The sequence below is a fragment of the Haplochromis burtoni genome, unplaced genomic scaffold, assembly GCF_018398535.1.
Source record: "Haplochromis burtoni strain Fernald_Lab_line unplaced genomic scaffold, NCSU_Asbu1 Contig_50, whole genome shotgun sequence".
NCBI lineage: Eukaryota > Metazoa > Chordata > Actinopteri > Cichliformes > Cichlidae > Haplochromis > Haplochromis burtoni.
Genome location: NW_024582411.1, coordinates 2491622 through 2563710, shown reverse-complemented (window position 1 = coordinate 2563710; position 72089 = coordinate 2491622). Strand labels below are relative to the sequence as shown.

The window sequence follows — 72089 nt, the reverse complement described above, 5'->3', positions numbered from 1 at the left end:
AGCATTGGTCTTTTATCTGTTTACTGTGCCACTCTCTTATCAAACCTTTAATTACTTAATTATTCTTCATTGGGTTCAATTAAAACACAATGGACTCTGCTGCTATAAAAGTCAACTACTTCTGCTCTTGCACGGCAAGATATACAAAGAATGGGAGATAGGCTGTTGCAGTTGGCCTTCTATTATGCACTTGGAATAAATGAGATTCTGTTATTCTTTGGATGAAAGTCTGGCCTTTCTGATTATTATGCTAACAGCAAATATAACATTGACTTTTATAAAATGTTCAGGCTCCTCGAGTCGAGTGAGGAATAGATTCACATACATGGCAATCAACACACCTTTCCCAAACAAAATTACTTTTTAGAAATAGAAATCGTTTTCTTTCTCTATTCATGCAAGTGATTTGTTGCGCAATGTCACCTCACTCAATAGTAGCGAGCCAGGTTTACATCAGTTTTTTTCACTCCTCCCTGGGCCTCTATCTAAATCAGTCAATTTATTTCCAAATTGCATGTCGAGTGTAGGAGCAAGGGCTTATGGCAGTATATTAAATCACAGCACTCCTACAGTATATATTTTGAGAAGGTTTAATTTTTTCCTCTTTTTTCTGATATTGATGGGGAAGCACCTGGCTTTGAGTGTCATGAAGGACACAGTGTTACAAATTTGAATCCGGTATATTCATAGAGCAAAGACAGTTGTGAAAAGTGAATGAAGTGAATTAATGGAGTCGAAACATGTTTTACAATACGGGCCAGACCTTGACTGTCTTTTAGTTGTATGGTTGCCAGTCTGCACACCTTAATTTATTAGTATGAGAAGGACAGACAATATCACTAAGGGATGCAATTTAAATTTGTGTTGCTTTTATGGACTGGCATGAAGAAAACTTCTTTCTCTGGGAGATTTGAATGTTAGTCCTTCCTAATGAATGCACGCCAGATGAATGCACTTAAGTTTGCAGTAATTAATTTTTTTCTGTGTCGGTACAGTTATATCTACATCATTTGGTTTTTGAGTAAATAGCACTGCCTAATTTTTTTTCAGATATAATGATTTCGGCATATAGAGTATGTTGTGTCATTTAATACGGATTTATTCTATGGATAATAGTATAATATTGCAGAAGAAGACCCTTGGAGGTCGTTTACTGAGCATTTACTTGTTCAGTGAAGGAGCTCTGAATCCATTGTTTGCAATACATTCATCACTTTCTGCAGCACATGTAGCAGAGTAGCAAAGCTGCTGAGCAGAATTAAGCAGTGTCTTCAGGTTAAGCTGTTTACTAGTTAGAAAATAATGAGTTTGTTGGGTTTTGTTTTTATCTTAAATATAACATTAACATATGGTATTCATGTCAAAAATGCTCTGTTTTGTCAACTACATATCAGGGATGTACCAAGCTGATATTTGGATCAGATACTGGCTGAACACAGGCCTAGAAAGATGGATTAGATATTAGTGATGGATCTTATCCATTCCGTTCAGTTCTATGTTGTCCTTCCTCACTGGAGCAGCTAGCAAAGCAAACGTTAGCAAAGCTAACATACGTAACATAACTTAAAGAAGCTAACAATAGAGGGACAGCAATTCAGAAAAATTTCATGGTGTTACACCAATTTGACATTTTTATTTTTTGGTTGCTGCACCCTGAAAAGTGAGCTGTCGTAACTGAAAAGAGCACATCGCTCTGAGGCTGCTGACTTATTTGTGGTTCCTAGGGTTAGAGTAGAAAATAAAGTGGATCTGAGGCTTTCAGGCCCCTCTTCCGTTCTACTTTTAAGATTAACTTAAAACTTTATTTTTTTTTATAAAGCCTCTAGTTAGGGCTGAATAAGACGACCCTCTACCCTCCCTCAGTTATCGTGCAATAAGTCTAGCCTTTGGGGAGTTCATTCACCCTTTTCACTCTGTCTGTTCATACACCACTTTGCATTTAATCATCAGTTATTATTGCTCTCTGGCTCTCTTCCACAGTGTGCCTCTTGTCCTGTCTTCCTCCCATCAACTCCAGACTTCCTCTCCCTGAGCCTGGTTCTGCTGGAGCTTTCTTCCTGTTAAAAGGGAGTTTTTCCTTCTCACTGTCACCAAGAGCCTGCTCATAGAGGGTCCTCTGATTATTGGGGTATTCTCTGTATTATTGTGGGGCTTTTACCTTACAGTGTGAAGCACCTATATAAATAAAATTGTCTAAACTGAAAAGATCCAATGTTAATGAGACTTTCTCTCTCACTCCGTGGCTCGTTTAGCTTATTTCTTTTCATGTTTGGTCAGGGACCGTATCCATTGATAAGGTGTTAAGCTAGAAAGATGCTGGTTTAGTGTAATTTTATGGTGAGGAGGAAGAAAAAAAACTACTGTGATTTTTAGTAACAACACGTTGCTCTCCAATGATCCTCATTTTGATCCAGAGCAAGACGAGTGTAAATAACTTAGACGAATAACACCAGTGCATTATTTATTATATCACTATATTTATAGTGGGCCTGCTTTCACTTGCCAGTTCACTAATCAATGTCAAAACTCAGTAAATGTTTATAATTTGACATTGATTAGTGAACTTTATGAGTTAGTAAAACTGCTTAAGTTAAGCTTGATTTTTCCTTGCACATAAAAGAATAGATATCAGTCTCTTCTCACAGTGAGATACAGATTATTTGTTTAAAACTGCGTGGGTACTTGATAACTGCAGACACACACACATACACACAGTGTATTGGTATAGATATCAGATTGGAACTGGAAAATGCTGGATTGGGCCATGCCTAATTGCTGCTCAACAAACACGAAGGTATTCTCTGTTATTTTTGATCTTAGTTAAATTACACTGTGGGCTGAGCTGCAGTTTTATTTTTCCTATTTTATCCCTATTTTTTCCTAAATAATTAATAATGAATAAATAGTAATAATTTCCTACAAATTATTTTTTTTCCCCAAATTCACAGCTGTTTTGTACTCTTATTTTTTTTTTAAACCTACTAACATGCATGAGAACATTTTAACAATAGTATCTGCATGTATGGCTCTCATGGTTATTGAGAGTCATACATGCAATGCAACCTGAATATAACCTAAAATTGTATCATGATATTTCAGGAAAATTGCAATAACTATATTCCTGATGAAGCAAGAAAAACAAATACTGAACAATGTTTTATTGATGTTTTCCATTTGCATGCAGGCACCAGCTTGTAAGTAAATTAAGGGCATTTTCCATCCTTTTCTAATTAGCAGTAGAGCAATAACAGTGACATGGTATAAGTCAAATGTGAGCACAAAAGTAGTCTAGGCAGTGTTTTTCCTGGAAATTGTAATTAAAAGTATAACACGATTGCTTAACACTTTAGCTTTGTACTAACTGAAGTACCTTAGTCTTGTAACTCTTCAGGAACTGCATAATATTGTCACACAACAAACCTGAGAAAATATTTCTACCTTTCTTGTCTTCTTGTTTGCTCTGTCATATGAGTGCAGCCAGCGACACTCAGTCGATTCATTTGTTTACATCTGGGTCACACATCACCAGCTGCTAATATGTCCTGCTATATCCTGGCCTTACACGTTTAGTTGGAACACTTTTCTTGCACTACTGTGTACTACTCAGCACTGTGCTTTGTTGTTGAAGTAGCTCCTTTTTTAGATACTAGATTTATTTTTTGATAACATGTAGCTCTCGCTCTCAGACAAGCCCGGGCTTGTCTGAGAGCGGGTTACAGGGCAATGCACTACAGAATCCAAAGGTGCAATGTTATAGCAATGATATCATGGTATGCCATTTATATATAATGTAAAAATGTATATGAGTGAATAGACTTTTAACAGGGCAGAGAGTTTTACTTATTATAATGGGAAAGGCACAAGTGAAATGCATTTCATTAGCATGGTTTAGTTCCTGTCTGGGTAAGCCATGCCAGTAAGCCAGACTGCACATACCAGGACTCTGGAACCAACTCAGGTTGGTTTTAATGTTAGACCTCTGCTTTGCCTGCTATGACAAGCCAAAATGTCTGGTGTGAAAAATGATGATCGTCAAAAATTCTTAAAGCCCTATCATTAGATGTCTTGTTTTATCAAAGTAAAAGCACAACATTGTAATAACATTTTGGTAAAGTAAATTAACCAGCTTTCAAAATATGTGCCTGTTAAATTTCTTTTGAGTAAGTAGGCAATTGTTCATTTTGCAACATATTTAAAATGGTCTTGTTATTGCTGTATGTTATATATTGTGTGTCAACCTTCTCTTAGATGGCAGGATGAAGGAGATAGTGAAGAGGCTTCGAGCACTTTTGCCTAGAGCACACTGTACAAAGTAGCATTTTTAAAGCTGCTAAGTTTAGCTAACATCCCTTTCTCTTGTTCATAAGGGTTGTCTTTCTGCATTTGGGTGACAAATTATTTCTCTCTCTTTGGCTGTTTTGTGGTGTAAATTAACTGGTGATTTTATGCAGTTACAATTTGTGATTGGACGAAACAGCTTGTGCTTTTGAGAAAGTTGTTGATCAAAACCTGGTGTGGATCAAAGAAATGGAGCAAGACCAGGTTTCTTCTTCCAAAGGGACTTTTGCTTTGTTTGTGGTCAGAAAGCATGCAGACGATTTAAGCATGATAATAACTAAACTACTAATTAAATGTGAATAAATTCTTTGTAAACTCTTCTGGGATGAAAGAAAGGAGAAAAAAAAAAGCAGTTTCCTTGACCCCAATGGTGAAGGCATCCTACGGCTGTGCCATTTTCCTGGCACAGTTTCAGTTCATTTGTCCCTTTCAGAGGAAAGGGTCGTCACACATGAGTACAAAGTTTATCACCTTTATCTGGTGATGAAGTGTCTCTTTATTTCCACGATGACAGCATCCACATCCAGATGGCACGCGGGGTAACTGACTGTTTTTCTGAGAATTAAAAATTACAAGAATTATATGTTGTGGCCTTTACGGTTACAACATCTCAACCCAGCTGAACACAAAGGTCCAAAGTCTAGAGAGACTTTAAACCTTTGTGTTAGACGGGACTCTGCATGTCTGAATATCTTAATGTAGTGTGGTGTTTCACTAAGACACTTTACATTGTTTTTTTAATTTAATTTGTCATTCATCTGCATGTGGACTCATGTTGCACTTGAATGCAATGACTTTACTCTCATATGTGACCCTTTTTCTGTATATTTCTCTGCAGAACACACAATTTTCAGTTGTTTCATAACATGGAGTTGATCTGCAGACTAGTGCAGTGATGAAGATTACAATTAGTGCTTTGTGACTTCACGTTTACTCCTCTTTGCTTAGTGTGCATAGAGAAGTATCACAACTAAAAAACAGCAGACAAGTTTCAACATGCTGCCAGAGGTTAAAAATTTCAAGTTACTCAGGTGGTTTGATTTTTACTGCTGAAATTTACAAAGTTCATTGTGTCGCATATATGCACTTCATTTTAAGTATTAAATAGCAGCATGCCTCCCCTGTGTGTTTTAGGCACCTTGAATGCCCTTAACCAGCACTAATAGGAGATAATGATTGGTGCTCAACAAAAAGAGAGATTCATTTTGAATTATTAACAAGTTAACTTTGTAGTGGAGGCGCTTTATCCCTGAGGACAAACAGCCCAAATGTTTGCAAAATATAATTAAGCCGAGGCATCTTTAAATGTCATTGCTGCCTGTGCCATGTTTCAAATTGTTCTGCATCAACAGAATTTAACGAGATGGCTAAGGAATCCATTTCCTGCAAGCATGTGATAAGCCACACATACAGTGGAGCACTTTCATTGATTGCCAAAATAAAGCATTTTGTATGCAAATGGGGGAATGGAGTGGCTAAGCTGATTCAGCCTCATGGACACCAAATAATGGTCTTTACAATTAATACTTTTACATGCTATCCATTGAAAATTTCATCTTCCATTTAATGGCTCTAAAACATTTACACATGCCCAGAAAAGAGGCGAAACTGCGCTGTGTTCCAATGGATTAATATGAAAGCCAACAAACAAATAAAGCCATGCATCCCTCCCTCACCCCCCCAGAGTACTGGTCCCTTTCCTGTCGTCTCATGCTCCTGCACATTTTGGATTAACAGATAATCTTTGAACATGAAGGAAGGTCTGCTAACCCCGAGGGGGTGAGATGTAGTGAGTGAAAGAGAGCACAGGATTGGAGGCAGTGCTGCATTGTTTGAATGTAATGTGCTTGTCTTGTTCTTGTAAACATGAGGCTGTTTTTGTAGTGGTGATAGAGCTTTAAATGCTCCTCCTTTCACTATTGCAGGTTGTGTCACATTGAGACCTACAGGTCTACATAGATAAAGGGTGCTACACGGACAGGAGGTAGACCACCATTCGGAAGGTTGGGGGTTTGATCCTTGGCCCTTACAGTCTTCGTATTCAAGTGTCCGTTATTCCTGTATCATTTATTATGGAAAATATTTTGGCTCCTCCTGGTTCTAGCCTTTGTGTTGTGTCCTGGTTGTGTCAATGTTGTTTAACTTGTAAGCCAGAGTCCAAAATTGCCAAAATATTCCAACTGCTCCCCTTTTCTCAAGTGGTCGCCACAGCAGATGGATCTACATATTTGATAAGGCAGATTTTTACACTGTTTGCCTTCTCCGTATGGTCTCTAACTAGGGATCTTTTGTGTTTTTGGTGGTTTCGGTTCATCTATAGAAGTAATTTTACCTAGAGACTGAGTGCCACATGTTAAACTCTGGAAAACAGCGCCCACTGGAAGGAATAGCAGTCCCACATTTTGCAGCTGATTACCTTTAGCTGACTTAAACTATTAGATTTCACAAAGTCAGAGAATCATTTAAGCACCCTTTGTTAGCGCTGTCAGAAAATGAATGGTAACTATGTGTTAGCAAGCCTATGTAGTTAGCATTAGCATGATTTGAACAGCTGGCTGCCGGCAGAGCCGGCGGGCACGCCGGTGCAGCCCCCTCTAGCTTCTGCTCGGTGGCTACTGGGTGACGCCTCGTCTGGGGATCCTCAGCCCTTCCCATGAGGGTGGCACGGATGCCCCTCCGGTGGTCCTCCTTGGGCTCTCGCACTCTGGGGCCTCTGGATGTCTGGGGCCTGGATCTCCTCCATGCCTGCTTCATGCCCTGGGGGACATGGCTATGGCTCGCTACATCCTCTTGCAGACCATTACATGTGGAAACCATTTGAATACAAGCGCGCTGATCCACACAGGTGTGCACACGGGTGTTCACTGCTCGTAGACTTAAATTACACTTTTCTTGGCAAGCACATTGTGCGCTGTCTGTCCTGCGTGCTGCACAACAACATTGAATATTTAGTATTTACTGCTATTTACGCTTAGCTAGATTAATGCGATGGTGTTGTGTTTAGTATGTTGCTTTGGGGTTTTTTTTGCTTGTTTTCTATTCTTCTTCTCTCAACAGGTGATCCAGGAGATTTTTTTTCTCCCCCCCTTTCTCACTGTCCCTCTCCCCTTCTGCTTTTCTTTTCCTTCCTTTTTCTTTCTCCCTTTCCTGTCCCTCACTCATGTCTGTCCCGTCTGTAACATCTGAAAATAAAATATAATAAATAATAAAAACAAAGGTCGATCAAATGGACCAATACGGCAATGCCACGATGATCCATTTGGCAAAGTAAATCCATTGGGTATCCTTGTTGGTCTTCAGACAACAATTCTGATGGCTAAAGAACCAAATGGGACAGGCAAAAAAAAAAAGAAAAGGAAAAAAAAAGCATGATTTGAACATTTAACAAGCATCACACAGTCGCTTCAGATTTGTTAGCTGCACATCCATTATATTAATATCCTATTCCACTACATCCCAAAGTTTATGCTCAATCTATTGGATTACAGAGCACATCATTCCCATCGCATAACATACCAACGATTTGTCACGCCGCTAGGATTCTCATAGCAATGCGACAGGTACCCTGCCTCATGGATTCTCAATTGAATCCAATAGAATGCTGCTTGTGGCGGTAAGACACGCTTCAAGCACAGGCACCAGCCGTCCATGCCAGCCCTAACCCTAATCTTAACCCTGTCTTTCGTCGGTATGTTATGCGTTGGGATGAGAACATGTTGTGGATTAAGACCTGGTGACTGTGGAGGTCATCTGAGTTGAGCTGGAAGCAGCCATCGGAAGATAGGTATACGGTGGTTATAAAGGGATGACATGGTCAGCAACAATACGGTACTGTGGAGTTTAAACTCTCAGTTGGTAGTAAGGAGGCCAAAATGTACCAAAACATATCCACCACACCATTACACCACCAGCAGCCTGAATCATTGATACAAGACAGGTTATATCCATGCTTCCGTGCTTCTGACCCTACCATCCAAATGTTGCAGCAGAAATCAGATCAGCCAATATTTTGCCAACCTTCTGTTGTCCAATATTTGTGGGTCCATGCAAATTGAAGCCCCAGTTTCCTGTTCTTAGCAAACAGGAGTGGTCTTCTGCTGCCTTAGCTAATCTGATCGATATGTTGTGCATTCAGAGATGCTCCTCTGCATAGCAAGGTTGTAAAGAGTGGCTTATTTGAATCACTGCTGTCTTCTTGTCTGCTCAAAGCAGTGTGGCCATTCTCCATCAACAAGGTTTCTCTACATGCCTAAATGCATTGAGCTGCTACCAGGTGATTGGCTGAGTAGATATTTAACTCAGTGCCAGGTTTCTTGAAATATTCAATTTAGGTTGTTTTTTAGATCTTTGTGAATAATTTTACCCTTTGTAATAACTCTTGTAAATTATTGTAAGCCTTATTTATGGTTTAGTGTTGTCTGTCAAACTATATTCAATTTTTAACTGTCAGACCTCATCTGCTGTCCCTCTTTATCCCACCTTTTGCTCCCGAAGTGTGTCATTCTCAAAATTTGAACCCTGTGTGGTTTTAGAGCCAAGGACAGCAGCAAAAACTGTTGACAGCAGTGTTTGAAGTAAATGAGAAAGCTGAGCCCTTCAAGAGTTACTGAAAGGCGACGAGAGTGCAAGATGGGCAAGAAGGACGATGATGATGGGGCTGACCTTCTGATCAGGTAAGTGTGAGGAGGCCTGCGGACAGAATCCCCTCTCTGCTGCCCAGGCTGGAATTTTGTGCTTGAGAAGTGTTTAACTTTCTCAAATCCCAATTGCACTCAGTGGGGAGTGTTCTCTTTCCCTTTGCCCACAGGTTTAGTGACTGCCCTCATGTGTGGGCCTGAGTAGGAGGGGGTGGGCATTTGGAGGCTGGGGATCAATAGCATGGCAGCTTGTCTGTTTAACAGAAGTAAAGTAAAGCTAGAAGAGAGGGAGTGGGGGTGAGATAGTGAAGGCTATAGATATCTGAGTGGGAATTATCCATGACACCTTGGCTCTCAAGCTGCAACCTTTAAGCACATGATTTAGGATCACCTCCATTTGTGGGATAGCCCTCGCACACTCAGCACATTCAGTCCGAGCCATTGTGCTCTGTTAGCTCTCACAGCTGAAAGCCATTGTCAGTTATTTGTTTAGAAATGCTTTTACTGTGAAACCCTGCTACCTCCATTGTTTTTGTCAGGGAAATTTAATATTATTGCTGCCTTCTTTGGTTTCACTTAGTTGTCAAAAAGATGTGGAAAATCTCTTTTAAGCCATACCAGTCCATCCCAGCCTCACTTTTCAGCACCACTGAACTGAAGTTGTTCAAGCAATATATATCCTTTCTAATAACCTCCATTCACTGTGAAAAAGGTGTCAATAAACTGACATGTTAAAAACAAATGCAATAGCCTTTATCTCTGTGAAATTTTACAACCTTTGCTTCAAACAGAGACAAAAACAAACACTCAGCTTTCATGTTTTGCCTTATTTTTTAAAAGGGGACAACCTTGGCTGAGACTGAAAATGTTGGCTTTCAAAAGGTTGACATTCAACTACTGTAGATATTATGATGGATACATGAGATGGAGCACGTTAATGGAAAATGACGATGTCACGGTTCATCTTCCGAATTCAGGCACATTAATCCACCAGTGTTATGGAAAACGCTGATAAAAAAAATAAATGCACTGAATCTTTGTAACAAGTTGCATCAATTTCCCTTTTGACTGTCAGTGAATGAAGATTTCTTAACAGATTGCATTATTTACTTTGCTCAGAAAATCACAGAGCTGTAAAATCCTTGCTAGCATATTTCTTGATTTCTGGAAGAGATCCCAACAAAGGCATTTTAAATGTCATTGGGCTGAAATGCCCTATAGTGACAACTTCGCTTTCATCATACCTACGTTAATTAAACTTGGCTTTAGCAAAGACTTTGACACAGTCATTTGTGTATGCATGAGTGGTTCTATCTTCACCTGCTTTTTGATGATAGGTTGATGCAGTATGTTGGTGAAAATAGCTTGAAGTAATCTGAATGTTTGAGAAACTTATATATATATATATATATATAATGCATGGAGAGAGAGAAAGAGAGCAGAGCCAGGGACATGGCGAGTTTTTTGATGAGCAGTATTAGATTGACTGGCTTGATAAAATCAATCATAGAGGCTTTTAGAAAGGATGAAATGCTTTTATGTGTTTAAATTAAAACCCAGCTGATAGGATTTTAAGATTTATGCAGATATTTGGGTATTTAAATATCCAATATATTGACCAAGATTTTTTTACTTAGGTACTCTAAAAAAGTAATACATTACATGTTACTTGTTAATTTTCTTACGTTACTTTTTGCTCACTGGAAAAAATAATTTGTTACACTGCTCTTACATTATTTTCACATTATTCCATAAATGATCCATAATTACCAGTTAACAATATAAACCTCAGACTAGACTAACACAAATAACTGTCTTAATGAGAACACTCTTTCTTTTAGTGTTTAGTTGTGAAAACAAAACAGAGTTGAAATACTAAGAGCCAGTGAAACATCTGCTACAATTCTGTTTATGACTGCCTTTGTTACCTTTTGAAGATCAGGCTGTGGCTGCTCGGCTGGGCATGGCAGTTTTAACATTACTCGTGGTTCTTGGCTAGCTTTGTGTTAGCATGCTTTGTTTTCTATAATTCAGTTGTTTCTATCCTGGAGGCAGTTTGCACATTGCCATCGCATTCTTGTCCTTTTGTGCAATAAAAATATATGTGTTACTGAACAATGTAATGTGATTTTAGTAACAGGTTACTTTGGAAAGCAGCACACCCAAGCTAGGTATTGAGTTAATAACCAGCTTCGTTTGACGACTTCCTGTGAAGTGAATCCAGATAATAGAGGGATATCCTGGATATGTTGAACTTGCTTTGTGGTACAAGGCCCAGCTAGTTGTTAGTAGCGTTCCAAACAAATACACAGAGATGTTGCCCTCTAGTGGACAAACTATGCAATGAATACTCATAACATGGGCAAAGGGTGTTTCTCCCACATCTTTTTTTACTTTTTAAATTTTGATTTATCATCAGTTATAAATGCCAAAACCGATATCTCAGCAAATAGCTAATATTGGCGCAGTATATGGTAACAAACAGTATAAATTAGTGGGATTCACACATGTATATTTAATCTGATAGTAAGTATTTAGAATTTAAAAGTGTAATTGTCACTAAATCAGCGATTGTTGTTGTTGACAGCAAAAAAATATATAAGCTGACACTTAACTCTTTGTAGATTTAGATGTGGCAAAATTCCTTGAGATGGTTATTGAAACTGGAACCAAAATAATGAGCCGGCATTTTCCAATTGTAAGACGAAGCATATTTAGCAGTGCCGTAAATTACATTTCTTAATGTGTGCTAAACAGAAAAGCATTTGGACCGGGAGCCTCACAGAGCAGATGTACAAAAAGGCTTACTCGGACATCTCTCGATTCCATGTACTTGTTGAATAAAACATCTGTCTCATGCACAAGGTAACGACAGTGAGAGGGCTTGTGTTTGCAGAGATGAAACTCCCCATCCTCCTCTATGCCCACGAGAGTTTAGCCTTGATGCATTTTACACCAGCCTAAAAACCTGCGTTGACAAGTTATCTGTGACCTGTGGTGAGAGCGGGAGTGGCTGCGGTGAAAATCAATCTTCGCCTCTTCTCTCGCCTTGAATACCAGCAGAGCAAACAAACAGGCCTAAACAATACGATATATACCACATATCAATTACACTAAATGCCTCAGTATCTATACTTCACTGTCCCAGGCACACACCGGTTACAAGGCACACACGCTGCTGTAAGACGATAATGGTGTTGCATTGTTCCTCGCCATCTGGGGGACTGATAAGGCCTGCCTGTGCATAGTTGATAATGAGAGCAGGCAGAGGAAAAACTGAGTGTTAAACATTTCCTTGGCCCATGAAAAAGGTTCCATTAAGTCCACTGACCCCAATTGAATATTAATGAGCTAATTAACGGATTTATTGTTATGCGCAATTTCTGGAGGGGCGATTTTTTTCAAGTGCTATTATTTTTTTCTAATTATTTTCTGTACTTTTTATAATTGAATCTTTGTAGCTGCCAGCATCCTGTTTGTGCCTTGGCAACAAGAAAAAAAAAGCAGCTGGCATCTGTTTTTCCTTCTTTAAGCTCGCTGTAACCGCGACAAAAACAAAACAATGTCCGAATGTTTTGATACAAGCGTGCGTTAGTCATCACGGCTACTCCCTGAGCTTTCGTTAATGCAACGCAGTTCCCAAAATGTTGGTCTGTAAGAGCGGCTTTGCTTCTGTTTTTTAGAAATGCGCAGCGTAAGAGATGTTCAGGTGTTGGATTACAAAAGTGCAATTACTTGGTTTGGTGCAGGCTGCACTGCATGCATGCACTTGACAAAGGTTTAAATGGGGCAGTGACAGCTGTGCTTGATAGATAGCATAATCAGCTGATGTAGAGGATGCACTGAAGCAGTCCTCTGTGGACAGCGAGAGACTATAGCCGGCTACTGAGAGAAATGGTAACCTTGGGAGGAATGAGTGCTTATAATTTATTTAATAGATACATGGACTGCAAAAGTAAATTGTTATCTTAATTATGTGATTGTTATTACATTTGTATACCCGCGCTGCATTATTTATTGCATTGTATCAAGCCAGCTTGTTTTGATTTTATTTTCTGAAGCTCAACCATTTCCACACAAATTCACCCCAAACTGTTTTGAATTAAAAATAAATCTTGAGGATGATGAATGCCTATAGGATCTCCCTTTGGAGACAGACCCGTGATGTACCACAGGGATTACATCTTTGAATTCTTCTGGAACTGCCTGGGGGCGCAGGCAGCCTGATGTCATGAAGTAGCATACGAATAACACGCCAGTTTAGTTAAATTGCTTTGCCTGTTATCACGTGTCACGTGCATGCAAATGCATGTTCCATAGGTCCTGATGAAGCGCTGGGAAGCTGCGGGGAGAAGAAATTAGCGCTGTCCCGCACTTAAAAACAGCACCTCAGTTTGAAAGCCGTGAATAAGGAACAGCCGGGGCCATTCTGATAACCTTTTTGGATAAGAGGAATATAATTATTATTATATTTTGCAGTGTGCATGTTTGCCTAATTCTGTTTATGGCTTAAACTCAATTCTAGCTTAATAAAACCATCAATTTCTTTTGGTTACTTCACCAATATAACTTAGAGTAATGAACTCATTTTGCTGTTGTATGGAAATTTTGTCTCATTACAATAATTTTGCCTGATCCACTCGGCGGCCGATATTAAGAGTAAGGCCCTACAGTCATAGACTGGGTTATTATGCTATACATCACAAAGTGCATTAGGCTCATAAAACCTGTCAACAATGAGGTTGGAAAGTTTGCATGCAGCCCAGCAGGTTAATATATTTCCTCCAAAGACTGACTAGAAGTGTCCAATCTATTGCCACTTTACTCCAGATTCATGACCCATCACCGCTTTTTCACTCAGTACTTACCCTTCATCGTTTCCCATCAGATCAGCTACTCAGACTGTTGTAATTCCTACAATGAAGATTTGATATATATTTTTTAAAGATTAGGGGAAATATATTTGGTTACTAGAGAATAAGTGAAGATTTTTTTATTTAAAAAAAGAGTGAAATTAAATCATGGTCCATCTTAAGCAATGTTTGGTTCGTTCATCCTCTAAAAGTCCCTGAAAAAGCCTTGATCCTGCATGTGGATGCTATACTGATGATTAATCAGTTGTTTGTTTTTGTGAAAGCTTTTCTGCATCAAACCTAATGTATGTTTTGGAACACTTAAAATATTTAAGATTTAATATTTAATGCTCCTATTGGCGGAGACACATTGTGAGGTTTAAATGACTACGGAAACACATGCATCCAGAACTTTCAAACAGCAATTCATTATCATTTTAACTACATCATTTCAGCGGTGAAAGCAACTCCTTATTGCATATTTCGAAGTTGTGTAGGAAATATGCATTCCATTTTCCTATAACTGACATCGCTTGATGGAAGTCGTGATTGCCCGCATAGTTGGCAAGTGAGTTGTAGTCACACTTATAAAGAACCAAAGTGGGGACAAAGATCAAACAACAGCGCATGGTAATTGTTTTGCAAACTGCATGTCAGCATGAATGTGTTGCGCTGAAAGAGCCTTGTTTGCACAGCACTTTGAGGCATCAAATGCAGTTCTGAAAAGCTCGATGTTTTTCTTGAAGAGGGTAATCTTTTGTAACAATCAATTACGATACATTTCCCCCTTTGTCTAGGCACTAATAGCTCCTGTCTGAGCACATGGTGAGGCATGTCTAGTAAATATACACTGTTTTCCTTTTAAATGTCTTATAATATGCATGGGGAACACAGAAACACACTATGACAGAGGGATTGAGCATTAAAGCTGTAGAAGCAATTCAGCTGAGTTTCTCAGTCTAAGAAATGAGAATGGAGCAGTTTGTGGCTTTCCTCCCATTAGCCAGATTGAATTACTGTGTTTTACTTTTAAGGGCCATCTGTTCTGGTTTAATTCATATTTCTAAATCTGTCGTGTGTGTGTGTGTGTGTGTGTGTGTGTGTGTGTGTGTGTGTGTGTGTGTGTGTGTGACAGAGAGAGAGAGATGGGTGGTAACCAATTTTTTGCTGAAAATAAAATGAAGTCTTAAGACTATTGTGGAAATGTTGCAGTTTGCAAGCTTCTCAAGACAGCTTTATTGGACAGTCTTTGCCATAAGCTGCTGCATGGTAATATGGCTGCATTGAAAACTACAATATCTGTAGTCAACAAATTACCCTTCTAAAAGATGTTAATTAAAAGACAGCCATCACATTTGCAATTCAGCACAGTGCACGGGAAGATTTGTCCCATTTTTCTCTCAGATACCAAAAGGATGCAGAGCTACATAGATACTCAAAGATAGATGGATGTGATGTTGCTGTATATTCAATTACTTACAACCCTTTATTCTGACTTTTTTGGGAGCTTTTACTCCAAACCTCCTGATTTATTACTATACTAAAATACTTACAGTTGCACTAAAAAAAACAGTAAATTGCATGAAAATGGCCTTTTTCAATCTTTGAAGCCATGAGTTAAGAAAAAAAGATAATGATAATAATAATAATAATAATAATAATAATAATAATAATAATAATAATAATAATAATAAATTTTAATTATGAGCGCCTTTCAAGTCACCCAAGGACACTTTACAATAGGATAAAACACTTAGTAAAACAATGGCAGAATAAGAACAATAAATACAAGCACAAGATAAAATGAACAAACAGTGGATTCACAGTGAATATGCAGATTTGAACAGATGAGTTTTTAGTTGGGATTTAAACTGGGGGAGAGAACCAATATTTCTTATTTCTGGGGGCAGAGAGTTCCACAGCCTGGGAGCAGAGCAGCTGAAAGCTCTGCTTCCCAAAGCTCTGGTGGTGAGGCGGAAGGAAGGTACAGTAAGCTGGATAGATGAAGAAGAACGAAGTGAACGGGCAGAACAAGTGGTGGTTAACAGATCAGAAAGGTAAGAAGGAGCGAGGTTATGAATGGCCTTGAAGGTGAGCAGAAGAAGTTTGAAAATTATCCGGAATTTCACAGGGAGCCAGTGAAGTTCCTGAAGAACAGGGGTGATGTGCTGGTAGGAGGGGGTTCTGGTGATAATGCGAGCAGCAGAGTTCTGAACCAGTTGAAGCTTATGGAGGGATTTTTGGGGGAGACCATGCAGAAGAGAATTGCAGTAGTCAATATGGGAGGTAACAAGACTATGTACAAGAATGGACGTAGACTGGGTGGAAAGAGAAGGAAGCAATCTGTTAATGTTACGTAGATGGAAGTAGGCAGAACGAGTGAGATTATTGATGTGAGATTTATAGGAAAGTGTACTGTCTAGGATGACACCAAGGCTCTTAACCTGAGGAGAAGGGAAAACTGTGGAGTTATGATTAAGATTTAAGATGACATACTCAAACAAATTACACATAAAAGTGATTACTAACGTGACATTTTGTAGTCAGTTTCACAATTTAAATAAATATAAACACAGAGAAAGTTAAACATTGGAATCGGGGGTTCTGCATGAAGTGTCAAAGACAGCCTTAAAGACTGAACTATATTTGAAAGTGTGGACTAGAGATTTGTCTTCTCTGTGTTGCTAAAGTGTGCGGCATCATCAGTATATAAAGATTTAATTTACTCAGTATCAATCCTAAATGCCCCCTCTCCCTGCATGAACTCAAGTGACAGTAAATAAATAAACAAAACAAATGAATGCCATTAACTGAAGCCTTAACATAATGCTGTTGTCATGCATTTATATTGAATTTCAATATTTTACAATGGATTTTGTAATACATTATTGAACAAATTGATCAAAATTAATGTATATGTTTTTCACACCAGCTTTGCCTGTTGTACAACATCTGTTGTCTGCATGATAACAGATGTTGTACATGTGCATGTGCGCTCCTGTGTACAAATCAGCATCATCTTCCATCTCATTCTCGCTGGCAGGTTTGAGTATGATGTTTTGTGCCCTTCTCCTTTGTTGGCAATCCATAACCATAAACCTAAACCAGTATCCAAAACTCTCAGTGTCTGTTGTAGATTCTAGACTGTAGATAAATTAGCAGACCATATCCACATATTGTGGATCTAACTGGCTGCTTCTTAAAGAGTTGACTGACAAGGAAGCGGACACCTGGGTAGTTGAGCTTTGCTGATAGATTTTGTTTCACAACAATCATTAAGAATTTGCTGTGATAAATCATTACTACTGTATGCCTTCGTACTTTATAGGAGTTAAAAGTTTGATCAATAGAAACGGTTTATCATGAAGGCTTATGCCATCAGCACGCATAACGACTGAACGGAGCCCTGGTTGAAATCATTTTCATATTGTTACCTTGAATTCTTGGAGAGACAAACATGTTCAGATGTTGGAGTTTGTGCTTCACTTTGTAAAATGTATTAACTTTTTACTGAAAAATAAAGTCAGCATTAAGCACTTACAACTGCATCATGTCGAAAGGCCACGAAAGTTAGTAAATCCGGACAGTGCAGCAAAAATAAATATGTTTACAGCGCGGTCCAATAAAGTGTCTGGTTTCTGTAGCTAACTGCGTCATAAGAGGCACGCTTTAGTGACAAGTGGGTGCTAACTAGGTTGCTAGCTGTTGGTTGGATCAGCAAAATGAAGTCACTGAACTGGACCTTTGTGTGGTGTTTATGTAAATGTTTATAATGCAGTTATCTTACAAATAATCTGATTTGCAGTGTGGTCAGTTAGACCGAGAGACAGTCCAAGAAGTCCACTATTGCATGGTTAATGTTACTTTGCAGTGACTCGGAGGAATCTGTGTCTGTGCTACGCACCCATACAGTGTAGGCATATACCGTTCTGACTAAGCTTCCTAGCGTTAGTAGATTTTCATACCCTCTTGTTCAAATAGGGTTACTTCTGGCTCCAAAAGCAAGGTAGCAATGGCAATAATGCTAAAACTGATGCTTCAAACTGGTGGTAGGTGTTCTCTTTTTACTTATGTATAGCGTGCAAGCGAGACTGCATTAGCTAGCACTCAGGATGTATGTACTGCTGCACAAGAGAAATTTCCACTCTCCTATATGCACTTTGCTACTACTGTATGCAGGGGGTGCATGTTAATTTAGATTAACACTTAGAGATCTCTTTTAATTTAATTATTGCTCTCAGGCATTATCTGCCATGTCACATTCTTCCCTCTTTCTCTTTGAAATGCTGACATGAATCTGGGCCTGGAAGAGCCTCTAAAATGTTAGTGATCCCCTGTTCTGTTGCAAAGATGGAGGTGCATGGCTTGAGGGGACAAACCATTTCCCTGCCAGCCGAAAGACTCTCCAGAACAACCTCTTCACAGACCAGCAGGCCTTGCACTGTCACTGAGTCCTACGATTGAATTGAATGGTCCACAGATTACTCAATTATTTCTATATACCAGCCTTCCATGGCAGACTAAAGGCCTATTATTGGAGGGACTGAGACCATAGGAACTTATTACATGTGTGACCTTTTAAAGCCTTTCACCATGATGGATCTCAGGTGAGAATTTACTGGAATCAATTTTTATCTGAAAGCTCGATGCTTGCTCACCAGCCCTGCCCTGTGTGAAACATTCACTTTATAAAAAAACAAAAAGCGGCAAAGGGAGAGACGGCCGCTCGACTGCTGGAAATGGGCAACATTTTAAAGCATCCCAAATGCTCGTGTGTCCTTTCCTCCCAAATTAAAGAGACTTTGAAATAGGGGGCTGGAGGAAGTGCTGGAGTATTGTGCTTAATCAAGGTAGAAATACAAAGACAGAGCCAGTTCCCCAAAGGTTCACATCAAAAGGTGCATCCCACTTTGTGAGCTATTTAATCAGTTAAAACACAGATGGCAAGCTGCCGCAATTAATTAATCATATATGAGGCATCCTGTACCTGCTAGCAGAAAGTATGTCAGTGCTACAGAGATCTCATTTGGATTTCATTGTAACTATGTGCCACCAGAATAATTGCTCTTTATGAGCAGGGCTAGCTTTGGAATTTGTTCTGGATATAATGTAAAAAAATGTGAACTTTCGCTACTGTCACTGAGGCAGAGTAAAGGGCCGCTGTTATTACTGACAGAATTCTTAGGAAGCCAAGTCTTTGCTTGTGAAGCCTCTTTTATGTTTCAGAAAGAAACATAAAAGGGTAAATAGCTATTTATTCTGGCTAAATTTATGAAAATGGCAACAAGCGTGGGTGAGACTGATGCAAATTTGCTGCAGGTGTGAACTTGATCTTTCTTGTTTCTCTCACTTTCCCAAAAAACTGGGGAAAAAAGCAAGAAGGGATAGAAACCTACACACGCACACATGCACAGGTGCTAGGTCACATACGGAGATGCAAGAGATGTGTATGCCTGTAGGGTTAGAAAACCCTTAAAGTTTATTATACTTCTTCAGTGTGCTGTATATTTTAACTGCACCATGTACAGAGGGTAACAATGCCAGAGCTGCCCTAAATCAACAGTATTGGTAATTACCAAAATAATTTTCATCATTATGTTTCTGTAAACCCAGCAGTATGCACAAGCTCTTTAATCAAACAGATATTTTTAATGTTAAGATATAGATAACGATATCTTTATTATGAGTTTTCAATTTTACTGATCTACAAGAAAGCAGGAAAAATAGTACATTCTTGTTTTTTGATTAATGTGCCAAATTACAGTTATTTACTTGCATTCGTTTGCTTTATTGGTAGAATGTTATGCTTTATTAATTTTCTGACTTCTCAGAGAAGTCCAGTGTGCCCGCTTAAAAATGTTTGACAGATTTCTAAAATGTGTGTGTGTGTGTGTATGACAGGTGGTCTAATAAACGTTGTAAGCACTGTAACCAACAACATTAATAAATGATCATACTTCTAAAGAATGTCTCAGCAAATTGACCTCAATAACAAAAAAGAAAAGTCTCAACCTCCTGTGAAGATCACCGGGTTTAGCTGCTTAACAAGCAGATATATCCTGATGTATTTACTTTGAGGCAATATACTGTATATCTCAGACGACTGGGAAATCTACTTTGCTATCACACATTTATCTTGTAGCCTGTCCAGAGTTTCATTAACAACTACAAATCCGTGTTTGCTGATGGGTTAAACAGTAACAGAACTACAACAGATAATAGTTATTAAAACAACCATGTACGATGGACTAAAATGTAGCATTGAGGCAGACAGCCTGTAGAGCAGGATATTATACTTAGTTGTGCTAAATATAAGATCCAAACCAATAAAATCTCTCCAATAAAAGCCTTAATTTGACTGAAAAGTTCAAGGCCTGGTATGTATCCCTATAAAGTTTTTGATTATAATGCAATCTATTCAATTGTAAAGTTACATAATGTCACTATTCATTGAATTCAACATTTGTTTAATATGCAAAAACTTGGAAAGAGAAATACATTTAATGCTACAAGGCCACGGTTTAGCTGCCTGGTATGTTATAGAGGATATCATACATAACTTGATACTGTGGACTGATTTGTAGGATTAAAATAGCAAGTTCAGAGTGTGACACACAGGACCTCGTCATCTATGTCTACATAGGATCTATCTACATGTCTGCATAGGATCTGGGGCACAGTATTGATTGCAAGAAGGGGTTAAATTGGGATTTGGTAGGTGGGGGAACCTGGAGATCAGATGCACTATTGCACTTTGGGGGAAAGAATTACTGTGACATAATAATTTGTTTTGTTAGCTCCAGTAGATTTTTCTTTGTGTAGAAACTGGGATCAACTGATCTGTGGCACTGCTACTCTGATATCTACTGCTCTTTGTGGATGTAGCCAACCAAATTCAAGAAGATAAAAGCAGTGAACTATATGGTCAATTTCCAAACTGTAAACACTATATAGCATAAAAGGTAGAATTAATTGAATATAAGTAAATATAATCAGCAATGAATCAAGCAATCAATCTAATAACCCAAAATATGAATTGAAATATAAATTGTAGCCCAGTAACGGTAACCCAAATGCAAATAGTCCAACATAGTGAAAAACTGTAAACTTCATCACAACACTGCATACTAACCAGTGTAGTCTGCACTAAACTGGTATTTCCATGCAACATTTGAATAACACCGAATTAGTATACTTCAATTTGTTTTGCAAGATATCTCACAAAAACATAATAAATCAAAACATCAGGTACAGAGGAGGAAATAATTATTTGATCCCCTGCTAAATTTGTATGTTTGCTCACTTACAAAGAAATGAGCATGCTCAGATTTTTATGATAGTTTCATTTTAATTCAGAGAGACAGAATATTACCCAATCCAGAACAAACACTTTGCATAAAAGTAATAAACTGGATTTGCATGTCACTGAGTGAAAGAAGTATGTGATCCCCTACAACCTAGCCAGAAATTTGGCTCCCACAGTTTGGCTGTGTGCCTCGAGGAAAACACTGCCTTAGTCTAGAGTGTGGATATGGGTATTACTTTTATTTTTATTGCACTAAAGGATAAGAGTGCGATGTTAAGGTGGAAACTCAAGACAGAAACATCTATGTTATGCTGCTAACAGAACTTCAGCTCTTTGCAAGCATTTGCACAAACAGCATGCTAACGCTAAGCTAACAAAGAGCCCAGAGCTATTTAAAAGTTTAGTCAATTATGACCTGAACTTCAACTTTCACAGGTAACAACAGCAGTGATGAGCAGTCAGGCTGCAGCCTCTGTTTCTTCCTGTTCATGTTCTAAAGTAAAATCACCGTGGCGATCGCTTTAAAATCTCTTCGTGCTGGTTTTCATTGTTGCTTTTGTCCTGTCGGCTTTGTGTTCATAGGTAAGTACTAAGAAAGATCATATGTGTGTTCTCATTAGGACAGGGATTGTGTTGGTGTGTGTGTCTGTCTATACAGATAAATGGTAATTATGAGACAATACCCATATGGAAAAGAAATAGTAAAAACTTATATGATTTACTCATGAAAGTGGCCACTTTCACATTACTTTCATATATTGTTTTAGTAAGTATCCAAAACATACAAGTTTCATTATATAATTTTTCAAGGGATCTTATATCTGTTTTCACTCTTGTATGCTTTTCATACAAGTTTCACACAAGACAGATACAAACTTTATACGATTTATATATATCTTTTCCATATGGGTAAGGTCATTTTACAGAGAAAGGCAAAAGTAATATAACAGGTAGTGTAACAAATTACTTCCTCCTGAGAGTAATTAAGTAATGTACTGCATTACCTTTAAGTGTTCTGTGTAATATATGCGTAATACAAGTGGCTTTTTTCGAGTAATGACCACTGATCACAATATATGCACAGACATTTGACCACACAGCATGCAGTTCATTTGCATGAATGTAATTTCTTTGACAAACATGCTTAGAGATGGTGGTGACTCTTAAAGCAGAGCCAGTGAAAACTCAAATCAATAAGGGGTCAAAGCAATAAGTGCAATCGATGACGGAATAGGAATCGCTAAATTCCCATCAGTCCCTACTTACATGTATGATTAAAATGTGCAATATATAAAATGTAACTTTCCTCCTTTGTTACATCTATCAGTGTCACATAAATGTTTTTTGTCATCCTGAGAAATACAGCAGACGTACCTTTCGGCAAGAGACACATTTTGTGAAAAAATGTGAAGAAACAGTTCAGGATTTTGCACTTGAAACCACCTGATACTTAATGTTACTGATGTTATGCTCACTCCACAGCTAGCTACATGTAAAATACTGCAACTACGTCTGCACCATGAACGCATCGCAGGGATGAGAAGAAAAAAGATGTATTGAGGGTGTAAGCGGGCCTTGGGATGTCATTATTTTCTTATTACTGAGCAAGTATCTCCACGCTGTCACTGGATGTAGCGCCAGGCTGCAGCACCCGAAAAATTAGCTCATTTAATAGTAACCTGCCTATCAGATTTAATTACTCATCACCTGAAGGTGCTGGAATGCTGTTCTGGATCACTCAGGCTGACTTTAACCCGTCATTGTAGGATTGCCCACATTTTGGATGTCCAGGAGGCATGTTGTGTTTAAAACAGGAGAAAGTAGAGGAAAGCAGATGACTGAAAAATGCTTCTGAAATGCTTTCTGCTTAAAGACACTGTTAGAGATTCTGAAAGAGCTGGTACGAAGTCACTTTGTTGCACTTGTTCTGATTTAGCATTTTATGATTAAAATGTGCTGTTGGGGAAACGTGCAGTAATCCAACAAAATTGAACATTATTTTGTACCATTACAGTGAGGACTGAAAAATATTGGAAGTATTAAAGATCTGTGTTAGGACTTGGTTGAATTTTGGAGTGTTTTCTGTCGTAGCATGGAGTTATATAAATTCAAAAAGCCAAATATGATGAAGTGAAAACTAAAAGGACTCTGAGGGCTGACAGCAAAGATTGAAAAAACCACTGGGGTGAAGGCAGCCTTATACGAGCCTGTGCTAGTATTAAGTTAACTCTGGATGTGTCAGTATTGAACTGCATTGTACATAATAATGAAACCATGAAAAGGACCACCGAGCATATGGTTTGTGCATTTGTGAAGTAGCGTTACACCATCGAACTGATGCATTCGGAGCTTAAACACAGTACAAACTACTCCCCGTGATTTTATTTGCTCACTCACTATGTAAATACACATAGCAATGCAGTGATCTCTCAGCTTTTTTTTTTTGGACGTTTTATACATGAAGTGTTTCCATCCAATCCCAAGTGCACTATCCTTGGGGGTGTAAAGAGACAGCATCACATCAGAGATAATAAAAATAATATACTGTATATGTCTTCTCTGGATCATCCATACTCAACAAGGTGATGCGCACGCTCGCTATTCTTTATGAGAGAAGAAAATTGCACATGTAATAAAATCCAATTTTATATTTTATTCTGAGAACTACAATAAACACAAAACAAGCAGTAAATAAGCTTTTCAAAAAGCTGATTACCAAAGCAATTTATTGCCAAGTCCAGGACTGTGTTAAAGCAAAGCAGCACTGGAAAGTGGAGGGACCCACATTCCAAATCTTCTCTCCCTCAAGCTCTTTGCTTGCCACGTTATTAGCTGGGCTGCTTGCTGAGGAGCCAATCTGATCAACTTATTTTACTATACAATGTCCCAGCTCCCGCTGAAAGCAGTTAAAAATTGCTTGTGATTGAGGTCATCTTTGCATCCATTACAGTGGTAAACACTATGTCTTTGACTGAGGACATTTCCAGTCTAAGAGTTAGCTTTTCTGCAACAAAGAGACGGAGCTTAGTGGCAAGAAGTGTAACAACATTTTTATGTTTTCGAAGAGCAGATCAATCTATAAAGTGTTTATTCGTGGACCGCATGTTCTCGAGCTGAATTTTGTTTTTTTTGTCACGAAATAGATTTTACTACAGTGTACAATATAAGGTGTCATGTCAGGCATGTTATGAAACTGTCGACTCAAATGACCATTTTACCCTTCCCATGTTAGTTACACTTTTTGTTCTGAGTCACTGATAAAACATAGTGTTAATGTGAAAAATGCTTCAGGGATTTTGTCGGCTGTATTGTATTGCAGATATCTGAAATTAGCTCTAACTTTAGGTGGGGATGATTGAGAAATGAGCAAAAAGTAAAAAGTCTGCATAATATTTTTGAATATAAATTGAGGCTGTGATGGCAGGAGAAAATGCTATGTGGGGATTATTCACAGTTATATAATGTTAGGAAGAAAACCAGGCGCTTCTCATTTTGGTCACTTATCCCTCATTGTAAAGGTCTGTATATTTCATTGCTGGTGCAGCAGCTTAGGGGATACATTTCAAAGCAGCAAATAAAAATTGGCTAAACTTCCAAAATTAGCACTTCAAAGTCAAACATGATTTGCAGCGAGGGAAGGGGTGGAAGCAGTGTGACTGTGAAAGTGTGTTTGTAAAAAGCTAACTCAGTGTGTGTGCGTTTGAGTGTGTGTGTGTGTGTGTGGCAGAGCTGATGTGCAGAGTTCAACATTAGGCCTTAGAACCAATTTCTAGGCAAATTGGTTTCATTTAAGAATGAGATCAGAGTAAGCAAACCTCTTTCAGGGCAAGTTCATGCATCTGTAGCCATTTATTTCAGTTTTATATGCATTGCTTGGCACAGGCTGTTTGTAGGTAGAATATGCATAATCTTAGCCATGGGCACCATGCTATAGTTAACATGTGCACATTTACCTGTTATTACCATGAATTTAAATAGTTTCTTCCATTTTTATTGCATTCTGTCACAAAGAGCTTCAGCAGTAATTTAGCATTTTGTTTTCTATATTCCTTCCAGCACTGCTGTGGAATCAGTGCTAATCAAAGCCACTTGTAACTAATTGCCCTCTTCAGTCTCTTGCATATAGCAAAAAGCAGGCCTATTAGGCAGCAATGGAACATATGCTGAAATTTTAGAATAGCTTTGAAAATCTGTTTATTTGCAAGGGGAATAACAGTCACTTGACCACAATTAGCTTCTCTATACATATCCTTTCATATAAAAGATTAAGTGTACCCCATAGAAATTATACACAAATACACACACAGACCTATAAATTTGGACAAGGACAGATTTAATCCATTTAAAAGTGCATGCACATAAAGGTGAGCTTCAGAAACATAACAATTTACATTTTTCTGTCATCTCCATAATTCGAGTTAATAAAAGACATCAGTCACAGGGAAAACTATGTACACCTCTACATTTATCACATCTTCACATCAATACGATTAGATCACGGGGCTCCAAATGAGATGCTGATAACTACAACATGCCCCAGTCACACAAGCCGCACAAGACAGCCACCATAGAAAAATGTGGATTCTTCTTTTAACCGGTTGGCTATCGACTACAGTCGGTCGCTAGGTACAATGGGTTTCAAAAACCTGCCTGTGTCAGATTCACTGCAGTTCCCCATAGTTTGCATGAAAGACGTTGACTTCTCTGCAGACACCTGCAGCTTCTCACCTCGCGGTGGTGAATCTGTAAAAAGTGCAATGCAAAATGGAAATGCTGCACCTTTTGAAATTAAAGGCATCCACTGTCACCAAAGCAATAACACTTTAAGGTTTTTACTGCAGCACCGCCAACCTCCAGCAAACTCAATCTCCACTTTCTAACCAGTTGGGAAATCTACCTTTTTCTCCCAGTGGCTGGAGGATGCCAGGGAGTGGCTGAACAGTCTCAAGGCCTGTGCAACTGAGGTCTAAATAAGTGACAGGTGTAACCCATATCATTTGAAAATTCTCATATCTGAGATATTGTGTTCTCTGTAATATTGAAGTATGCAGTGTCATCAAGCCAAGCCGGTCTTTGAGGCCTTCAGAATAAAAAAGGCTGTGGATGCCCACAAATCTGGCAGGGGATTTAAAAAGATCTGCAACTTATTGAAATAAGTTCGACCTGCCCCAACGTGGTCCAGAATAATTAAAAATGATGGCATTGTCGTGCATGTTTATTAAATATTTTGGGAGATAAATGTGAACATTTTGGTAAAAGAAAGAATGAAAAAGAAAGAAAGGAAAAAGGTCTGTTAGTGCATAGATGCTAAGGTTGTGATTCATGTCCAGTGCATCCTGTAATTTCACTGCTTTATAACACCGATCTTTCTCTAAGCCTGAACACTGTGCTAAGATGAAAAGGTTTGGTCCTGGATGTTACAAAACTTGTAACATCGTATAGCTGTATAGTTGAGTCATAACAATAAAAAAAACCCTCCTCTAATTAGCTGTCCTGTTGGGGTCACTACATACAATGCCTTTTGTGTTATGAGCATGTTCCCTTGATCTGTGAAGAAGCCCCATGTAAGATCCACAAACTTGGTCTTCCACTGAGAAAGGAGTATTTTGTTAGATGGAAATGAACAGAACTGTTCAGATAATGATTATAATTCCCCATATGGCCGTAATGAGGTTGATTCCTCGCCAAGAGTTGGGCAACACACTAATTTATATAATACACTGGCAAGAGGTTACTTTTAATATACCTGAAATAATCAAAATGCATAGCCTATTATCACTTCCTTCAAGAAAACTCTCAACCATAAAATTAAATTCAGTGTAATTAGAATTGTTGCTGATGGATCCAAAATAAAACACAGAGTTACTAGTTTCACTTAGATTTTTTTGGCAGCCTTTCCACTTATCTGCTCTCCGTGTGGTTTTTCTATTCTATGTGCACCCTTTATGACCACGCTCTGCTGACAGCTGTCCCTATGTCAATATGAATGCCTGTCAAGAGAGATTATACATCACATGAGTCGAGGCAGATAATGAGCAAGAGGGAAGGGCACTTTTTAACACCCCCTCGTGTGCAACATATGACACCAGCCAAGCTAATTAAGCAGATGCCATAATGCAGTAATCAGGAACACAGAGGAGGTTTGAGAATTCACAAAGTTGAGTCATAACAGAGCAACATTTGGTGCTTAAGAACTTCTCCACCAACACAAGCAGATGGGAATGCCAAGCTGCAGTGCGTGTGTATTTATGTGTGTGACTATGCCTGTTTGTGCACCGTGTTTTGCAATTATCGATGTGTATGTTTCTTAATAATATCTGTGTGCATGTGTTTTTATTACATAGATAGATAGACTGTGTACGTGCATGCATGCCAGTGCACACATAGCTGAATCGGCACGTTCCTATTACCTTTCAGTCGGGGACAGTGTTACTTGGTGAGGTTTTTTTTTTCCTCATTATTTTTCAGCAAAATGAGCAATCAGCCACATTGCAAAGAGCCTGATTGTTTCCCCCTGTAAATCAATCCAAGAATTGCAATTAAAATGTTCTCTTATGTGGTATAATTGATGCCTACCTAATCCTTTATTTGCACACCTGCCGGTGAGTCTGAATTTTTAATGAATTTCTAATTAATGCTCTTTGCACACTTGATTTATGTGTTAGCAAATTATAATGATGTTCTGTGTCCTGCTGGTAGGAGAGTTCTTCGCAGATTGGCGAGCCTCGGTGGAAATCTGAAGTTTGTTGGACACACTGTTGAATGAATAAGAGTTAATACACACATGGAGATTAGTCATATTAACCCCAAGAGCATTCATGTATTCGTCATCTGAGACACATTTAGCGACATATATACGTCGTGGCCTGTTTCTTTGGAATTGCGCGGTTCTCAAAAGGCCAAACGTACATGAACGTAAATGCAGCTATTTATGTTTCTCTCACACAGAGATAAACTGGTGACAGAAACTCTCCCACTAAATCGAAGGCAGCATTAGGTGGTTTTAATTCTCAGGGTCTTCCGCGACACACGTGAATTCTGGTAATGTGAGTGAAATTAAGGCCAATGAGGCCCGTCCAAACCGATGTGCAACAATACTTCTTACTGACCTTGGATGGAAATGAAATGGATGATGAGCCATGAATTTTTAAAAACTGCTTCGCAGTGTGTAAAAATGTGGCTGTTTCAGTTTCGCTGGGTGTAACATCACATAAATGTTGAGATTTATTTGTAATTATAGCTTGTTACTGCTAGTAACTGTGTAGTAACAACAAGAAACTATGATTACTATTTAACTTTCAGCCTTAATATATTAAAAACAAATCCATGGTAATCAGTGTTCCTGCACATAGTCTTTTGCTGTGTGCAGGAACACTGCAGTTAATATATGCTTAACGCCTTTCCCCCTCCTTTAATTTAAAGATTAATGTGTACAAATACATGTAATAAGCAAAGCCACTGAAGTGGATTATCACTTGATGGAGTGGCTGCAAATCTTGACAGCTCGACCAGAGTTGGTATATCTGATATAACCTCATCAGATAAACAGACAGTGTCACACATCTCCATTAACAGTCTTCTGGGGAAAGTACCCTTTAATACAGCTCTGCACTTGTGTAGCTGATGAGTTTGAATGAGCTCAAACTCAATGAGCATTTATTTTCTCTCTAATTTATTTGCTGTTGCATTTCATTTCCAGGCCAATTCACCCTCATAATCAGATAGCAATTAGTGAAGCATGAATCACACAGAGCAGCTCAGCTTATCTCAGCCCCCTTTCATGACACCTGCACGCTCACAACAACACGGTTTTGGAGAAGCATTCTTTTATTCCAAATAAAATCTTATTTAGTTCATTTTAAACAGCATTTCTAATTCCATCAGAACTCTGCAAAATGTAATAAAACTTGTTTCGTTGCATCATGTTTTAAAGAGGACTTCAAATTTTTTTTTTTTCTCGCCTGCAGGGCTCTTTACAGCATTGCAGTTTTCTGATACATGATTACATATCAACACGTGGGCCAACTCCTTCCAACAACAACTTTGGTTTTTGGTAAGAGAAAAAAAAAATCTCACTATGAACATTTAAGAATCTTTAATTCACACTAGTAATAAAATTGCATTACATTTCATAAAATAAATGTTCCAGTTTATATATACAGAGAAAACAGACTGTACATACCCTCCAGTGAACCATTTCTTAAAGAAAAAGAAAACAAACCTGAAACAAATTTCACAAAACATACAAGCAATACAGTGCTCAGCTAAGCAGGCACAACTGTACATCAAAATTTGTAACTGCTCAGTGTTGAGGGGGGGATGTGGGAGGGGCAAAAAGTTTAACATTTACAATAGAGTCCTTAGGGACTGATAAAGGGGTCTTAAAAAGTATTGCAGGCAAGCAGACAGACGCTTGTCTTTTTTCCAAGTGCAGCGGAACATCCATCTCGTGTGTAACGTGTGGAGCCGGCTGTTGCTGCCGTCGGGGTCCAACTATTGGACCTGTGTCTCAAAGCTCCCATTCAGCTGACCTTCCTCATAGTCCATTTGACACAAAATCATGTTGTTTTTTAGGAAAAACTTGTCCCCGACGCAAAACCTGTTGGCACACAAAAACAAAAGGCGAAAAAAAAAAAAAACATTGTCAAAAACAAAACGAAAACAAAAAGATGATTAATGCTGGCATCACGACAAAGTGGTGTGTGTTTGTTGACTGGTTGACTCTGCTCTGGCAGTGAAAACGCTGCGTTTAGGATCAGCAGGTACTGATGATTCTGTTTGATCGCACCCATTTGGCTCGAGACATTTTACCTCATGCGCCGAGACCGCGGCTCGCCAGATTCAGAGTCTGTTTTGATGGCCATCGTAAAATGTGTGGTTTCAAATAAAAGTAGATTAAAACCCTAAACAGTTTCGAATCAAACAGACACAGGCGCTGGCACCCAATGAAAAGCAGGTCAGCTCTCCTTGGCCTGGCAAAAGCGGCGGTGGCGCCGCAAGAGTTTCCAAGGAAACTCTGCCACGGGGTTAGCTTTTCACACACCAGTTTAGTTCCGGTGCTCGAAAACATTTTTCCTCCAAAGTCTCACAGTCAGTTGGAGAGGGAAAAATAACTCATAGCAGCCTGCCCCACTGATGTTCTTCTGTGTGCTGCTGTTTGTTTGTGTGACACAGTGGACACAGCTCCATAATGTGACTGAAGGGGAGTGAAGATAAGAATACAGCTGAAAATGGCTTGGCTTTAGTAATGTGCCAGGCTGGTAACACAGTAAATAAAGCTGGTAACGGTCACAGCCGTGGCAATACTGTGCCAGATGAGACCTGGCTTTGTGTCTGCCAGCTGAGAAAAGAGACTGCAGTCATAATTCCCTTACAGCAGGTGTTCACTATGGTAACTGAATCTGGTCTGCAGAAGGTTAATGGGCTTGTGCTGTGTGGAGGAACAGGGTCACAGCACCCCTGACAAGCATGCAAAGGACGTTCTGCTTTCAGAGAGGTGCCATTACTGACAGTATATTAATGGGAAAAAGCAATATTTGGCTATGTCATATTCTGTGTACATCATACCATACAGTAGGCTTTGTGCTTGCTCCAATTCTATAATAGTTCCTATCCCTTAGGAAAACGCCATTTCACACCTGTGTCTATTCTCTTTTGTGCAACAGCACAAATCTGGAGGACGTCATTTTTTATTTTTTTTTGTGGCTCCTTTGCCTCCTCGGACAAATGAGAACAAAAGCTAATTTTACATCCCATTGGCTTAAAAGATTTACAGATCTAGCCACAAACAAGGACAAAGTGCTGGCAGCGTGACATAATAGAAAATAATTAGCAGGGCATTACAAATGCAATGCAACCTTGATTCTTGCAACACAAGCCAACCACAATTTACTCCCCCCACCACCAATTATAAACTGTGGTCTGCAATAATGGAATGAAATATAAAATTTCTTTTCCACCTGAGATTATTTTTTAAGAGCCTCGAATATTTAAGCCACTGGCCATTTTAACGCCCTATTTTTGTGTGTGTGTGTGTGTGTGTGTGTTTTTCTTAAATATGCAATGTTGTTGTGCAGTTATGACCCCCATTCTTACCTCTGGTTACAAAGCTGACAGGCAAAACAGTCCAAATGGTAAACATTATCTCTGGCTCTCATCACCATTTCAAAGGCTGGGATCAGTTTACTGCAGGCTGCACAGTTCCCCGTTGTACCAAAGAGCCTGAAAGACAGAGCGCACAGACAGAGATTAACCCACCTTCTCTTTACCTAGATGCAGTAAAGAGAGCAAACAAACACGTAGCAAAATGACAGCAAGAAATGTAAAACAAAGAAGTTCAATAAAAACAGGGGCTTTCACAGGAAAAAGGGAGTGAAAATCGAATTGAAGGCAAAAATCTTTCTTGGCATCCAGTTGGTATATTTGTTAATGAGAGTTACAAACATAGATCTTAATTCTTGGCTAATGATCTAATTATAATGATCACATGGTTTTAATCTCCTTCTTCAAAGAATTTCCCTCTCGCACACTGCAAAAGCAACGAAAACAGGTCTGAGGCAAACCATTTGAACTGCTGAAAGTTTTCTTCTTTCAAAACAAAACTACCTAATGAGTCTGTCTTCAACCAAATCCAGCTGGATTTTTTTTGCACATGAGGCTACACTCTATAATGTAGTCATAAGTTCAAAAAGATTTCTGTTACAAGGATTCAGGCTCAAACCCTCGCTCTCTCGCTTTTCTCCGTCTTCCTCTTTCATTCAGAGAAGAACCTGAGACAGTAGATGGTAGATGCAACCTTGAGGAGTTAACTAAATGTTTTACAGTGAACAGACTCACTGCTCAAACCTCACTGCAGCTTGTTTGGGCTTATTAGATAGGAGCCAAATGATAAAGGTCACAAACACAGCAAGGAGGCACTGGTGTAGATCTCCTCAAAGCCCAAAAAAAAAAAAAAAGGAACCTCAAATGCTTTCCCCAGTCAGATTTACATTTTCATTTTCCAAGCGCCTGCCCCTATGTTTAATTTGGAGATTCTGAAGCACAGATAGATTTATATATTCTGCAGCAGGAAAAGGACCGCTTCACAGCTTTGCAAGAGGGGATAAGGCAACGGCAGATTGTCATTCCAACAGTATGTTAAACACTTTTCCCCCCCAAACTTGTAGAGCTCAGACAGAGGAGTCCCCGTGTTGATATTCTGCCTCGTTTATGCGAGTCCCATTCAGTTGCTTTCACCTTGTTAAAGAAAATGTCTATCCAGCAGCTCTGCTTCTAATTAGGGGCCACTGCCCCAGAGGAGCAGGAAAGACAGAAACAGAGGGAGAAAGGTTGTTATGTTCCATGAGAGGGATTCACAGGGTGTTAAACTGAAACATTGTTACAACTGGTTACTGTTTCAGTAACAAAAAGGAAAAAAAAATACTGAATGTTCTCATACAGTAGACATCTGCCACCCACGGGGTGCTCTGTAACTCAAAGAATGTTTTCCCCCCCCTCTTTAGAGAGACACAAAGACTTATCCAAACAGCTTTAAAAAATTGCAATCTCACACATTCAGTATTGATCTGAAAACAGAGCAAATACCAGTGCTACAGAACCTGACCTTGTTATCACACTATTCCAGCATTCATATTACAAGACATGAGTGAGTTTGTGTGGACAAAGCACAAGTATTGGCAACCGTGAACTGTTGAGTTTCCAGCTTATAAATGAACCCCTTTTCTCTCTCTTTTTTTTTTTTTTTTTTTTTTTACCTGGATGGAAAAAAAGAGAAAACTCCAGAGCACCCAGAGTCATCATGACATTCAGAGACTCTTCCATGTAGTGAGCAGGTCATAGTGATGTCCTTTCTCTCCCTCAGGGAACCTAAGCTATAAAAGAGCCTAGAGAACCCTTGGTCATTTACAGCAATTGACATGCACACACCTATAGCAGCCAGAAGGATTATTCTAACCCATCTCCATTACACCCTGCTGGGCTGCAGACATGGTGCTCAGTTGATACATACAGGTTGTGAAAACGCCTGGTGGGGAAGCCCAGCTTGCTCCTGACACCAAGTTCCGCCTTCAGTCAGAGCAGCGTGTCACATCTGTGGCTACTTTTTACTTTGCGGCTACATCTATACTCTCCACAAACCAGTAATTCAAATAGTGTGGGTATAACCTCTTTTCCACTCTATTATGAGGGTTATTTGAGCTCGTCGTTGGATACGAAACATTTACAACATAAAGCCTGCAGAACCTGGTAAACACCCACGTCTTTCAAACTCCACAGTGAGAAAGTATTCTGCTAATGGCACCAAAAAGGGGTTAGAGGCCTTCAGTATGGAAGGACGGTAACGGCTCTCATAACCGGTCTGTCTTAAGCGTCTTAATAGTCTTTCGTGCTAACCTGATTTCCTTATCAGCTTTGTGATTTGAAATCGCAGGCAGATATTTGGCACAGAGAAGTTGGAGTGCAAAAAAGTGCTCTCGGTAATCGCTGTGTCCCACTCATACTGTTCTTCAGCCAACAGCTGACGTGTCTGGGTTATAATGTGGCATCAACATATGGCTTAATTGAGCCCCTTGTGCTAAGAGGAGATTACAGGCTGAGTGAACTGTTCAGCACACATTATACTCTTTTCTTCCTGCTCCTATGAAACTAAAAGGCAGTCAGAGAGAAACACCACTGTAGCAGAGCATCCTAAGTAATGAGTTTCATACTAAAATGCAATGTTAGCCAACAGATCCCAACATATTAGCACAAAAATGAAGACGCAAGCTATTCAGAGTCACCTTTAACTTGTACTTAAGTATAGATTGTGTGTGATCAAGGACTCTGCAATTATACACAACATGTGTACTACAACATATATAAAACTGCATTAATTTTAACCGTCATTTTTTATAAACTTGACATGCTTCACCGCACCCAAACAGTGATTCCACGAACATAAGCTGTAAATGGGTTTTGTTCATTAATTCATTTCATTTAAAGTAGATTTTCTTTTTGTTTGAATAGACTATTTTTGGAGGAATTCGAATGCATTGTTCTGACACATGTCCCGTATTGTAGGAGTGCAGTGGCTCATGCACTTCAATTTCCCTGGCCATTTGGATTAAATAAATCAATATTCTCTGAAGAAAAGTGTAAAAAAAAAAAAAAAAGAAGAAAGAAAGAAAAAAAAATCAACATCAACACCATTTTTTCAGCATTTATGACTGGCAAATTTCTCCAGCTTGTAATGCACCAAGGCCTGTGTGCTTTGCTGATCAATCATCGGTATTGTAGCAGGGTTTGTAGCAAGAAGCCCTCTTTTAAAATTGAACAATTCTGTGGTTCATATAAATGGATTAAAGGGTTAGAAGTGCTGATTTGGATTGCTCACCACAACCTGTGACGCATTCTCATATGGATTTCTAAATGGCATAATGCAGTATAAGTAAAAGCAAGCTGGATGTGCTTATTAGATGAGTGTTGTGTTTTTGCAAACTTAAAAATGTTTTTACTGGCAGTAGCGGCAGAACTCAAACTGAAGTGGTAATGCTTTTAGGTATAAATACAAGTTACGTTTTGATAAAGATGTGCTAGCATCCTGCTAAATTTGCTATTGTCGATGTTTTGCAGTTATTACTGTTAAGTCTTAATCTTTGTGGAAAAGATCAACAATGAACATTAACCTTAGCTCTTAAATAAACTGGCCGAATCTTATCGTAACCACCTCGTAGTACCGCATCAACCAAGTAGAGCACTTTGCTTTCAGACTGATGGCTTGCTTTTGTTTCTTAAGTAGAATAGGAGGCAGAGCCTTCAGCTTACAGTTAGGTCTGGGTCAGGTGACCTTAAATCCTCCCCTAATTATGCTGCAATAGGCCGAGGCTGATGTGGGCTTCCCATAATGCACTGAGTTTCTTCTTCACTCACTGTGCACTTGTACACACAGTGTGTTTTTTGCCCCGTCTTTTGTCCCAACCGGTCGCAGCAGATGGTCGCCCCTCCCTGAGCCTGGTTCTGCTGGACGTTTCTTCCTGTTAAAAAGGAGCTTTTCCTTTCCACTTTCGGGGGTTGTTTGACTGATGGGGTTTTCTTTGTATTATTGTAGGGTCTTTACCTTACAACAAAAAGTGCCTTGAGGAGACTGTTGTTGTGCTTGTCACACTTGCATCAAGTGGTGGCTTGTGTGTGCTACTCTAACACAGCTGGAGTTCACAGGTCATTGGAGAAGTTGGTGATCAATGCAAATTCGTATAATAGCCTTGCCACCCCATAGTTTTGCAACATGGGGTGGCAAGGTAAGAAAATGTTAACGACATTGTTGTACCACTGTTGTCGTTCCATATTCTACGACATGTCTTCAACGCACACTGTGATGTTTTTAATGTGTTTTTTGCAGACAGAGATTAAACATTTTATAATTAAATATTTCAGACTGCTAAATCTAAGGGTGGCAATGCCAGGGTGTGAGAATGTTACTATAATGGCCATGAAAGAAAGACTCTCTATGCCAAACGTACATTTTTACTTTAGACACTGATCACCAGTCTTGGTAAGTATTAGGATCAAGACAGCTTAAAAAACCTTAATATATCTGCAGTATAATATGCAGCAAACTGTATTATCAATAAAGTAATTTTGTGGTTCATCTAATGACCATAATTGACACCTTTCAGATACACAGTGATGAGTGACACCTTAAATTGCATCTGTAGACACGTAGAAATGAGAATAGATATGTGTGTCTCTGCTTAACAATGCTGAAATTACTCTTATCTCACCATCTCAAGATTATAGGCTTTGTTTGGATCACTTGCCGTCATTATTACGGCTTAGGTCTAATTATATGCATGCTGACTTTGGGTTTTTAAACAATTAAGTTGCATTTTAGGTTCTTAACTTTATAGAATTTGTATACTTGCCTTATCCCTGCTTTCTACCATCTTCAGTGCAGGGGAATGAAGCCTATTCTCGACTCCTTAAAAGAGCTCCTATTTAGTAGCTAAAAATGTAACTTTGTGTGCTGGTGTGGGATGTTGCGAGCAAAGTTGGACGGCAGGAACATAAAGGAGCTCTCCTTCCTCTGTTATTGAGTTATTACAATGGGTCTTTAGAGAAAAGAGGGCCTTCTTTAGTTCTTTCAACTCGCTGCTTTGCTAACTTCAAACCCTTAAAGCTCCTACAGTGCATCATCTGCCTCTCTGAATTGCTTCTCTCAGATTGGGCTGTGGCTCTTGAAGTTTTCTACCTGTTCTCTGAGCTCTTTGAGACTTCCCTGCCTGCATAGGGTTTGTCAGATTTCATAAAAGGGAAAACTGTTAATGCATGCGTCGCGTGTTCTGACCTTCCTCAACAGTTGTGTCTTTTTTGAAAGTGTAAACCTCTGTACAGATCTATCTCGCCTGAAAAAGAAGAGCGACTGTTTCACTTCCTCAAGGAGTAAGAAGAAGACTGATCTGAAAAACAGTCACATCCATGTGGAGCCATCCTCTATCACATTGCTATTCAGCTGGTTTTAGGATAACTTATAATGTCCATTATCTTGAAAACGTTTTCCTCTTACAGTTAATTACACCACATTTTGATAAGTGGCTTACTATTATGTCCACTCTAATATATGAAACAGAATATTGAATTATTTCTAGCTTCATGTCCTGATGATCGTATCATCACTATATATACGAGGGGTTAAAGGTTTTACGACTTCACCAAAAGACTGACAATAAAGAAAATGCTTAATAAAGCTGCTATTCTTACAAGGAAGTCGCTTACAAAAAGAAAGATGCAGGGAACTGACATCAGGTGGATTAAAACTAAACTTTTTGATGGTGCATGGTTTTGAAGGGCACGGGAGGACACTGGCTGAGGTGTGCATTTTGTGTGTTTGTGTGTTTGTGTGTGTGTGTGCGCGCTGGAGTGTAATATTCAGTAAAGTGTGGGTGCATTCAATAAGTTGCTAATGCCACTGAAGGACAATCACAGATGGAGCTCCTATAATAATTAATGTGAGCATGGCAGGGTTCCAAACCCTGGGAAATAACCAAAGTGTGTTTGATCCACTGCTTGTATTTAATGAAGTGCGGGAGGCTAATTCAGTGTACAGATTTAACTTCATTACTGCAGGTGAGCAGAGCCTTCGTCTTACTACAGAGAAAAGAAGGAATGAAAAGGAAACCGGCGCTGCATGGAGACTGCATCACCTACTTTCAAATACTCTGGTCTCTCAAACTGCCTCTTTCCTATATACGCAAGGCAAGGGTTTTAATTTGTTCCATAATAGAATTCATCTCGAGCATCTCAGCCATTAAGTGTTCTGCATTTGTCGCAGGCTGAAGAGCAGGCGAGTGGGATGGATTTCATTAGACAATCTGGGGCAGCAGAGGAGCACAGGAAGCTCTCTACAGCTCCGTCCTTTTTATTCTTATTTTAGTATTCCTAACTCTTGATTCCATATGTCATTCTCTTCATTTCATCCCTTCTGTGACCTCTACATCTTAGTGGCCTAATGTGCGAGAAAGCTTTTCCTTCTCCCTTTACAGCGCCAGTAGGCACTTATGGCTTCAGGGTTGAGGTTGCTGTCCTTTCAGCTGATGTATTTTACCAAGTGAAACTCTGAGCTTCATCATTTTTGCCTTCTCTCGGTCATTTGCCCATTTATTATTACCTCATCTGCACCATCTGCCCCTTTTGGGGGAAACATCAGGTCTTAGTCAACCTCTCACTGCATCTTAAAAGCATTAACTGTGGGTGGGGACTGATGGATGGTAATGGCCTATCTCAACGTAACATCCCTAAGCACCTCGCAAGTGCTCTGTAGGCTTCTTCCAGGTCGAAGGAAGAGCTGAAATAAAAGTGAAATGTCATTAAAAGGCATCAGTGAGGTAGAGGAAAGCCAGGTTGATTAAAGCTCTCTGTGCTGAATTTTAGTGGCTATTTAAGTGATGCTGCTCTTTTTTAATTTACCATCTTAAATTGGAATAAACTAATCAAAACTTAAATGGGTAGCAGTAAGAGATAAAAGTGAACACGCTGTGAGACAAGGAGGCAGAAGGAAAATGGAGAAAGGGGAAGGGGGGAGGTCGGTGCAGGGCAGGGTGTTTCGGGAGGAGGGGCCTAGGGCACCGGCATCTTTAAGTCGGCCCCAGGGGGATTCCCCCTCAAATAAATGGTAGGGAATGTGACCTAACGCCCAGGAAATGGTCATGTTTAATTTAACAAGCAGATGGCAGGGGTATCAGAAAGAAGGGGTGGGGGGGGGAGCACCAGTGAAGCAACAAGCCTGCCTGGAGGTTTCTCACAGCCTACAGTGCTGATACAACCAAAAACATGTCATCATGACAGAACACTAGTTCATTGTTCATGTAAAGAAGAAATATATATATGGTTGGGTATCCACGTGGTTTATCGTAGATGTTGGAACTGTGATTTGTGTTTGTGGACAATTTTTTTTAAATAAAAAAAGAGGAAGAAGGAAAAATGGTGTTCCAAAAATTGCCCGTATTTTTCTCCTTATGCAAAACAGATTAGCCTTCACCTATATACATTCTGTAAAAGAATAAGGCGTTAACCTTATCTGATGGAAATTGATTTTAAAAGTGTTCGCGACTCATACTGACAAAGCACAACAAACCCTACCGGGAGGGTTATATGCGAAACTGAAAAGAGAGGAGGGAACAAAAAAACAACAACTCTGCGATCCTTTTGAGTAACACAATTTTTGGAACGACATCGCTTTTGTGCTTGTTGTGAGGGGAGAAAGGTGATTGTGTGTCTTTCTTGCCTCAGGTAGTCCCTGCGACAGAGGATGAGGTTGGCTTTCGTATAGAGGGTGGAGCCCACCTCCCCCAGGCGGCAGTCGCAGCAGGCACATTTGAGACAGTCCTCATGCCAGTATTTGTCCAGGGCCTTGAGCAGGTAGCGGTCTTTAATCTTGCGATTGCAGCCAGCACACCCCTTCTGTTTCCCTTTGGGCTGGACGGAGAGCATCGGCACACCTGTAGTGATAAGGAGACAAACAGCCACGCGTGATTTACGGCCGGGGAACACGAGTGACTTTTCATGTTCTCTTTTTGATAAGCTGGCTGCTTCTCGAGGCGTCTAAGCCTGGCCTCGCACACGGCCACAGCACACTGCCTACCTGCTTCATATGCATTAAAGAAAACATTCTTCCATGTAGATAGGCACACAGGTCACATTGGACAACAAAGCCTCGACTTACTTGTTCCACTAAGAACATGCTGTAATACAAAAGTTACATGATCACTGACAGCAGGCTTCAGAGGACGGAGCACGTCTCAGGTAGTTCTCAGAGTTATTTTGCTTACCGAGGTATTTACAACAAGCTGCGTAGTATGTTAGTGACCTATCATTTCATCAAAGCCCATTTCACTCAACTGTCCACAGCTGTAAAAGCTCCTTGTGGGCTTTGTTTGGTATAGATTAACATTAACCTTTTAAAAAGCCTCTGACCACAAAAACGTTGCTACCAAACCCCAGTGAGATATGTTATGGCCTAAGTGCCTTTTAGCACACGCGGGGACACACACACACAGACACGGACTCATATACACACGTGTGTGCACACACAAATTGCCAACACACACAGTGCTCCCTGCTCAGAGCATTACAGCCTTTCCTCCTTTTACACTTATCTGTACTCATGTGTCTGCAATGAGCGAGCCTAAGTTACCAAACTCGCAAATTGCCCTGCTGTCACGCAGGTCCCCTTTAAGTGCGCCTTTTAGCCTCCTAAAGGACAAATAAAGTCCATTTAATAACTGCACTAAACACTAATAGTCTATGTGTGGTTGACATTTGTGTTTGGACTAAAAGCCCCCCTCAGGCCACTGCTGGTACAGAGGCAGGGGTGCGCAGCTCCCCTCTGTAGCACTAACAGGTCTGCCACAGCTGAAAGCACAAGACAACAGCTCTTAAGACACTCTCTCACACACTGAGCTATTGATCCATCTAAAAGAACACACAGTGGACGCCACTTGCCACTCTACTTTCAAAACACATTTCTCTCCCTCTCTCTCTCGAAAAAAAAAAAAAAAGACTGGACAGTCTGCAACATGGGGGGTCAGGCCAACATTTTGTATGTGTGGGCATCTGTAAAGGGCCCCATTTTAAAGACGGGTTATACAGTTTTATATGAAATGTCACTGTTGCACTTTAAAGTTGTGCATGCGGTCCAAACACACACACACACACACACACACACACACACACACACACACACACACACACACACACGCAGGCGTTTCTCAGGAATGAAAGTATGCAAACATGTGACATATTGTGTAGTTGTGTTATGTTACGTGTGAATAAGGTCATCCTGTAGTTGGATCCGTTTTAACTTCTGCAGTTTACTGAGCGATACACACAACTTCAGCTGGTAACAAGGGACTGCTTCGCTCCGCGCTGTTTTTCTCAGCTCAATCTGTCAAGTTCACTCTCCTTCACAGAAATCTTACACCGCTTTTCAGCAGAACTTCTTTGGAACAGAAAATCATTATCATTCTCCCTGCCTTTTTTCTCCTTCTTTCACATGCTCTCACACGCAAGCAAGTGGACCCACAAAGTACCTCATTGGATCCAGATTTGCGCTGCAATTTTTTAAGGGCCATCCGCACATCAATAATGCTATGACTGTAATACAAATAGCACCCCCCTTCTTTTTTTTAAGGAGGTGAAGGGAATTGCAGGGCTTGTTAGTCAAATTTATGACTTTGGTTTATATGTCAGTAAGTGCTGTGGTGGTGTTGAGCCGTCTTATTTCTTTATCAGAAGTAGAAAGGAGAGGCTAATTGGTCCAGTGCTGGTGATGTGAGCCATCAATTAGTGTTCTGCCTGCCCTCCAGCTCCCTCGTCTCCCTCCTTCCCAAAACAGACCCCTTGAAGCTGCCGCATTAGGATCACAAACCCTGCTATAAATACCAATGTTCAGTGTAAATGAAGCTAAAAAGCTTCAAATTCAAGCCACACTGGATAAGGGCGGACTCTTCTACCTGTATTTCATGGCTTGTTAGGGGAGCTCTCTGCAGGTATGCCAACAGTGCTCGCCTGACAGGCTTCTACAGAACTAAAAACAGTCTTAATGAGGAGAGAGAAAATGCCTGTGTGTGTGTGTGTGTGTTTCAGAGGTTGTGCAAAGAAAAATATAGAAGTTGCTGCATTTCCCTCAGGGATTTCAAAAATCTTTAATTTGCCTTTTATGACACCTAATTAGTTATTCTACTCAAAATCTTTGCTTTAAATAAGAGAACTAATTATACAAAAAGGTCGTTCCTCCACCTCCGGAGGGCTACTCGTAATTGGTCGAGACCACCACCACTCGCAACACTTCCCTTAAACATATCGCGTGTGTTTTACATCACATTTGAAAAGGCCAAAGCTTAACCCATCATGGAGTTACTGTGTGCTGCTCAACACTTTTTTCTTTTTTTTTTTTTAAATAAAACGCTTCTCGGCATCATTAAGGTGACAACACAGACTGTTTTTTCATGTCACCGAGGTTTCTCTGTTTCTTTATGCAGATGTCCCGGTCCTTAGGCCTAACTAAGAAAGACACCTCAGCAGAGGAGCACCAAATGTCTGCCAAGAAACCAATATGCCTCTTCCTTGCAGCAACACTGGGGAGGGGGAAAGAAAAAAACCCCCCAAAAACACAAGTTTGATGTCTTCTACCAAAGCAGCCTCTGGAAAACGGCTTTAATAGTAGTGTAGCAAGCAGTAGCTAAAACCTACTAAACAAAGAGCGGTGACAGAAAAAAAATGATTGTGTAAAGTAAATGTCTTTTCAATTCCCTTAATGCCATGAGACATTTTCTTGCACCTGTCACCACTCCCGGCGCTCTGTGAAACGGTGGAGTAGAACAGACCCTCCAAAGCTTGCCACCTCCCAGAAAGAAAAGCTGCATTATGAAAGGAAGCAGCAGACTAGGAGGCAGCCTCCACTTAATCCAATCCATTTAACAGATACAAGTGCCACTGACCTTCCAGTGTCATTTGATGTTACCAAAAGCATGCCTCTCCACATCACGATTCATTCTCCAACAAGGGATGCATTTTACCCCTCAAAGTGGAGAGACAGCACTTGGCCTGCCAAATATCCTTCCTGAGGAGAAATTTAATTTGCCATTAGCACTGTGTGAAAATGCCTGTCATCTCCCTCTTTTTCCTCCCCTTTAAAGATTGTATCTTTCAGGAATATGTACAGTTAGTTTTACTCAAGCCAAGCAGTCTGTCAAAGCATGTATTTCCCATTATAGATAGCATCCGATTTCTGTTACCCCATTTACACTTCCATCTGTAGAGCTATCAACAAAATCACATCAGTCCACTAACCTTTCTGATATATTTAAGGTTTTAAAAGAAAACACGCTGGATGGAGCACTCAAGGAAATACAGGGGAGGAAAATGGAAAAATACAATTATCACACAGACATGGGAAAACCTGTAAAAAAAAAACCCCAAAAAACCCCTACAATTTGCCCCAAACTCCCTTTCCCCTCCCCATCATTACCATTAAAGTGTTGGTTGCTATTTTAAAACAAGTGAGCAGGTGCTTGAATGGTATTCCGCATACACTAATTTATACGAATCCCGGAGCCACCATCAGCTCTGCTGTGTCATTTCATGCAGACTAAAAGGAAGACTGGTTAGTCTTGTATCAGCTTCTGTGGGCGTAAAGGTGTGGGAATGATAATATTAGTCTGAATAATCACCTGCTAAAATCAGCACTGTTTCTTCTTATATTAAATTTACAATGAAAGAAAAAGAAAACTTGACAGTAAATGTTTATTCACTAAAGAACTAAACTGATTTCATATCAGAAATAGCTTTAAAACAATATAATTTTAATGTTGATTAGCCAGTTGTCTCATTTGATAGGGAAACGAACTCACAAATTCACCCCTTCACTAGTCAACTGCTGTGCATGCACACACACCCACACACTCCCAGTGGAACAGCTGCTCTCACAGGCACTCAACCTTTAATGGCAGAAAGGACAGTTACATCTGCTTCTCTGTTTGTTAAATGTCTTTTGATCAATTAAAAGCTCTGACGCCATGGTGCGATGCAGACTTTGCTGGTTCACGGGGAGGTAAAGGATCTTGATGAGACTCGCTCAGCCTTCCTGACACATGGGGAGGGAGGTGGTCTTTCAAGGAAGTGGAAGCTGGCCCTGGGTGGGCCTCTTCTTGGGGGCCCCTATAATTCCAACTCCCAGCTGCACTAAATAAGAACGCGTTAGCCACCGGCGTGGTGAATACACAGAGCGCGATGCTCGGGGAAATTAGATACTGTATTAGCAAATGATTGCATTTATCTGGAACAAGCGCATGTGTCATTATCCCCACCACCACCACCACCACCCTCTCCTTTATTCAAACCACTCCTGCACAAGACATCGGGCCGGATATTAACCGAGTCTTTAAACTGCTGCATGAAGTTACAAACGATGCTGAGCTCAAATAACTCGAAAAAGTGAAGAATAGTAGAAAAAAATCCAAACTTACTGTGCTGATTTTGGTCTAGTTCTTTATCCAAGTGTTTTGTGCTTCAGCCATGTTGTGGCCTTGGCATTGGAAAATAAAATTTGTCCCTGGGCCAAGGTGTCTGCCACTGAGGTTAATAGGCATCTCATGCAGATGTCTTGCTATTGTGCGCATAAATCAGCCCCTTTTCATTCAGCTTCCATCATTGCTGTAATTGAGTCCGTAGACGTGTTTTTATATCTCCGAGACAAAATACAAGACATCTGGTAATAATATCAGCTGGAATAGACATGTCAGTCGAAAGCAGAGTGATGAGCGCATTCTGAATGATAAACAAAATAAAGAACACTGAATCATGTGCCTATCGTTAGCTGGCACATATGCAAGGAGCAAAAGAAGAGATATGCATGAACACGTGCATATGCTCTCTCGAATTAGGCCCAAGTCAATATTACATTTCATACTGGCTGTGTTTTTTTGTTTTTCCCCCCTCTCATAATTTGCTCTAAGAGCCTACTATGTTACCGTGCGGCATGCTACTTTTCCAGATGGTTGTGTATGAATGCTAGGGTCTGTGAGGTGATTTCTGGGACTGTATGCATGCTATGATTATGACATAATTAACACCCACAGTAAGTGGGAGAGAGCAGACAGGGCTGGTGCAGTTGAGGAGGGGACTGTTCATTAACAAGATGCACTCTCTCAAACTTTGCAGCTTGCTGTGGCTAATAAGCCCCGCTGAAACGGAGCCCAGCCGTCCCTTGCATTGACCCTGGCACTGCCCAGGATAAGGGAGGGTTTTGTCTCCTGGAATAATTGCTCTTTTCACATGTTACAAGTGTCCTGACCCCCACGGTCGGCAGCCACTTTCCCTACCATAATTACTCCTGATCCGCTCCAAATGAGTCAGGCACATTAGGGCTGCAATAACACTGGCCCAGCTTCAAGCGCGGCATGGGGAGTCTCAGCAGAGCAGCCTGGAACAGGGCTGCCTTTTCTCCCAGCCTACGGTCATTTCCATCACGTCAGAGGTGCATTTCTTACACTTGAAGTCAGCACGAAGGCCCTAGGCCCTTTTTCTAAAGGCTTACAGAAGGTATTGTTAGCTCCTGGTGCTCACTACTCACTGTGGTTTGGCTGCACACTCCATCCCAATTAACGGAAAACTTCATTAGGGTGCTTTTTTTCCACACTTTTCAGCCCCCTATTATTTTTAATTTATTCACATGGGGTTAATTAAAAGAAATGTATCACAGAGATATGCAACAGCTTTCTAATTAAATTCATTGCTGCTTTTTTTTTTTTCAAGACATGAAACTGGCAGAGTTTCCAAATTATTACAGAAGGCGACTTGTTCCAACACTTGGTTGCTCAGTAGTAGGTTGAGATTAGAGCTCTGCAAGGTAAGCTGTCAACAGCAGAAAGAGAGTGAGGGGGAAAGAATGAGGAAAAAGAAAATGAGAGTGGGGGATTAAGATGAATGAGGAGGAGGAGAAGAGACGCAAAAAACAGCCATGGTTTGATCGTGCAGTTTTACTCCAAATAAACCCCAAGAGAGGTCTTAAAGAAGGAAGACTGTCAGTGTTGACAGATCAAGGAGACCATTTGATATTTCATCCAGCCAATCAGATGTGGGCTCACTGTTGAGCTTTGTCTGCCGTTGGTCTAAGGTATTTAGTTCTCGAAACCTGCCATTTTGCAGCTTTTCATTTAAGTGCAAGCTGTCAATAATCGAGAAGGTGAATGCATCTTCATCTCAGTTGAGTACAGTAGGCACAAGATCAACTGACATTTCCCCCAGAGTCTCCATTTGAGATTGAATAAAGTTTTTAAAAAAAATCTATATATTGTCAAACTAGATACTTTTAAACCTTTATAGAAGAGGCAATCTTATCTGCCACTTTCTGATTCCTGTCAAGAAAAAAAGAAAGAAAGAAATCAAACCATTAGACCCGTCACAGCCACTTTCCGCCATCCGGAACAGAATGCACAAACACTTTTCAGTCCACATTAAAAATGCATTTGGAGATGGAAAAATGGAGCCCTCTAAAGTTTGTGTCACTCATGAGGTCAGGAAGTGATGTACGAAATCCTTCCCACTCCCCAGCAATTACTGCACACTTATTATTTCAAAGGATATGCCAGGAGACAGGTGTGCCATTCAGGGTCCTCGGTGTGTTGAAAATGGAAGGGAAGACGGAACACCATACTGTGGTGCACTATGTGAGGTTCTTTAATCTTGAATAATGCAAATTCCCCACAGGGGGCAGTTATTTGGCAGCACAGGCCTCTAATGTCATTCAAGCACCTACTCCCACACCTGATGGGGTAAATAATGAGGGAGGTTGGGTGCACAATTAGAGAAAGAGGTCTTCATGAAGAAGCTGTCTCGCAAAGTCAGGCCTGTCCCAAAACTCTCAAAAGGGAAACGCCATAGAGGATATTTGATGTTTCATTATGAAAATGGTCTTAATGAATACGTTTGAATACTATTTTATTACCCCGTAATATAAAAGAGCTATGCCATTCCCTCTAGGAGTAATTCCTGTTGCTGGCTAAAATCAAATGGCTGGTCAAATGAAATGTAATAAAATGAAATGAAAGGTAATGTGATTGAAACGGGGGCCAAAAGTGTCTGAGGAACAGGTTTAACTTTAACTTCATTGGGAAAACACACACACACACACACACACACACACACACACACACACACACAAATGGCATTATTTGATCAGAAGCTGTATTTGCAAATACTCAGATAGTCAATATCAAAAGCCTAATCTAACTCTAAGGGGCAACAAAAAGGCTGTCTTAATCACGGGCTTTAATTAGCTATTTAAGATTTTATTACCTAAAGGTCAACCAATGAGGGGTTAGCTCTCAGCAAGTTGGCTCTTATTTAAGTGAAGGCACCCAGGCTCTTCTATTTACCAACAAGATAATTGCAAGATCTTAATAAAGTGTGACGGCTCCACCCTCCTTTCTTTTGGATTCCGCTATTTCATGCTATAAATCAGCTTTTAATTTTGATGTTTTGGGCATAAATAAAAAAGAAACGCAAGCAGCAGTTTAAGTATTTCAATACGTGTCATTTTAAGCTGTGTAAAACATTAGAACAAAAAGGTTTATGGCAAATTTATGACAAAATTAAGTTGCCCTAAAAGAATCAAACAAATTTTTCAGAAACATTGAATCTGCTTAAATCTGTTTTCAGAAGTTGAGAGTGGAGTGAAGTTAGTCTGAAAGTTTAAAAGCCCCGCTAGCAGCCCCTAGAGGCTGCGCTGCTCCTTACACTTACAGGAACAAAGTCTCTTTCACAAACCAGTGAACACTTACACCCTAAGAAACAAATCCGCACAGGCAGGGCCAGAGACAGATGAAAATGTACAACAATCAGGGTTTCTGCAAACGGAAATATGACAACGGCAAAAACTATAGAAGCGAGCATGCGATGAAAGGCAGCATAGGCTAATAACGCATTGTTGATTTCCAAGCACCTATTGGCCAATTTTGATGACTTTTAGTGAGGGCAGTGGCAAAGGTTTATCTCATCTGAGATCCGGTTTCCTGAATTTGTATGACTGGATTTGTGCTCATAGATACTGCGATGAAGGATTGAAAGATCAAAACAAACAAAAAAAACATATACGCAATTAGGATTTCTTTGTTAGCTTTGCACAAAGCATTAATAGCTATGAAAGTAAAAAGGAGGAGTAAGTAGTAATCAATATGTCATACTGATATAGTCAGTAGATTCTTTAAAATCTCCGAATAGGGTTTTGCGATTAAAAAAAACACATGTATGCATACTTTAAAAAAATGTGCATCAAGGGATTAAATCAGGAGGGTTTAAATAAAATGTAGGTTAGTTTGATTTGTGACACAAGAAGGTGTTAAGAGGCTGATAGGATTCGAGAGTCGGGTCAAACATGATTCAGGACGCACCATCGTAATCAAACAAACATAAACATCCATTTATATTTCAGGTATTTCAGGTTTAAAATCTTTCCAAATGTCATTTAACCCCCCCCCCCATTGTAGCAAAGCTGCTGAAGAACGATAGTTGGTGGCTTTGTAGTTTTGACATCTGCTCATCTCAAGAACTTTGTTGCATGTCATTCGTCTCTCCCATGTTTCCTGTCTTCCTTTTCTAAGCCTATGATGACAGAATAGAGGAGAAATGATTTTTTTTCTCTCAGCGAGCAAAGAGTAAGCTTTAGTGAGTGCGGAACGACACACAAGCAGCAGCCGTGAGCATGCAACCGGTAAACAGGTGAATAAATAACTTCATGTTAAAAAACAAAACAACAGCAGGAAAAAAATAACTGATGAGATGTTGCAGGAAGTGTGTACATGTATGTTTGCAGAGGCATCAGTGTATCGGTTTTTTCCCCCCCCCCCTTGCCACGTAAACATGAGCGCAGTCAATAACTGCTTGAGGGAGTCGGCTTCACGGTGACAGGTAGCAGTGAGACTTGCTTTCAACAGGTTCAAACAGATGAAGCAGTATCGTATATACAGTGTATACGCATGTATTGTGTTAGTTATTCAATCAGTGTTGACACCAGTAAAGCGGCTCATCTAATATTTTTAGATGTATTCTTCTGCATTTGCCTCTGAACTTGCACTAAGACACAAGGTTTCCCCCAGTGTCTGTGACTCATCTCAGCTTGTTAGAATATATGCAGATTTGGGAAAATGCTGCATTGGTCCTGCTCATTTTATACTGGCTGAATCTCACCAGTCTCGCAATATTCCTGCTGATGCTGAAAACATCGTTTTTGAAGTGAATAAAAACAAGCCAAAAACAAAAAAGGGGGTCAGACTTGGGACAACACAACAGGGATGGTCTGTTCTCTGTGATGCATGTGGTGGCAGCAGATCTTGTTGTGAGAATTTGTATGATAACATAGCTAGCATGTGGCCTCTGGCAATAATAAAAGGGATGCTCTTACAGCTCAAGAGTGCATAATTGAGTTTGTGTGCCACACTGATGAGTGCAGCAATTTACATCGGAGGCAGGTGGGCGCGCTCGCTAACACGCGTCTCTTAAGTCTCAGTTCAGTCTCTTTGAATTCCACTTAGATCATGGAAAGTGATACAAATCTCCCGCACTCGTAAAATATGAAACGATCAGGACTGATAGGGATCTAGAGGTTTTAGTGGTGACAGACGAAATTGTCTCTTGTGAGGCTTCTGCATTTGTAAGATCAGGCTCAGATTAGATGGAATTAAACACTCGCAGCTGAAAATTGTATTAATGCGATTTTGTGTGCATTTTTTTTTCTTCTGAGCTCAGCTAAAATGAATAAAGTGAAATGATTTACATGGACAGCCAAAACAGTGAGGGTGTAAGACTGTTGCTTGTCAGTGCAGGGTATATTGTGCTATTTACGCACATGTATTTTTTTTTTGGTACCATTTTGTTACATATTTATAAAAAAATACATTTAAAAAAGCACTAGGTTACACTTTGTAAATGTTTCAAATACTCAACTGCCTCCTGACAAACTGTGTGTAAGAGGAGAAAAAGTTCAATACAGGCAACGCAGGTGCCTATAATAAAGCTTAATAAAAAAAAACGTACTGACTTAAGAAATATCAAACGCAGCAATGTGTTTGTAATATTGTTCAAGCCCTAGAGCACCAAAACCAGATGTAATTTCAATATTTGAAATGGGCAAGTTTAATTTTGAAGTAAGACCAAACCAATAAGCTGAGAAAATAGCAAATACGAGAGAGCAAATTGCATTCCTTTGTAAAAGTGAAAAGACTTAAGGAACATATAAAAGTAATCTCCAACTGGAAATTAGAAATCAACCCTCAGAAAGCAAATAACAGAAAAGAAATATTACTGTCCACTTTCTAAATCAATATAACATCGCTACAAGACAGTATTACCATGGTAACACTGGTAAAGAATGAAGCAATTCTTATTATTTCAAAATAAAAATCGGAGCCCGAAGCCCAAGTTTTATTACAGCAGCTGACAGAAAGATCGCCAGTCTGTATTCATCTGGAGCACTGCTTTTCAATCACATGCTTTATGAATGTACACATTTTTAGTGGACAGGTTGATAACAGGATCTTAAATTAACAAGCACAGGTAACTGGAAACTTGTAAGTAGCTGGAGGTTTTTTTTTTTCTCTGTTTTTTCCCCCCCCCCCCCCGCCCTTTGGTTCAGGTCTGTAAAGAGTATACTGTAGTTATGGTAATGTTCAGCAGGAAGATGCCTTCAGCGTGGACCCACTTTCTTCTCCTGCAGTGTATGAAGAAAGAGAGAAAACGGCTGAGTTGCTTTTTCCACCCCTCTCAAATTATACGCAAATTGGAACCTCATATCGCAGAGTAAAATAAAATGTTGACAGTGAATATTTTGGTACATGTTGCTATTCATTGCCCACTATAACCTGCATATTAGGTCACTTCACAGAGCAGTGCCTGTGTTCCTACTGCAGTCGTCCTCTGTGCTCCCAGACTCAGGGCTCTGCCAGATAATATACATACAAGGATAATGACCTAATCATCTGAGAGTAAGGAGCTAAGTTTACACACAGTATCCACAGGTATCTGCATCCAACATGAAACCATTCAGGACGAGGATTTCAATGACAACTGACAGGGGTGCGTCACAAATTTTTATTTTACATTTTCGACTCGAGACAAACTTGCGCAGTGGGAAAAGAACTGGTATCAGTCACAGAGGCTCGTTTCTGGTAATTGCTTTTGCAGCACAAATTGTTGCAGACTTTTCTAAGAGGAGTCAGAGTTCAAAAACGGTCTGCCAAACAAGCAGCATCATTACTTTGTTGCCAACTTGGATCGCTGGCTTTGAACACGAGAACAGACACACTGATGATCTGTTTTATAGCCCGCGCAAGGACTGAAATATGAACACTTAGGCGACTCGCACACGGGCATAGTAGTACATCAATCAAGGAAACAAAAAACAAATAAACTAACAAAAAAAACAAAACAGCAACGCAGAGTAAGCACACATAAACACACGTGTGGCCACCCAGACCCACACCTCCACTGCCACATACGCGTGCATCTGTTTGCGCAGGCACTAAGTGGATACATTAGACGTGAAGGTTGAATTGACAAGCCTATAACTTTGGAGCCAATAAACGCTAAGAGGCATCATAGAGAAAGAGACCAGATCCGAGCCGCTCTGCTGACAACCTGGCCAAAATGCTGGAGCTGCTGGTTGGACCCAGCAAATAAAGGGTGAAGCTTTTAGGCAATGAGCAGCAGGTGATCTCAGCTTTTCTGCAAGTCCTAATGCTCCTAAAAGCCTCTCTCCCTGGTTCTGTAATTGGGCATCAGTAGTTAATGTAGTATTGACTGCATTACATGCTCCTGTGCATCCTTTCCCACTAATGCCATTTGCATCACCTTGTACATTTACCATATTGCTTAGCCAATAACTGTTAAAAGCAATCTGAATCATGAATCATATAGGGAACTTTTAGCAAGACAGACATCCAAAGGAGACAATTTACAGTTGAGTTAATTTGAGTACATTAGCAGCACAACATAGATTCAGCCAGACAGACCAATTTATGTCTCTACCGCAGTCCTTTTATTGGTTTTTGGATGTGTAAGTGAAAGGATGCTCCTCTAAGATGAATGAAAGATCCATTTTCAAACATAAATAATGGGTTACAGATGCATCCATTACTTTTGGAGGAGGAGGAGTCCTGCATAAACTGGAGTGTACAAGAGAAATATCCCGTACTTTGAGAAATAACATGCACACACACGCACACACGGGGAAAAAAAGAAGTGTTTTATGGTCGTGGTGGCTGTCAGCGTGCATGCCAGCAGGTGGTCTGTATTGTCAGCAAATCGACCTCAAAATACTCTTAAAGAAGTGACAGAATAAAGACATGCAACACACACCTACTTGGTTTTTAGTTCATCTCAATCAGGTTGTGCAAATGTGTTCAGAGCATATGCACTAAACAGAGCCGAATGTGACGGATGCACTGCACACATCTCAACATCGGCTTAATCCAAAATGGGACGTCATTAGAGGCGAATTTGATTTAAATTAAAATTAATTAGATTGCCTCGCCCATTAACCTAAATACATTGAAATAGATAAGTAATGCAAGTAGGCCTATTTGGATGGAAAGTGAGCGAACGCTGCACAGGCGCTATCCATAATTTGCAATCAAGTTAAAAGCACTCTGCTGTCATCTCCCATCCCGTGGTGATGTCAAAGGCTGCCTCGCCAACTTCACAGACGCAAAAAGCACTTAGGAGGAGGAAAGAAAAGAGGAGCCACATGCACTGCAGTCTGTGTGGAGTATCATCAAACTCTGGCTCACACGAAGAAAGACAAAAAAGAAAACAAAAAAAGAAAGGCAAAAAAAAAGCTACAAACAAATCCCGTTTATAATAAACTCTCCCTAACTGAACTGCAGTTTGGCATTTGTAGGGTTTTTTTTGGAAGAGCGCATCAACTTCGTGGTACAGAAAGCACATACGATATTGTTAGTTAACAAAAAAGGAGGGGAGGGGAAGAGAAAAAATCGCCCGGACCCCATCGTGACTGAATGGGGTTGAAAAAGCCAGCGTTAAGCGGAGGCTGCCGGTGCACAGGGTCCGGGGAAAAAACACTCAGTGTCTAAAATGTCACTAGTTTGCCGCGTTACTCCCTAGGTTATAGCATCCTACGGTGGTAGACGTTACTCACCCTCTTCCTTGTCCAACACCATCGTCCTGAGGAACGAGGAGTCCTTCCTCGGGCGATCCGTCCTCGGCTCCAGCAGGCTGCACCGCTCGGTGTGCTCACAGCTTCTCCTGGAAATGGCTTTGAAACGCGCGGTTGACTAGACTACGCCTCGATAAACCGAAACCCTGGAAAGATGAATTGCCGTCTGCGCGTTTTCTCCCTCCTATCAATAATAATTCACACACGGAATACGGCGATAAACACGACGAGAAACCCCTATCCGGACTGAAGTGCAGCGCAAACAAATAGCGATCAAACAGCGTCGGTTGCTCTTGATAAATTCCATGCGAATAGAATAAAAAAAGAAAAAAGAGGAGGGGGGCAAAAACAATGAAAAGCGATACAAATCTAGTGTCGCCTATCTGTAACTGTGCACACACGGTCGGATCAGACGCTCAGACTGAACGGCTGAGCTCTCCTCGCTTCTTAATATTCTCTCTTTCCCGTTCTCATTTGCTCCGAAACGGCAACTATATTCAAACAAATCCAATTGCAAATCTGACAACTGCTAAAAGCAAACTCGCGCCGCCTCTCTCCCAGTTTATGTGCCGCGCTCGCCTCTGCTGCTACTGAATAAATGCGCGCAGTTTCCAGAGACCCTCGGATTCCCCTGTTAATTAAATCAATTCATTATGCTCAGATCTGATTAGCAGCCCTTCCCCCCTCTTTGAATCAATTATTCAATACACAAACATAATTGCTTGTGCCAGAGGTGTCTAAGTATTAGCTTATTTAACTCCAAGGACACTAATTACCCCTAGGGCAAGGGAACTTTTCTCATTAATTCTGACAAAACACAAAAGCACAGCTAAGGGAAAGTGTGTGTATGTGTGTGTGTGTGCGTGTATGTTACTGGTCCGCCTGCCAGTCTGAATGTGCGCGATCGAGAGGGAGAAAGAAGGAGAGCGCGCATGCACCTAAGTTGGTATTGATGCACGTGCGCACGCACGCGGGTGCATGTTTCAGGGAGAATGAGAGAGAGGAAGAGAGACGTTGAAGGAGAGCAATAGTGCTTCACTGGTACAGTTTGAGTAAACATAAAACGCGCTCATTGTTTTTTGTTTTTTTTTTCCCCTTCTCCCTACTTTTTTTCTTCTTCTGCAGAATTTAATAGAAATAGCATCTAATTGTGGTCTGTTTAGCAGTTAATTAGTGTCCAGACACAGTTATCATACAGGCTGCAGATAAACAGTCGTTTCAAAAGACAGCACAACAGATGGGCTGCGTTTTTGATTAGTGGGTAGATAGAAGGTTCAGTTTCGAATCTGGTAATATAATTGTTGCCTGTTATTGCCAAGATGAAAGTGTTGCTGTTTCATGGTGGAGCCTTAAATAGCACCACTTTCACTTGCCCTGCGGAGACTGTTAACCAATTAAGGGTGAGATCCAACAAAGATTAGCCATTTAGGAGAGTAGAGTGGAGTATAGCTACAATAATGTAGGTTCGTCAGCAGCCAGCAGGCTGTCTGTGGTGTGAGCTTGCTCAGTCTGTCCTTGCCTTCTGTTACATTTTGCACACATATTACAGACCTCCTCCAGGCACATCATCATTAGCTCCCATATAAGCAAATTATTGTAATAAACAATAGCGATAATAATGCAATTTCTATTCAGAACTGTTTCGGAGCACATTTTAGTAACTTTGCCGTGGCGAAAGCTTATCTGTGAGATAAAACTTTGATGACGAAGCGCGAGCTAAACTGCACCGGTTTTGAGTTGATTATAGGTTCCGTTTTAACACTAGTTTACAGTGGATGAACTATGCATGTTTTATTATGCCGTAATTATCCTGCTCTGCAATTGAAATAAACATTTTATAGGCCGTTCTAATGTGATCATGCACTACAAATCTAAGGTATAAAGCTGACTGTACATGGCCCGTAGGGGTAATTTCAGTTTTCAGTGCAGCAGGCTGTGGTGAGATTGGGTTGGCCCTCAAATCAATGGGCTGATCCTTCTCTGTATAGCGTTCTGGCTGACACGCTTGACTTTTCATCTCCACGGTCACATAGATTGATGACTTATGACCGAGAATGTATGTTTGCTGACCTCTAGCAAAGTGAGTGACACATAATTAATCCAATCACACGGAAAACTGGGAAGGAAAGGGGAAGAATGGTTCAGTATCATCAGGGCTCCACTTCAGGAAGTGGAGTTTTGAATGTGAACACCATTATGTGGATTTCTGTGGATCTGACACAGTTGTTTCACTAGAGCCTGCTTGCTATGAAAAATATCTTGTAGATGAGAGGTGCCGTGTATCTTAAAGTCACCAGCTTGGTCATCATATTTTAGTTTCGTATTTGAACACACCGGGACCCTTTTGAGTCCATGTTATTGCCATATTTGAGTTTTCTGTTGCGGCTTGGTTTGGGCTTGACAATAAAATTATGTCATTATGTTTAAGTAACATAACAACATTGTTAGAGTTTGAGGAGAAAGTCATGGTTTGTATTAAAAGATGCACTACCACACATTTATTCACACATGTTAAAAGACAAATGTATGCCATCTCCAACGAGGTTTTCTGACATCTTTTATGTTTATGACTATGTATGTGACTGCTACATGTCCTTGGATACCAGGGTTGCACAACCAGAAGAGCATTTTAGCTCATGTTGTCTTGCAGACTGCCCTGCACAGTGAAAAGTGACGCTAAAAGGGTTTTCAGTGCATTACAGTATAAAGCCTTCGCTTCCTAGCCAACCATCAGTCTGTGATGATTTTGGAGTTATATGGTGTTGACAGGATCATATATAAAGTCCTGTTTTAACATATGTGAAGTCACAGACAAGTTGAGCAGTGGTTCTCACTAAAGGTAGTTCTCATTAATATAAATCTAAAATGATCAATTATAAATTATAATACCTGTGATACATGCTCCAGGTAGGCCACGGCGTATTGCTCATCATCTCAGCCCTCTGTCTTGGGTGCAGACCCTTTCCTACTTCACATCCAGCAGCTAGGTCAGTAAATACTAGAAACAGGCCCCTGAGTGGGCCTCTCTGATACACAGTTAATTAAAATTCATTTCTGAGCATGCATTAGCCATGCCCATCTATTTATGGGCGGCTTTCAAATGCAACCACTACAAAACAGTGCTCTGTAATTAACCCCACCTAATCAGATAGCACACTAGTGTTGTGTTCCTATTCGTCCTCAGGCACACAGCCATTGGACAGGGGTTTCAGAGAGAGGATGAGCCCATTCTATAGTTCAGAATGGCTAAGCAGATTAAAACCTCATATCAAACATGATATTTACAGGCAAGGCTCAGTGGAGAGTGCTCCTTTTATGTGGGATGGGGAGAGGCTTCAGGGCTGGGCTTTTAAAGCCATGTCCCTTAATTGTATTCTGGCTAAGTGGGATGAATGGTGCTTTTTAATCAGACCACTGACGGGGCTCTGTGTTGTAAAAGTATAGAGATAGTGCCTGATAGTTAAGATGCTGAACGATATGCTTTTAGTCCAGGCTTTTCCAGCTTCCACCGATATTTGAATGCATTTTGGCATTCTGCTGACACCTGTAAACATCTGCGTGATTTACCTCGTGTTTCTGTTTCTGTACTGTAGGAAAAAATGGGTTGGTAGGTCATTGCAAAAGGGAAAAATAAAAATAGAGTGTAGTCACTACGCGACTTGAGGTTTTTAGGTCTGTAACTTAAATGTAGGCATTTGTGTGCTGTTTGTAAATGTGCCGTGCTTATAGAGAGAGAAAATCTGTAAAAACGACACAAATAAGGTTACATTCAAGAGTGAGGCCTGGTTACTTTGTTACCCTGAGAGTTAAGGTTCTGCTCCTCCTAGTGGCTGATCCCGGCTATGTTTCCCCTCAGACTTGCTCACAAATGGCTTTGATAGCTGATTTTTAACACATCTCGTAATACATTGCTAACACTTTTTCTTCTCTTCTTTTACTCAAATGCCGTGTGGAAAATAATAATTATTGGAATCTTTTTGATGTAACCTGGCATGTTCATCATATAGAAACAGTATAAACCCTGCTGTTCACCAAGTCAATTTGAATTTCATGACCAATCACATGTAGACAAGGTGTCAGTTGGTGGGTAGGGAAGAGGGGAGAGTGAATCCCTTTCCCAAACAGTTAATCCAACTTTAATCCTAGTCATTAGGAATTAGACATGCCGAGCTGTCCGGCCGTGCCTCTAAATTACAATCAAACGGTTACCAATTACACAAATTATTGATGGTAGATTCTCTTTTCAACTGCAAATTAAGGCTATTAAGGAAGGCTCCTTTTTAATGCAAAAGTGACTAATTAACCAGCGGATAGGAAATCTGCTGCCCAGATATCAAAAAAGTTCTCAGCACACATTGCAGAAACACAAGGGAACCAATTAGTTTAATTATCAAAACAGCTAATTAAAATTGCACAGTTCCTAATTAGTTCTTTGCTTTTGCCTCTAATTGACAGCATGGAGATAAATGGGCTGCCGATGAAAATGGGGAGAGGAGAAAAACAGGAGAAACTTCGGCAGAATATTTATGCTGACTTTATCTCCGTCTGTGTGGCAGCCCTTGAAAGTGGAAAATTAATGACCTTAATTCCCAAACTGTTTTTCCTCTAACGGTGCTCCCCTCTGTGCTCCTGGTGCATGCTCCTTTGTATGGGCCTGCCACCCTGCCAACTGCTGGAATGGGAAAAAAGGGATACTTGGGGGTGGGAAGGAGCCACGATTCTCCTCCTAATGTGACAGCTCCCACCTAACAATGGAGAAAGATGAAAGAATGGAGCAGATGTAACCACTGGGAGCGTTGCATCATGGGACTGCAACTCTGTTGCACTTTTTTCTAAAGCACTTCTATCATCTAGGAGGGCACTAATTTGTCCAATGAAAAAGAAGAAACTCTGCTGTGATAATATGCATTTGACAGCCTGGCACTACTTTAAATAAGTTTCTCGATTTGAATTTTAGATTGACTAATGCTTCCTTCGAAAGTCTGCATAGCCATATTTGTTGGCGTTAACATAACTGTGAACCTTTTTGCTTTATCCTCTCGATTTATCTTTCTGGTTCTCCTTCTTTATTGGTGTGGTCTGTTTGAAGGTCCTTGAAAACAAAGAAGAAAGATGGATCCAGTTACTAAGAAATGCTACACTGGCAAACCTGAACGACAGCCATTTACCTCACGAGATTTTGTGCTAGACTTTGTGTGTGTATGTGTGTGGTACCACTCTCTGTTGTCTGTCCTTCTGGCAGGCTTTGTCTCTTTGTGTTCCTGCAAGGCCAACCTTGTCATGTGTAATCCTGTCCCTGTCTGGATGCAAGTGACGCGTGGGTCCTCTTGGCACATTAGTAGATAACTATCGACTAATCGGTTTACTTTTGGGACTGTGTGAAAATGTAAATTACATTAATGCTCAAATTATGCATCAAACTACGCAGATAGGCCAGACCAGAGGCCACATAATGCTGGGATCATTCAGTTAGTGCCTTCTACATGCAGTGTTAATGCACTCTGATTTCCCTGCTCTGGTTCAAATCAAGTGTGCTACGTCAGCCAGTTGATGTCTGGGAAACTGGAAGGGTCTTTGTATTAAGTGGAGCTCTTCTTTGCAGAACTCCAATAAAAAAGCAGAGAGATGACAGCTGCCCTTTGGGTTTCTTTTGTCTCATTCGGTGGAAAGGACTTTCTGTTCCACATGCGTTCTAACATTTTACTCCCCACTCAGTCGAAACTGCAGATTTTAATTTGTTTGTAATCTCTGTGAGGAGCTTGCCTAAAGTGAATTCGCTAACATTCAAAAAAGGTGATTTAGCTAAACCCGTCCATCTTTCTGTTTCAATATTAAACAATGAAGATGCGGGTCTGTTGGAGAGCCTTGGCCTGGAGGAACTTGCTTCCCATGACTAACAAACACACGTCTAGCACTAATTGATTGTCTTGTGTTTTATTTATGGTGCAGTAGTAATTAGTGGACAGCATAATGTAAGCCATTCATTAGCACCTGGCTACCGCTATGGATTTCATTGCTTTGTCTCAGATGCACACATCATTAGGGAGAAACAAAGACTGGAATTTATTAGCATGGCTTCTTATAAATATTCTTAAAGTCAGTGTGCCTTTAAGGAAGAACACAGGCCTGTAAAACTTTTGTCAGCATTTGCTCACTGATTCCATTTTCTGCAGAATATGTTAAGGAAGAGCAGTATAAATTTAATTTTAATTGTTTTGTACACACGCCAGTGAAAAGGAACTGATTGGATACAGTTCAGAGACAGTATATTAATACGTTATTTTCATATGTTAATTGGTTTGCATAATCTCTCCCTTTGCTTGGTTTGGAAGTACCTGGCATTGAGAAGGGGACTGAAGAGAATAGAAGACTCCAATTTACATAAAGCCAGCTACTCTGAACATTAAATAATAATGCATATGCAAGCTGAAGGTGTGTTCAGTTAGCAGAAAGCACATCTTTATAATTTATAGTCCAGCTGTTTCAGTGCTTTCGAGTCCATTTTCTTCCCTGCCTGCTTTTAATGAAATCTTGTTACTGGAGAATTGACTGCAATGAATTGAGATTTTAATCCCATTGACGATCTGCTATGGAAATGCATGCTGGTAGCAACTTTTAATGGCGGGGCCTGTAATCAGCAGACACTTGTATTCAGCTCTCTATAATAATGAATCTCATCAAATGTTAAAGCTTGGGTCGTGTGCAAGGGGCTCAAATTTCAAGGTTTTTGACCATCCCCATTTGAGAAATTCCTCAGGGAGTGTGTGATTACTCAAGTTTAGCAGTTTATTGCCTCATCTTTCAATAGCCACTGAAGCACAAAATTCTCATCTAGGTTGCTCTTTTTTTCTCCACTTGAGGAACAGGCCAATATAGACTGCAGAACAGCTGCTCAGATCCCGGGGAACTGCTGTTGGCACTGCAGTGTTATTAGCTGCCACCATTATTGTCCATTCACAGAGTCATTTAAGGAAAACTAAATTCACTGACAAAAATCATTGGTGTGATTTTAATTGTTAGAACTGCACTGACTACAGCGGTGTTTGTGTCTTTGTGCAAAAGCAATATTCCGGCATGTATGTGCGCAGGAATTTAATATGTGCACAGAAACCGTTATATGGTAGTGCCCAGAAAATAACCGTGCAAGTAAGCGGGTTAAAGACAAATATTAATAAAAGGAACATAGAAGAATATCTATTAGTGTATAGTTCCAAGATTTTATCTTAAATTTACTTGCATAACATATAGTAGCAACATGAGGGGCTAAAAAGAGCCATGCCAAAAATTGCAGTTCCCATTATGACCACTAGAGGCTGACATGTCAGTTCCCAAAGACTTTAAAAGGCTGAATTTTAAAGCTAAATTTAAAATGTTTTCAGCCTTTTGTCCTTTGATCTGTCGTTGATCAGGATATTATTTTGATAGCCCACCTTTGTTTTATAAATATTTTATTAGACGTATGGCCACTTTGAGTGACTGGTTGGTGTCGACATGCTAATAGTGCCTCGTAAAACATTTCTAATGCAGCTATCAATTCAGTTAACTCTTTGATGAGTCAAATTCACATATTCATTTATATGTTACTTAGCACTAATCAGCAGGTTAACTGTCTATATGAAGCAAATATCTAATCTATTGATGGCTATGCTAGCCAAGCTTGCTAGCATTAGCATTTCACCTCCTTGTTCAAATACAGTCACTTTTGACTCCCAGGAGAGATGTCTGTGACCAAAATGCTAAAATTAACATTTCAGAACAGAAGTTCATGAACCTATGGGCAATGTTGCCGTAGCTTCTGCCATATTTTGTATACAGTCTATAGTTAGCCCAGGTTAGGTCATTACTATTAGGCTGTAATTTCACAGAATACAAAGTTATCATCAAGTTCAGTTCAGGTCCCCCATCCAGGGACAGCACTTCATCTATGAATTGCTATAACTGGAATCACAATTTATATTTCTAATCACTACTATATCTATATAAAATATACCATATGGGAAATTAAGAAGCTAATTGTTACAAAGAGATGAACTGCATTTTTACAAACTGCCTGCATGCACTAAGATTTAAATTCTATATGGAATAGGCTTTGTGTTTTTTCCTTTGAACCTCTGCTCTGGAGAAGACTAGCGGGTCGCTTGGGTGTGAATGATGTGACGCTGTTTTATATTTGAATGACTAAATGTGACCTTTGAGATTAGAGGAGGAGTTGCTTCTCGGGGGGGCTGAAGAGAGTCCCTGCTGCTATGAAGCTCATGTCCCTTTGATCCGTCTGTAATGAGACTAACACCAGGCGTTGTGGTCACTGAACACATTGACACACCACTGGAGAGCCGACAGCTCTGCTGCCTGGTACTAAAGGTGGCTGTGTGTGTTTATGCGTGCGTCCTCAGATACAATAGGGCCTGGGGACATGTAGTATATCTGCGGGGATTTACTATTTGACAGAGTACACTTTCTCATGCAGCAATTTGAAGTTAACATACTGCATGAATAATATATGCAAATGCCCAAATTTGTCTTGCCAATTAAGTGACAGTATGCTTGCAATGACACATATCAATATGTCTTATTTTCTCCTCACAAGGAAAGTTAAATCCATGAAAGAAAAGAGTTTCAGGTTATTTGTGTTGATCTAACCAAAGTTTTCACTTGACATGATGCCACACACTCAAGTTTGAGGGCATTCACTCTGACCTGAACACGACTGTGTTGAAACCCTGTCCTCTTAGACATCTTCAGAGATCCACTGAAGATCAATCATGACTGGGCCCATCCCCACGAGACCCTTAGTAACAGCCACTGATTGCTTTCTGCTGTGCAGGCCGTTAAGTGGAGTCTGGCAATGGGCTCCTGGACAACACTTAACAATCAATCAGAGGGCACAACCACTTCTCATTGCATTCCAGTTCTTCCCCCGCATTACAGACAAACAATAATTCAGGTGGACACGAGTGACTCTTAAGAATCACAGCCTGAGCATGCCCCATGATTTAGCTGGAGAGGGATACATCGGACCATCGACACAAACTTGAGTTGAAAGATTTACATAAACCCAGTGATTGAGGATACTGCTGACTTTTTACCCATTGTCACTTGGACTGTACTGACAGCATGAGTTTGATGGTTATCATGTGTGTTTGACTATCCAAGATTACCAGTTGTTTGACTTTGAGAATGGAACAATAAATCGCTGTTATGATTATCCCAAAACCACATCTCAGCACCAAGGTTATGAAACATATTTGTAAAAATCTTTCCTCTAAGGCTGCATGTCATACTTTTCCAAATACTTCACTGAAGTATCCTGTTACAAATAGCTTGAACCTTTTACGAGGCTAGCTGTTTACCAAGGACAAAATACACAAAAGTTGGGGAGTAAAATACAAGAATATTAACATCATGATAATGATAGCTTAGAGCTTTACCAGTGTAACTACATGTGCAGCTGAAAGTCTTCCATAAAAGCCTGGACTTAAAGTTTGCTTATTGATTAAGGATTCCATTGACTTAATGAACCTTCAACCTTCCATCAGTTGACTAGCCAATATATGCACTAATCTCTAAAACGGATGTCTGGCTGTGGTTCCTTTTAAATGAATTGATCTACTCAGCTCACCCCAAATGGGGAAATGGGCGAGTATTGATATGATTCTTGACTTAATGATGGATGTGGGAGATGGTAAAACACGAGCTACACGCGTCTGGTTGCTGTAGAGTAAGCGGAAATTCAGCGAAAAGTCTTACTGGTGCTCTTCAAAGAGAAAAGCAATATAATTTGTGTCGATGCCAGACACTCAGCTAACCTCTTTGAAACTTTTAAAGCATTAATATTCAAAATAAAAATCTCTTTACATTGCTTTGAATATGTTGGATCAATAACTATCTATATATTATATATCTATATATATATATACACCCCAAATGGTTTTTCTTTAGTTAATTTTAATTTCTATGTGACAAATCGTCGGTATGTTACATGTTTGGGAGCATGAAAGCCGTTTGGAATGAATCTATACATGTAAATGTGTTTTACGCTCTGATCATAATTCACTTTGGAAAACATTGTTTGACAGGGTTATGGTTAAGGTTAGGGTTAGGGCTCGAATGGACTGCTGGAGCCTCTGCTCTAAGTGTGTGTTACCACCGTGAGCGGCGTTCTATTGGATTCAATTGAGAATCTGGAGCATCTCATAGGGACCTGAAAAGGTACCTTTCACGTTACTTTGAGACGCCTCGGGCCGTGACAAATCATTGGTATGTTACGCGTTAACCTGCGTTTTATTCTAGTAACCAACAGGGGGCAGCTCGTTTGGTTGCAAAAAGAAATCAGATTGTACACTTCAGTTAATTTTATGTTTTTATGCTCTTAATTACTAGTTTTCAGTGTTATTTAATACAAAGGATGTTCATTTTGGAAATTGTGGTCCCAGTTGGAGTCACAAACGGCGATAATAATGGCCGCAGTATGAGCATGCACTGTTTCATGGTGTTCGGTCAGTTCCACCCCTTGCTCGTCATGTCTGGTTTGAAAACACCAAGATAGCAGTGATCAGTTTGAGGCTTCGAGATGGGGCCTTAATAACTAGTGTTTAACATCACTGTGGTTATGAGTGAGACTCTAAAAACTGTCTTTGCTATGAAATACAACAATCACGCCTACCTTCAAAAAAGCATCACAAGGATTTTGCATGACGTTCGGACTGCACGGTAAATATTTATTTGAACTGTGATTACGCCCAAGAAAGATTTCTGCATCCCTCCTCGCTGTGTTGCTTCACTGCGGAGAGAAAAGCTTAGGACAGAGGGTAGAACTTCTAACTGTTCACTTCCCGCAACAGAAAACCATTGTTCAATCTCTCCACAATAATAAGCGTGAGTGCCATGAATAATCACCAGCGTGTCAGCTAGCTGTATTGTGATCCTTAGCACTGGTGAGCCTCAGATGGCATCAAATAATTTTGTCTGTCTTCCCTCTGAGAGCTACGCAGCTGAGAATGTTTGATGTCCCTTCAGTTCATTTCAATCGCAGAAAGGCATTTTGAGAAAATTGAAACAACCCATTTCTTCCTCTGATCTTCTTCTGCTGTACATGGCTGTCAAAAGTGTTCAGCTTTTTTTTGACATGCGATAATGAGCCGGCTATCCAGGTCAAAGGCCCTTTAAATTTGATCTTTTATTTTATAAATGAATTTGTTATTTCTTATGAAGAAATAATAAGTCAACACATTTTCAAAGATTTGAAGATTTTAAATCCCACTCAAGAAGGAAATTATAATTAAGGAATGGAAATAGTTTCGTTGATGCACTGTAATTTTAAAATTAAACAAAATAAATAGCTTTTTAAATGTGAACATTTAATTATAGACCTTATGCTGTTTGTCTCTTCTCCTGATCCTTGTTCTCTATTCGACTCATCAACAGTTTAGGTCGAAAAAAAGCAGTCAAAAAGGTCACTGAAAACCATTTTACATGTGATTTTTCTCTTTTAGTGGTAATACAACAAATTTTAATGTGCCAGTACACATGCTGCATCATTTAGCTCACTATCACAGGCAGCACACCACATGGCTGTCCCGTGGTCTTTCACAGAGACATTGATTTGTTGCTGTTGCAGCTCAGATCCTTCATCGAACCTTGTCTAAACTATGAATGTTGCAGACTGAAATGGTTACTATGTGATGCATGTGACGTAGGATATTACCCAAGAGGCACCAAACACACCTGCTCCTGCATACGAGGCCAAAAAAAACCCAAGTAAAAGCACACAAAGTCAGCTGTTGGCCATAAACCTTAAAGATGCATTAAAGTCAAGGTTGCACCTGGACTTCTGTTATTTAGTGAGGCAAAAGTTAGTTAACTTCCCATTCCCTGCATGATGATGATGCATGATTTTGAACTCTCGTTCTTACCTGGTAAGATGCACTGCACTGCAGGGATCGCTCTGGAGACCAGGCCGAAACAATTTGAAGGTCATTTAGGTAGAAGAAGGCTCTTTGCGCCCAGAAAAAAAGCTCAAAGGCAGCATGGTGTGCAGTATTTGTAAGCCACTCTAGAAAAGTACACAGAGAAACTTCTCCTGGCAGGGCCCCGCTGTAACATAAAAGTAAACATCTTTGAAGTTCTTGCAGTGGTGAAGCACCTGGCTAAGCCAACTAGTAGCATTTTAATGTGAATATGGAGAAAAGAGCTCTGTAAGCAGATCCAGAAAGGGTCTGGTGCCCTGTTGTTTGAAGTTCATCATTAGTATTCAACAACTCCCGGCAAAACTCTCACTGTGGTGTAACCGACACATAACCGGATCATCATTCAAAATAATACCTAGGTAAGGTCAGCTACGAGCAAACTGTGATCTTTGGTTACCAGTAATTACTTGCAAATAGACAAATTATTCATATTAATGTCCAATTTATTTGTTTGTGGCATTGAGTTGTGACAGTGGTGCCAGGGTCTCTGCATAAAAGCTTCCCGGACGGTTTAGAAATAAGAAATTATTTGATCTAGTAGAGTACGATGCTCCTGAGCTAATGCACAGGAACCAAGAACCGGCTCAACAAACACAACCCATCGAGCCTACTGCTCCTCTACGGAGGACTAGTTAATGCATTTGTGCATTCTTAAATAACGCTCTTGGTTTGAGAGAAAGAATCAATGAATTGGCGGTGAACATACAGGCATTATATGCTCATTGTAAGGCTATTTGAAACAGCGTGTGTGTGTGCGCGTGATTTTGGTTGTGTGAGTGTGTTTTCCAGTGAGGGCACGGTGAGGTACAAGCCCTGTTCACAGTGATGTCACGCAGACTCTCCGTAGACTGGCTGAGTAAGAGGAACAACAGAATTTCAGCTGGAGAGATCAATTATAGATAGAAGAAAATGAATGGGAAAAGTAATTTAATAAATTATTGACTTGATGTCTTATATCATGTACAAAAGCAAATGAAAAATTAGATTGTGCATTTGGATGAAGTTGGATTTAAAGAGCTTCAAAATTATATTTAATTAGACTATGAAAAAAAAAAAAGTGTCACGGGTATATGAAGTTTCACTGGGAAGGGTAAATTAATGATCACATTTGCAGCAATAGCAAATGATGTGCCAACTAAGAGTGGGGCTGTCTGGAAAGTCAAGGATTGGGTGGGGGTGGGGGTTTGAAAGAGTCCACACCACAGTGGTCTTCTGTCTTCCTTTTCTTGAGTCAAATGGACCGATTTGGAGGAAGTGCCTCTCTGCTCTGTAGGCTTTTTGCCGTTAAGAGCTCACTAGGTGCTAAAACAAAAGCACAGCTTTTGCGTCTGACAACAGAGTGTTGTCACTTCGGCAGGTGGTCCTTGTAACTGTTTAAATGACAGTCTGTCTCAACTTTGTCATTTTTACTGCAGCTTTTCTATCTTCAGGTAATATTGCTCTCCTATCCTCTCATCCCCTTACTCTCATCATAGGAGAAAACACCTGTAATGTCTGTTATTTTCATTAAAACTGCATCTCCTCTATGTTTTCATTTTTTGTGGTTCTGATGGCCTGTGCACCTTGTGTGGTTAGTCTGAAAGTCCAAACCTGCCTCAACTAGCACATAATTCTTTTATACACCAGCTATTTAAAAATCTGTGCAAATACTTCCTGCATTAAAAATATTTTTCAGACTCACTTATTCTTAATGAAGCTGTTGCATCGGAATAAACAGATCTGACCAATCAGACCACTGCGTTCTGCAACAGGTGCGCTGAAGCTCAAAACACGCACAGGTACTGAATATACAAAGAGCACAATAATACTATTTTACCTCAGATACATACTGCTCCTGGTCAATCAGCTCTCTGAAATTATTTCTCTGCCTCCTCAGATGTGGTCCCAACTCTGCCAGCAAGAGTTCAAATTGTCCCACTGACATCCTGAAATATGTACAAAAGTGGTCGCAATCCAGCTTCTACTCTTGGCCCAAACTGTTAAGTTCTCTCTGCTGCTGCTTTCTCGTGAGAATTGGACAAACCCAGAATCTCAGTTTTCTTGTTTAGAAACATCAGAACCAGCTCATTATTGCTTGATGTTGACTTCATCTTTTTTCACAGTGCATTTTTTGAGGACAAACTTTCCACAAAAACTAAACGAGCTGGGTGTGTAAATACATTACATGACAAGTTTGGATCTGAAAAATTCTAAATATCACGTTGTTTTTTTGCTATGCGCTCAATGGATAAAGGCCTTTATTTATAGTTTAGTTTGATCCAAACCAAGACCACCCGATTTGGCTGGATCAAGTATTTGGTCCATACATGTGGTCAGTGAGAGGTTTCACACTACTGGTTTTTGGTTTGGACCAAATGAATTAGCTGTAAAAGCACATGCAAATCCATGCTAAACGTCTAAACAGCTGCACTGATTAAAAAGGAACATGTTCCATTAGATGTGTGATTCCAAAACATGGCTAATTTACTTTGTAGACAAATGATACATGTTGTCAATATGAGCACATGATTCAGCTTTCCTGGGTTTGAATTTAGTGTGAACTTTAATTTGCAGTGCTGTTTCATTATTCCAAAGGACACATTCAACACTGAATTAAACATTGGGTTCAAGACTTCGAAAAAAGCAGATATGCTGGGTCGCCCAGCAGCCCCGGGAAAGTAAATACAGATTGTAATTAGGTGGAGAAACTCTAAAGTTGGATTTCACTTTCTCCTTTGCATGAACTGTGATGTGAAGAAGCCATGGGACAAATAGGAGGAGAGGGGAGGAGCAGTAGCGGGAGAAGCAAAGGAGGAGAGATGGGGGAACAAAGACTAATTTATGTGTGAGCTTCCATTGGTATCTCTGGGATGTTGTATCCCCTCAGATTGTGTCGCCCGGTGTCTGGAGAGGCAGAATGCAAATGGAGCCGGTTTCTAGGTGAAGTTGGGCACAGTCACAGGCCCGTGTTGGGACCTGGTTATGCAGTTGCTAAACAAGTGTTCTTTGTCATGCCGGGCCCCTGAGGCTGAGCCAAACGAATCCTATCATCTACAGTGTTGTGTTACTTAAGCAAAAATACTCAAGTTTGCAGCAAGTATTTATAAGATGAAAGAACCTCTTCGGGGAATGTCAGAATTAGTTATTTTTCCCCCAATTAATCTGTGTTGAGAGTATAGTTTCATGGTCCATGCATGGGTTCCCCGGTGGATTGGTTTGGTCTGCTGGGGTGTTATTTGCACAATAGTCAGTGTGTCAGAATTCATAGAATAAGGAATTGTTTATCTTCTTTTTATGTTTGCTGATGTGAAACCAGTCCAGGAAGATCATTATCTAATAACAGACAAGCATCTTTATGAGAATGTGGACTGCTCTTTTTACCAGTGGATTTATTTTAGCAAGGAAAAAAAAAGAATGTCTCCCAATTTGTTTCTCTTCTCTCCCCTTGCTTTTGCTAATCTAATAAATGCTCACACACTGACTAATACTAGGCCAGAGTCCTTGATGAATTAAGAAACACTGTGTTGACTAATTGACAAAATCATTGAAAAGTAAAGATAAAATCCTCACTGTAATTGAATGTGAAGCATCATTTATCTATAGATTTGTACCAGACTGCTTTATTGGATTGCTTTCCTGCGCCTGAAGTATGCTTTAGCAAATTGACCTAAATTCTTATGGGGAATATAAAAATCAGCTAAATTTACTTTCAAGTCCATGAGTTTTACAATCCCTCTAATCATGGAAGTTCAGTGCTTGAATTTCTCTTCATTGTTTGGAAAGGGGGGTAGGCTGCATGTCAACAGGCATTGCAGCAGCCCGGGAACAGAATGAGGTGCTAATAAAAAATGTGTGACTCTACTAATGAATCCGATTCTGCAATTCTGCAACTCAAGCACTTAATTATCATAAGACATTCACTAATGTGCTCATTCAAATGGGCAACACTTTGCTTGGAATAAACTGTATGGCTTAATGACTTGAGAAAAAGAGCCTGATGACATCCTGCTCTCTTATCAACACTTCCCCGAGACTGGCACGAGAGATGATGGGTGGATACGATCAAACTGGCCTGTAAATGAAGCCACTGCAATCACGGGTGTCTTAAGAGTTACTGAGATGCGCCATTTATCTGTGCGTGCTTTATATTTTTATACATTGATCTGGGTTTGTGTACAGATGAGGAAAGACAGACATCTAAATGGTATGTTACTCGAAGTTTAAGTGTAAGGAATTGAAGCCATTGCTTTTTGTTCTAACATCTGCTGGTGAAAGGAAATAAAATAAAAAAAAACACAGCAGCAGAGGGCCTTTTGCTCTGAGTTTGAAATAGGTCTACTTTGACAGCCAACGTCATTATGTCAGTATATGATCCATCCATTAGCTGCACCCTCAACTTTTGTGGCATTAATTGCTCTTTATGTTCATACACCTGCTTGTGCACATGTATGTGAGTGCTGCGTGTGAGTGGTGTGTGTGTGTATGTGAGTGGTGTGTGTGCCCACACATATTCACACAGGCTGTTCAGACAAGTAGAGGTGTAAAATTAAATCCCTCAGTGCAGTGGCATGCAGATGATGTGCTTCAATGGCCTAGCTGCTCTTTGCACCAGTGTAATTGAATAACCTACAGAAAAGTCATCACATTCCCACTTTGCTATTCCCTCTCTATGTAACATGTAAAAAGTCCTCTTGTAACTACCTGGGAGAGCAACCCATCAACAGCTGTTAGAGCTGACTTGAAGGTTAAATATTAGGAAGGAATCCAATTTCTCTTGTCTATTCAGCTCAGCGGTGTGTTAGATTGCAGCTGGACTGTGCTTACGGAGTGTGGGATATGAAGTGGGCTAATCAATCCCCTCTGCTTCATTCTCAAATTCCTCTCATATCAGGTCCCTGCCCCCCGGGCAGGCCTTCTGCTTTCCGAAAGCCAATTCCACACGAAATAAGAACTGTGACCTGCAGCTAGAGGGTGAAGTTGAGTTTTCCCTTCATGATTAATCTCTTCTTGGGTGGTTTTCAGAAAAAAAGGAGAGGGGGAGGATAGAGAGAGAGGGTGAAAAAAAAATAAGAAAACATGCAAGTCGCTGCCTTGTGACCTGCGAGTTTTTTTCCTCTGAATGAGCCCGGTGCACTGGAGCCTGCTTATCTCCCGAGAGAAAGACAGAATTCATTTTTTGACAAGGTTTCATGTTGACATTGAGAAAATGAACTACCCGATTCTATGATTAAACCTGGGCTGTCATAATTGTCATCTGAACCTTGGCGACAATGAACATTTGAGTATTTTTTCTCTCCGTAGCTTCTTGTTTGTATATGTAGCGGCTCAAAAAATGGAGCTTTGATTCAAAGCTTAATAAAGTATAGCGCTTAAATCAGGGTCATATTGCTTTCTTTTTGTCATGAGAGGATATTGACATCTGTCACAAAGAGTGGACCTGTCAGACACTACTTTCATGCAGCTGAATTGCCCCTAATGGCTGTTTCTCCTGGTTCAGACCCACTTTTAGATGCAGAGTTTATGTCTGTCTAAGGAACAGGCACGTTAAAAGCATTCAGCTAGAATGAGACGGACCATCTTTTGGGCGTTTTTTTTTTTTGTTGTTGTTTTTTTTTGCTATTGTCCTTTGTTCCACGTTTTTGAGCTAGCTTATCATGTTTGTTAAGGGAAAACTCCCTTGAGGACAGCTATGACTTGAGTGTTAAATGGTCAACACTGAAAGCACCAGTGTAGAAGAAATGGTCTCACACTGGGACCCTAAAAAGGCCTCTGGAAATGTTTACATTTTTAATAGCATAATGATGATACTGCATCGAATGTACATGTACATCTACTCACTCATCCTGTAAATTTTTTAAGTGTGTAAACAGTACATTTGGGTTGAAAACCCCCCAACAAAAAACAGCCCATTTGCCCACATACCACCTACCAAACAAATTGGCTGAGAACAACAAAGTCCAATCTATGTCTGAATATCTCTTTGTTTGTGTGTTTTCCCTCTCCAGCAGGGCACTTATGAAAGTGTTCTTTTGCATCAGAGATAAGGTTTGCTGGCCCACTGGGAAGCAACTGAAAGTGGGTTTTAAAATATGTGGGAGACCATATTCCTACAGCTAGAAGTACCTCTGCGCCAGGCTAAACAGTGGGCACAGGCCTCAACACACACACTAATGGAAGAGTGAAGTAGCATACGGTGTAGGAGTGCAGATTTGGGCCCAGGTAAACAAGGCTCTACCCACTGTTGGTCTAAAGGCCTGTAAGTTATTCATTAAATATATGTCAGTGCTTTCTACTAATTCCCACAGTAACAGCCATATTGTGTTTTCTTTCTTTTTAATTTAAGGTGGCCTGCTTTCCAATTACACACATTAAAGATTGGTTATGATTGATTAAGTTTTTTAAAGCTGCAATAAAGATTTGCCTAAACAGCTTTCACCTCATGGGATAATATTAAAACAAAACATTGAACTATAACATATAAAACAAAAGTTATAGTTTTTACAAGTTTTACAAGTTTTCTAAGTTGAGTCTAATAAGAAGCTATGAGAGACATTAATTAAGCTCGATTTTTTCCCGTCTGGTGCACAACTGAAGGGCAGTTGCGTTTGAAATAGCTTTACTTTGACACCCAAAGGTGCTCATATTCCTGCATTCAGCAAAAGTATCTCAATACCTTATGTGCAAAATAGTTATTTATAACTTGAAGGCAAATTAAACATAAATATGATGTTTGAGTTTTGAAAGTAGACCTATTTTTGAGATGTCCCACTCTTTCACATCCTCTAAAGTGGAACTGCAAGTTTTACATTAGGTAGGGAGCTCTGCGATGGAGGAAAGAAATCCAATTTACTTTAAGTCTCCGCGTGCAAGACAAGTCTGTAGCTCTTGTTGTGTTGTTATAAATCAGGTTAGAAGAAGAAATGTAAATAGTTATGTTGAGGAAATTGCTCAGAGTAATGTGTGAATAATTATTTATTTCTATTCAGTTTCTGTAACAGATTACTCAATTTTTACTGCTTTTTTAAAAAGTCTAAATTCCTTACCTGTGTCTCATATAACTTGCAAAAAAGTCTTTGTTTTATTGTAGTGGATCATTATATACTGCTGTCCTCATTTTGTTCTTTTATTGCTAAAAAAAAAGGGGGGGGGGAATAGGAGGAGCAATTTATTGAAATGTACATAGAAATATAGTATATAAGGCAAAAATAATGTTTTTACAATTCTAACAACCTTAAAGGACAATATTTAGTATGATCTCCTTTATTCTAACACAGCCTGAACACTGTTAGGGAAACTTTCATGTAATTTCTTTAAGTAGTATTCAGGAATGGTTCACCAGGCTCCTTGAAGGACATTCAAAGCTCTTCTTTGGATGTTGGCTGCCTTTTGTTCTGTTCTCTGTCAAGATGATCCCACACTGCTTCAGTAATGTTGAGCTCCAGGCCCTGGGGAAGAAAACCCATGACTGATAGCGTTCATTGTGTGTTTTACCATCCAGGTAATGCTTTTATTGAAGTGGCAGCTTGTTTGGGATCATTGTCAGTTGTTGGCAAAAACCCCCAAAAAACATGACATTGATACTGTGGTCAGTGGTTGAGGATATCCGGAACTTTGCTGTCAGTACGCGCTGCTGGTTTTGTCGCTATTAGCTGCTGTTAGCCTCTGTTAGCTGCTGTTAGCCTCTGTTAGCTGCTGTTAGCCTCTGTTAGCTGCTGTTAGCCTCTGCTAGCTCCTGTTTTTCAGTGTTTGTGAAACTTTCTTTAAAGTGAATCTAACATTGTTGGACTTGGACGCTTACAGACATGTTGTGAC

At 40.0% G+C, this 72089-nt stretch overlaps 1 protein-coding gene across 1 annotated transcript; it reads right to left on the bottom strand.

The window, feature by feature from the left end:
- Positions 1-29194: 29194 nt before the first annotated feature.
- Positions 29195-53213, bottom strand: lmo1 (LIM domain only 1). The gene is made up of 4 exons (XM_005936512.3): positions 52315-53213; positions 38890-39103; positions 31230-31355; positions 29195-29733 (listed from the first exon to the last, which is right to left on the bottom strand). The coding sequence occupies exons 1-4, from the start codon at positions 52334-52336 to the stop codon at positions 29628-29630; spliced, it is 468 nt and encodes a 155-aa protein (XP_005936574.1). The 5' UTR covers positions 52337-53213; the 3' UTR covers positions 29195-29627.
- Positions 53214-72089: the final 18876 nt, after the last annotated feature.

Coding starts and splice junctions, on each gene's coding strand:
- lmo1 (XM_005936512.3), bottom strand. CDS start 52,336: ATGGTGTTGGACAAGGAAGAGG. Junction 39,104..52,314: donor GGTGTTGGACAAGGAAGAGG/GTGAGTAACGTC, acceptor TTATCACTACAG/GTGTGCCGATGCTCTCCGTC. Junction 29,734..31,229: donor TGTCAGCTTTGTAACCAGAG/GTAAGAATGGGG, acceptor GTGTGCCAACAG/GTTTTGCGTCGGGGACAAGT.